Genomic DNA, 71,688 nt, shown 5'->3' on the forward strand with positions numbered 1-71,688 from the left:
TCTTAAAACTTTCTCTTCCAAATTTTTTCTCATTAAATTTTTTTCTTTTTCTCGTGGAAGTATTTTTCTTGAAAAAGTTTCTCATTAAAATTTTCCCCTTTCTTCTCCCAAAATTTTTTCCCTGGAAAGTTTCTCTGAATTTTTTTATAAAAAGACAAAAAATATAAAAAAAGAAAAAAAAGGACGGTCGGAAAATCGACCGTAAGGAGGCCTCCTTACGGTCGCCCGTAATTTAGAATTGCTCGGGTCTTGGCTGATGCAGCGTCAAGGCGGCTCGCGCGAGCTCGAGCCATCCCTCGTCTGCGTCGGAAGGACAGCTAGCAGCAAGCAAGATTAAGGCTCACGGTTACTCTAGTACTACGTATCTGGCTTGCCTAAGCTCTTTTTTTTTGTGACGGATCGGACTTGCCTATGCTCAAGCAGCAGCTACACTCGCATGACGATGGCCGGAACACTAGCTAGCGCTATTGGTTTGTGCAGGTTCAGCTAGAGGCGATTGACTTTAGTCTCGCAGGCAGCTTGCTTGAAGAAAAGCTATTGCACTTGACAGAACGGAACATGGGCAGCTGCGGCAGCTGCGCTCACGGAATCCAGCAGCTGCTGGTCCACGGCTGGGTTCGCGACGCGGCAGGCTGTGGCAAGACGAGTGTAGGAGAAACAAAAAGGACACTACACGGCGAAAGGCGGCGCTGGAGCAATAGTTAATTATTCACCTGAGCGTTAGTTTTCCTTGTCTTATGTAATGCCGGAGCATTTTTTTTGGATGAAAAATGGCAGGCGCTCTGCTTAAGTGCTTAGAGGAAATGAAATAGTATAGGTCAAGGAGAGACGATCTTCTGCCGGAAGGTATGGGAGAATTTTCCAACGGGCGAAGGATGCCAACTTTGTCGCAGAAGGATTTGCTGATGCTTTACTTGTTGCAATTCTGTGTAAGAACATAACAACAGTAGCCTTGCTGATAAAGGTGTTCTTGTTCAAGTTGTTTAGTTGTTGAGGTAATTTACCGATCGTCCAAGCAAAGCAATACTACTAGCTACCACTCTTCTTTTTCTCTGCCTCTTGTGCTTTATTGAGGCGTGCCATTGTGCTTCATCAAGGTTGTCACTCCATCCTGAGATGCCCTTTGTTCTTTAAACATGCAGGTTACTTTAAACATGGTATGATCCATTTCTTCAGGATTCTCAAATTTAGTCTTTTGCTTTGCGAGGGATGCATACTTTGCGTGTTGTCGTAACCAGAGAATATTGCCCCTCTGTTCCTGACTTCCTATCTATATAAGACAGTACAACAATGGACAATTGCTGATCCCTCTCCCAGCTATTCATTTTGCTGATTTGCAGCCACCTGGCAGTTCTTGTTCTCTCATTTCCATGCTAAATCTCTTTGTTTTAGGTTCCCAGCCAAGTGACTGATATAAAAAATCACATCCATCCTCCACAAACACCCCATACCTACAATTACGGCTTTCAATTCAATCAGCAGTTCTAGAAAAAATCATAATTTTTTTGCTGCTTCCTATATTGTTAATCTGCACTGTTATGTTGTTTTATCCTTTTTCCTTTACCTACTTTTGTTTTGCGCCCTTTCTCTCCGTAGCGATCAGTTGGAAAAAGTAGAAAAAAAAAGATGAACTGCTTCCTTTTCTGTTAGTCTGCATTTTTTTATGTTGTTTTATCATTTTCCTTTTACCTACCGTTGTTTTGTGCCCCTCTTTTCCTCAGCAATCAATTGAAAAAAGTGAAAAATAAAAGGTCTTCCCTTTCCATTGCTGTTGTACACTACAGCTAATGCCTTTCTTTCATTTATTGGTTCTTACATAATATGAATGATTTCTTCTTTGCCCTAAAAAAAATGATTTCTTCTTTCATTCTAGCAATCAATTGCTTCTTCTAACGACAAATTGATATACCAAAAAGATTCATATGATCCAAGCCCCTTCAAACGGAAACCCAGCAAGTCAACTATAGGTCATAAATCTTGTCATCCACTCAATATCAGCAAACTTTTGCACCAGGTACTAATATCCGTCGTCATTCTTGCGCTTTTATGTTGTTTTATCCTTTTTCTTTTACCTACTGTTGTTTTGCGCCCTTTCTTTCCATAGTGATCATTTGGAAAAAGTAAAAAAATATCATCGTGCTGCTTCAATAGATAATTTATGCCTTTCTTGGTTATTGATTCCTACAAAAAAATAATTGCTTTCTTCCTTCATTATTGAAGCAATTGATTGCATCTTCTAGTGAAAAATATACCAAAAATATCGATATATCAAAAATATTTATACGAGCAAAGTCAACTAGATCATATCTTGTCATCCACACAACATCAACAAACTTTTGCAGCAGGTACTACTATCCTTCTTTCTTGTTTAATGATTTACTAGCACTCTAAAAATCTGAGCACTGAAGTGTTTGCTTTTGGAGCAGAATTGGAGACACAACATATATTGGCAACCTTCATCTTAAATGTTGCTTTCTTGGTGAAGGACACACAAAGTTATTACTGAAAATTTCACTATAAACAAGACCCCAAAGTCTAAACCAGAGGTAAATAAACACTAACTATAGCAGTGAGTAATATTAAATTCAACAACATTCATACAGTAATAAAATATTTTGCCAAGATTACATATGTAAAGCTAGCATATTTATTCATCTTTGAGGTAAATTTTATTAAGATTAGATCAAGTCAACTTGATCTAGGAGCATGAATGCCTAGCACATTTATATTTTGTCAATGGATCAATTGGTTGGAGTTGGACACTGCCACGTTATGTCAATCTAGGAGCTTGTCCCCATTAAGCCTCAAGATAGACACCAGGAGCTGGTCATGACTAATTTGGAAACCAGGAGCCTCTTTGTTCTATAGGTGGTGACAATATAGGTGTTGAAAAAGTATTTTGCTGCACACTTGACTCACATCTGTTTTGTGTGCCCCAGTGAAAATTTTCTAGAACCCTGCTCATAATGGATGTTTTTGTTTCTTCAAATGTGATCACAAGTTAATAATCATACTGTTTGTCACATGGCAACCATATATGTGAAAGCATTCAAATAAAACTTGCCAATGACACAATTTCTAAATGTTCAAATATTTATCCTTGTTTCGTGCAAAACAGCTCGGTGCCTCCATGTTAATAACTAGTTCAAATTACTTCTACCACTGGCAGGATCCCTGTAATCTGAGAATTGGAGTCCACTACTAAACATAAGTCATGGTGGAATCATCTCCGTTTCGCATGCCATTGACCGAATGGCGTCATCACCTGCAAGATATCAACTTCTGGTATGTTACCTTCAAAATCTGATTCCTAGAAGTTTACTGTTTTAGTTTAATTTGTAGAGCCTAACTCAAACTGGACTCACTTACCCCTCTCCCCCCAACCCACCCTTGAAACGAACCCGAACTCCTCATCTGTTTATCAAATCCACAAATCATAACTCAGAATTGTTTGTGACAGTATCTTATCATGCAATAAATTAAGAACTATATTGAGATAGCACCAAACCACATTTGTGAACCTTCTGTGATAGAATTTTAACAATTTTTGGTGACCTCAACTTTCACTAGAGCTTACACAAAAGGTTTTACGATAAAATGTACCAACAGTATGTGATAGCCTGGTTGGCCGGTCCTTTGGAAGGGTAGTGTTGTGCTAGTTCTAGCATCTAGTATTCTACTATTATATCTTAAAGGTTTGCTTCTAACTAACAAACTCTATCCAATTACATAGAGAAAAAAAGGAATTTAGCCATACCTTGCCACATTAGCCACGTTGAAGGTTAATTAGGCAATCTAGTTTGACTAAGTTAGGTAGATATTTGGTTATAGGCATAACTATGGCAATATTCTTTGTCTGGCAGTTTAGTCCCATGCATCAATGACTCAAGAAAAATCTGATAAGGTTTCCTTAGACTAGCCAAAGTGTGACAAACAATTTTGGGAACTAACCTTAGGCAAGTTCGGTTGGAAATTGCTTGCAACCTTAATCAGTATACCAACCAAACAAGCTCTAAGTTAATCCTGAAGAGAGGATAGCAAAGATGTTGTTGATCTTTGGAACAACTTGCAGTAACAAAGATCTGTGATCTCACTCAACATAGATGACATCAACAAGCATAGAGGAAATGCTTAAATTCTTATATTAATTTTGCAAGTCTTTCTGGTAATAAGGCTGTAGATATGTTCACGAATAATAACATGAGAAGAAAATCAGTGGCTTAATCAAGCATGATTGCAACTACAAGATTGCTTGAACTCCATGATTCCAAAGATAAAAACAAGCAATAAGTATATGTACTTGAGAATCGATACTTATAAATTACCAACTTAGGCGAATTTGGAGGAGGTTCCACCTTGTCATATTCCATAAAAGACATGAAGCTGACCTCTGTTGCAATCTCTCTATTTTTAAAAATTCCTCTTCCCTATCTCCCTCTATTTATTTTTTTCATTTGTCCCCTTCGAGCCAAGAAGAAACTAGCGACATGAAATTTAAAAAAACAAGGACCTTTGTTGGGTCATCTGGATTGTGGGGGGCCTTTTTTTTTGGATCAGTTCACATATTCAGGCTTCTCTTTTTTTCACCAGGAGCTATGCCCTGATCCTTGTTCCCTATTTCTGTGGCTGGATTCTGTGTTCAGACCTCAGCCACCATGGAGGTCTCCAAGTCCACTGGTGTATCAACTGTCCTAGTGTTGGTTTCAAGCTATGTGGTCCTTTGCTGCTTGGCTGGAGGCTAGGATAGGGTTGGTGGCACGTTATTGTTCTGCTGGATCATGTGAAGGGTTTTGAGGTCACTGTCGGAGGGTAAACTTCGGTAGTAGGGGCTTTGGAAACCCTCTTTGGGACTCGGCCGAGGGGAAGCTTTTGGAGCATGGCGTAGAGAGAATGTGGATTGCACAAGAGAAATTAGATAGGTTCGGACCACCCTATGACATAATACCCTACATCCTGCATGTGGGAGTTTGATTGAGTTAGCCTTAGAGGGCTAGAAGATCAAAAGTGCTCGGGGTGCTTTCCCCTTTGCTCTAACTCTTCTTCTTATTCTCCTCTCCCTACCCTCCCCTCTCCCAGTATTGGGCCTCCCATAGTCCCATTATATAGATGGGAAGCCCTGTATAACCTACTAGACTGGGGGTTAGGAGCTACAACTATCGTACTATGGATCTTTGAGTGCGCACGTATGTGGCATCGGCTTCCCACATCTTCTCATATTAGGCCGTCCACACATAGGCTCACATGGCGTGCTAGTCCCCACTTTCTCGTAGGCACCATGGTTGCCCAAGGGCCACCACATGTCCCTGGTCCACCATTGTCGTAGCAGGCGGACTTTGCGGGTCCCATGTGATAGTAGAGGGGTCGACTGCCAACAGGTGTCTAAAGGTTGGGGTAGGTGGGCTAGATTCTGCAGATGGCGTGGCAGCACACACTGCCAGAGTCCAACTAGACAGGCCATCCCTACCACACCATCCACTGTGGAAAGATGGGATCAAGCTTGTCATGATCACATCACCTCAGAGAGAGGCATGTGATGTGACAAGGGCACACATTGAATCGGACATATTTAATGCTTATGGTGCTTCACGCTCGCCTGCCCCATTGGCCCTCCATTCTCAAGCGATGGAGGAGGGCTCTGGGTATTTTTGGCTCGGGTGCTTGTCCCAGGTAGGCTCCGCTCCAGCTGGTGCACCTATGATAGGGATTCAACCCCGAGCCCCCCCTTAGGCCATGCATGAGTGGCTTTCCTCAGGGGCTCGGGTTGCACTCAGCACCCCACGGCTGGGAGACAGTACCTCCGCAGACCTGCTAGCACTGATATGGCATCGAAGCTGCACAAACCCGCACATCTGTGGGGAACCCCGTTCCTACCCTAAGTTGACTGCCCTTCGGTACCATAGCACCCATGGTGTTGAGCGAAGTCTTGATCTAGATATTTGTTGTCTGTGTGATCGGGGGATCTCCTTCCTTCAATGGAACTACGTGTCCATCAAGGCACCTATCCTCTCACGTTCGGTAATCTTTAGTAACCCTAGTAGTTTGGCACCCAGGACTCGAATCCGAGACCTCTTGCCTCACGCATAGCTTCTTTGTCACTCCACCTACACAACACATGTGACTCTAGTTGGGATGGTCTCCTTTTGAAATAACCGGTGGAACCCCTTTAGTCCCGGTTGATAGCACCAACCGGAACTAAAGGGGATTAAAGGGTCCTTTAGTCCTAGTTGGTGTTACCAACCGGGACTGTGACCCTTTAGTTCCACCCCCACCCACCCCCTCCCCCCGTCCCCCGGCCCTGCCCCTCTCCGCCTCCTAGCTGTTGGATCCGGGTCTAATGCCTTTATTAGTCCTGGGCCCAAAATCAGCCAGGGCTAACGAAGGCGATCGATGTCCCCTTCTGTAGTAGTGGTCAATTCCATTAGAGAGGCTCTTTACCACATTGTTAAGAAGATTAAAACACCTATTACAAAAACAATCGGGGTCCTTCACAACTTCTTGATGGACTATGCGATTTCACCTTCTTACAGCCATCCAGGATGCGTTCATATAATCTGCATCACTAAAAGACTAATGATGCTTGCTCTATCAAGAAATGAACCACTAAACAATAAGAGCAAGAGATGAATACAAGAAGCCTAGGTTTGCGATACAAATGGCTGAAAGAACCTCTTACTATGGATGGAGTAGTTTTTTTATAGACTAGAGCATTACAACTAGCCTTTACTTATTATAAAACTTCCCCAAAACCATGTAATATATGGTTAGTTGAATGCCGTAAACTTTGAATTCTAGGGGGTGTCAGGTACACCATGACAAGGCCCCGTCACATCGGCCACCACCCAAGTTAGGCAAATATGTCAAGGCTGGTTATAATGGCCATGTTTTCTTTTTCTCAATGCTGAAACATGTAAAATTTGCGCACAATATTTTAATTTAAGAGTAAAATACACCACAGGTCCCTAAACTTGTCCCATTATATAAGAAAGTCCCCAAACTCTCAAAAATACATTTTTGGGTGATCAAACTATTTAAAGGGGTCCACCCCAGATTCCAAATGTGCCATGTGAGCTTCTGATGCTGACGTGGCCCACTATCATGGATCCACACTAATGAACATATGAAATAAAAAATCCCTCTACAGTGCGCACCCTCTCTCTCTCTCTCTCTCTCTCTCTCTCTCTCTCTCTCTCCTCTCTCTCTCTCTCTCTCTCTCTCTCTCTCTCTCTCTCTCTCTCTCTCTCTCTCTCGCGCGGGCGCTCACCATGGCTGCCCGGACCAAGATCCCCCACAGTTGCATCCATCCCTAGTGAGCTCCACACTACCCACGATGATGTGCTTCTCTAGCTGCATTGCAAACGGCCTATTCGGTGGTGCGTGAGCTCCATGCAGCCGGAAAACGGCCTATTCGGGTGGCTTGGAAAGGACCCGAGATGGTGCGTGGAGATGGAGGGCGAGGTATCTCAGTTGCTTGGTGGAGGAATCAGGATGAGGAGATGCAGACGTGCCCCCTTTCTTGAGCTGAAGGAAGAAAGCCGGTGATGATAGGTCGGAGTGGAGGAGGTTGAACTTGACGGCAAGAGCGAAGGGCGATCGCGTTGGGGAGCTGAGCAGGCCAAGCTTTTATGCGGATGGTGAGTGTGAAGGGGAGGCCTTAGTCATTGGGGCAGAGGAAGCTAGGAGGTGGTGTTCGCACAGACGTAGTCGTGGGGAAGGATGGAGGGTGGAGGAGATGCAGGGAGGGGCATATATATCGGAAGAGATGTGGATTGTGGAGGGGCTTTTTTTAATATGTTTATTAACAGGCATGTTGGTGTCAGAAGCTCACATGACACGTTTTGAATCGGGGATGGACTCCTTTAAATAGTTTAAGAATCCAATGCATTTTGGGAGTTTAGGGATCTGACTGATACGGTGAGAGAAATTTAGGGACTGGTGGTGTATTTTACTCTTAATTCAACATTGTACAGGTGTGAAAAAGTGCTGCTTCAAACAATAGCCTTATATACTATTATAATCACAATTTTACGATACCTATTTTATAAAAAAGAAAAAGACTTATTGGATAAAAGAAAATTTGACCGTATATTTAGATCGTCAGAAGAAAAATACACAAATTTATGTGGACCACCTTGCTACTTATCTTTTTTTTTGTTGGAGACTATTTCCTTTCCTAAGGAAAAAAATACTAGGGCTTCAGTTTATGCTGCATCGAAATAAAAAAATAATAGAATGACTAGATGTCACAACAAAATTACCATGTTCATCCCTGATAACGGCTTCTCTTAATATTTAAGTATTAGAATAAACACCAGGTTAACTCTCATATCCTAGAGTTATCATATTAGTTAGAAACAAACGACTACACCGTGAATGTTATGATAACCAATAACCAAGATTAAATCATCAAATACAATTAATATCATCCATGTCAAATACAATTAATAATGAGCGAAACTCAGAATCCAAAAATAAGGAAAAGTAGTAGTTTGGTTTGCAATGAATTTGGAAGCAAACATAGATACATAAACAATCCATGTTAAATACAATTAATAAATAGATAAATATGGAATAAAAGTAATGAAAACATATTATTTTGATTTTAATTTGGATTGACCCATACCTAAATAATAAAGATCTAGTGTAAAATACATATAATTAACTGGCAAAATTTGGAGAGAAATAATAAAAAATACTTTCCAAGTGTATTACAAATCAAAATAACTAAATAATGAAGCAGTGTAAAATTTAGTTCATTATATTTGAAATATATCTATTATCATTACGATTGGCTAAACAAGGGCCTCCATGTTAAGTTTCAATGGTAGAAATTTCCACTTTCACGGAAGAAAGATCTATACCATCTTTTTCGGATGTAAAATTAAGTGTTTGATTATACAAAGATACGGAAAATTAAAGAAGTGGACTACAAACCTATATAGAATACTGGGAGCGTTCCAATAGAAGCATGGACAGATGTGAGAGGAGAAATCAATCCCTCATTAAGCGAGGGAAATGCGACTATGTGGGTCCCAAAGCACCATGCTCCTCCCCGCTACTTTGCTGCCGCTCTCACCCTCCTTTCGTGGCAGCCTCTGATCGATCCTCGAGTCTGACCTACACCGACGAGATTAACAGCACTGCCACGGAGAGGGACGCACCGGAGAGAGATCAGAGGCAGCCAAACCGCAAGTAGCTGGCGGTGCACTCTGCATGCGCCATCCTGGTGGTCGTCAAAGCGTGGCAGCGATGACAGCGGCAACACGACGATCGAGTTCCATGAGTAGTCTATATATTTCCTCTACGTACAGCAGCGGCAGTGCTCCACACCAGCGAGAGGAGTCTGAAGTTGCGAACATGCGACGCCTTTGTCATTTTAGGATACGGCTTCGCGGTTGGGATTGCACCCGTGGATATGATCTTTTTTTTGTGTGTGTACATGTGTGGGTTTGCATTTGGTACGTGTGCACAGCCAACTTGAAAAAAAAAGAATTCCGGTTGCATCCTGGTAAAGAGGACACCAGATCATCGCGTACACAAACAGTACTTGAAATGTTTGAAACTCGTATTTTCATATGTAGTTTATATTAGTATGTGCCTGGAATCAATATTTTTTTAAAGAATTCTTCTCTTTCCCATCCCAGTGTTAACGATAACATTTTCACTCCCAACGAAAGGGGCCTCTAGATAGCCAATGGCTAGAGGTTAGGCTGTCTGCACCGGGTACGGGATCCCGTCCGCTATCCCTCCCTCTAGGACGGGATAGTGGAAAAATCCGCTGCTCCGGCGTCCGCTACGTGGGATGCTACCGTAGCGGACCGGCTCATGCCAAATCCAGCGGAGGGAGCGAACATCCGCTACGCGCGGACTTGACGCGAGGCAGGGATGAGCGGCCGCCCACGTGCACGGAGCTCTGCTGCCGGGGGCAGGGGCGGGCGCAGCGAGCTCCACCGGGGAGGCAAGCCGCTGGATCTCCGCCGTGGGCGGCCGGCCCCGCTGCCCCGTGCCGCAGCTGCCTTGCGCTGGCCTGCCGCCGCAACTGCCACACGCCGGCCCGCACGTGCACATGCTCATCGGGGCAGGCATGGGCGGCCGCCCGTGCGCACGGAGCTCCGCTGCCGGGGGGCAGGGGCAGGCGCAGCGAGCTCTACTAGGGAGGCGAGCTACCAAGGAGGAGGGGGAGTCGGGGAGAGGGAGTGGACGGGATGGAGAAGGGGGGAGATAGGAGAAAAAAAGAAAAGAAAAAGAAAAAGTGAGGAGAGAGGATATGGTAGTTGGAGATGGTTGAATAAAATATAGGATAATTGGTATAGAGTATGAGATATAGAGGATAACGGGTGTGGGAGAAATTGGTATAGAGGAGAGCGATGACCAGGATGAAATATTCCTTTTAAAGAATGAAAATAGAGTATGACGAGTACGGATAGACTTAGAGCTATACCTAATCACGGGTCGGCTAACCCGACGAACCTGACCCAATCCGCCTGATAAAAACCCCAACCCAAACCGACCCACTCAATATGTGGGCTGGGATCCGACCGAAATTGTCGACCCGCAACAAAAATTGGGCCGGGCACGGACCGATTTTTTGACCCAAAACTCGAAAAGCCCGACCCAACCTGAAAAGTATACATAAAAAATTGTGTTTAACCCGATCCGATCCGAACCTAACTTGACCACATGTTTGATCCAGGCTTGGGCCAAAAGAATCCGGCCCGGTGGGTGGGTTCGGGCTGAAGAAAAAATTCTAGGTTTTCTTTGCCCCGACCTGACCCGACCCGACCTGACCCGACCCGGCCTGTGACCAGGTCTAGTTAGAGCAATGAACTTCCTTCTAATTGATAAGAAATGAACTATAGGACTCAACGTGAGAATGAAAATAAAAGAAAAGAGCACAAAAGAGAAGACGATTAACTAACTGCTAAACCTTGAGTGCAAGTTGTTTGATCAAGCATTTAACGAACCCCTTTTTATTTGTGTGGCCAGGCTGAATGGATATCTCAACAGCCCTGCATATCATGAGTTGGAAGAAAAACTTGACAAGTATTGCGTGCAGTGGAATGTTGGGGTCGGACCGACAGCATGTTTCACTCGAGCTATATCGAGCATCACTCGGGATGTAAATATCAAGAAACATGGTCCCTTAGACCATGTAATAGAGGTGGGCATGGAGCATGCAGCATCAGAGCTGGGAATTCGGTTCGACGACATTAATGACATGCTGCATATCAAAGTGGCAGAGCAGCTCGGGCTACTCGAACATAAAAACGACATGGCAGACGCTGAGCTGCGGTACTATACCTACAACATGGAGAAGAAGCAGGATGACACAGTCTCACCCCGGGAGCTAAAATATTCCGTAGCTCCTCAAATAATGCAAAATCTACTGACCAAGAGGTACCTGCTGGTGGTTCAGAATCTCGACAGACCAATAAAGCCCATCGTGCTTGATGATACGACAGAGGGCTTATGGCTTCCTGCCCCTGGGTGGAATGATTCTTTCTGGATCGTATCCACCACCTCCCAAGATGTCTATGACAGGAGCAACAAGCCAGATGCGCCTCGCGTCATCAAATCCTTTTCTGGGGATAATATATTGATTCTCACACTGCATTCCCTGAAACAAGCGGCCAAGTACATCTCTGTTGCGGTTGGCCATGGAGAGAAGTATTGGCATCATGTGGCCCTCGAGTGCTTTCACTACGCCAGCATGCTGCTGCTTATTCCCTGCAGTTCCAATGTTGACCCGCCAAAGTGTGATGCCCAGGCTGATGTTAGCTCAGATGTGTTGATCCGCCAGTGGGCTGCTCAAGGCATCCTTCCTGTCATGAAGCCAAGTGTCCAAGAAAAAATGGGGGAGGACACTGACGGCTACCACTGTCAGTACTATGGTGATGATATATATCAACTTGGAAATGTCATCCTCGAGGCTTTTCGGGAGTATTCGTTGCTGCAGCTGCCTTTTTCTCCTGCAACGAAAGATGATGAAGCCACAATATCTGCTGCACACTTCCTAACATATCATAGACTTGTTGTAGAGCCGCTCACATCCGATGAACTCTGTGAGGGAAATCACTCTCAGTTGGAGCACATGCAGTGGATCTCACATGTGGGCGACCAAGGATGGCATGTAAGCAGAGATTGGTTGAGCCAGGGGTCCAGCGGCCCGACCACACTTATTATAAGGGATTGCTCGCAACACTCGAGGTTGTTCATGAAGCTTGAATCTGATGATTTCTTGGCCAAGCTCCCTTGTCTTCGTGTTCTTGATATTTCCTACACTCCGATAGAGTCGCTTCCTCCTTCAATCTATTGTCTCCAAAAACTCCAATTGCTTTCCCTTAGAGGCTGCTATAACCTCAGAAGTCCATTCAGCTTCCCAGATACTGAAATTACTCTTTGTGCAAACAACAGCAACAAAAAGCTCAACTTGCTCTATCTCGATCTCTCCTATTCAAATATAAGCACATTCCAGTGCGACTTCTTCCATAGCATTCCTACTCTAAAAGAGCTTCTGCTTGTCAAATGCTCCAACCTTGAGGAGCTGCCACTCTCGGCTCTTGCATTGTCTACTCTAACAAAACTCGAGATAATAGACAACAAGAAATTCATTTCATTCTCGAGATTAACAGAGATGGCATTTGATGGGCATGGCACTCTTCATTCATTCTCATTGGTTGGTACACCACATATAAAGCGATTGTCATTGCACGGATGTAGTAAGCTAGAATCGGTGGACATTATGGAAGTTGATGCTTTGGAGGAGCTCGATCTATCTGCTACGGCTATCAAGGAGCTACCAGACAACATCCCTAATCTGCCCCAGCTTAGGCGATTGCTTCTCAGGGGCGTTCCTTCCCTGAGACGATTCCCTTGGCATAAGCTGGATAGATTCCCAGATGTGTTTTGCTTGGATCAATGCTCATCAACTGGAACTGTTAATCATGATTGCAGTACTCCACAAGTTGCTCAGGTGTGCATAAGTGATTCCAGATTGTTTTATAGCTTCAATAATGCCACCAAGGGTTTAGTAAGGGGTGGAAGAATTTTGAAATCTTTCCATGTTCAAATTACATCATGCAAGGCCATAACTAGGAAGATACAGGATGAAGAGGACATGGTGAAAACCAACAAGGTTCATGCGTCATTGGCAGCCTATGCTGATGTAAACCATCGCTATCTGACAGATGGAGTCTCGATGGTGTCAATGGATGACGTGCCTCCCTTTCGCGAGAGTGAGCGTCATGTGGGGATCTCAGCAGTGGAGCGGTATCCCCATGGTCTGAGGTATCTTCTGGCAGTCACTAAATCAATTAGCATGCCAGATGATACTCACGTCTCCTGCCTCAATGATCTGAGTCGTCGTAGTTTGGGTATCCTGGAGGAATGCAAGCTCCAGCGGTGCCATCGGATGGTGCATGTCTTTAATTACGAGTACTTTGCGCGCGCCTTCGCGCGCCCACGTTTTTTTCCATAATGATAACCAAATTTAAGCAGCATTTACTTATATAATGGACTTGTAAATTAGTAGCATTTTTTGTTTTTCCTTGAAAATAGAAGATTAACTATGAAGGTAGATATATGCGTACAATAATATGGAAACTACCATCTATTTGGTTTTTGTCCCTACAAATCTACCAGCAAAAACACATTGTTATAAAGCAGTTCAATCTACACATTTTATTTGTCATTAGCTTATTAGCATATAGTTACAGAGTCACTACACTTAAAACATGTTATTGGTAATTGACAAATCGAGCCATAAATCTTTTGGAGCCTCTTCTTGCTTTCACAGAGCAAGTGGTGCATAATATCACCTTACAGGAAATTTCAGATTTGCAGATGTAAGTAATTAATTCAGCTGATATTTATGAAATAGGAACTAGAGTAAGTTTAGTGCTTACCTGTGGTATACCTTGTAACTGAGATTTTGTTTGGAAGTAGTGAGTGAAGAGAAACTTAAGAGCAGAAGGTATAATCATAATACACATCAGTTGTAAGCACCACGGTACACAATACAATTGAATGGAGAACTTTTTTTAGAAGTAAATAAAAGAAGAAACAATAGAGGAACGAAATCAAAGGGAAAAGAAAATCAAAATTCAAAACAAAATATTAAAAATAAATTGTCATCTGGATTGCCATCCTTTGTTGCTGCAGTGGTTATAGGGACTTGCAGTCATTATCAGAAACAATTAGAATTTAGTAGTTCTGTTAGAACTTAAAATTTAAGATTTGCAGACTCTGCATTGAATAGTCATGTTTAAGCATTTGTGAAAAAATAGATCTATTGTATAATATAATATGCTGCGACAATTTGAACTGGTAGGTCTGAATTCTTTTACCTTTTGAACGTTAAGGTTATGAATCTTGAACTCTACGATAGCTACCCGGGCACTGCTGCTTGTGTCTGCAAGCCAAACATCTGTCACACCCGGTTTTAAGGACAAAACCAAATGCATAACTATATGTATGCCAGGATCAAGTTTCATAAATATAGAGACATCATAAGTGAATAATCAGTAACAGTATCACAAAAAAGAGAAATACAACAAATAAAAGACTATCAGAGTTTACAGCTTATCCTGAAAATGAAGGCTCCAAACTTCACAGGCAATCGACTGGGGGTTGCGTACGCCTAGAACTCAGCAACATCTTCAAAATACTTCTCACACCTTCTCCTTCTAAGCAGCAGTAAGCAAGGGTGAGTACACTTATGGTTGGTACTCAGCAAGGCCACAAGAAATAACCAGAATGTGATTTATATCCATCTTTAAGTTTATTAATCATATAAGGGTCCAAGCCGCTCTTGACCGTGAGCACGGCTAACCGGTTAGTTTTAACTCTGCAGAGGTTGTACACTTTCACCACAATTCGCGTAAAAGTTCCGAAGAACTTTGAACCCAACCACGCAATGTGCTAGCTAGGCACAATACCACACTTCCGAGGTGTGATTGCATAGGGACGCTATGAGGCCTTTACAAAGAATCCCTATATGTATGTGTTGGTCCCTGCCATGCGGTCCCTCAGAAGACGCAGCTTCCTTCACCCGCTCCACAACACAAACTCATAACCACCAAGCAGAACAACCCCAACACAACATATAGTTCATCTAATTACTTAGCCAAGACCAGAGCCATATAGTATTGTGGTTGCACTGTTTTCTTGGGTGGTTCTCCATGTTCCAATTAAATCAAGTACTCTTGTATATAAGCATAGATAGAAAGATGGTTAGGGTCACTTGCCTTTCTCCAATGAAAAGCTACTCTTACTGCTCTTCACTGCTCATCAGCTTTTGCTCACTTGCAATTCTTGATCTTCAAACTTCGAACAACGATCTTTCTACTCGGAATAATCATCGGGCAAACATACAAAGCAAATAAGAAGATACATCTAAGAACAATACACCAAAACAAAAGAAAGACTTTAAAAGAACGTACTAAAGGATAGGGCTCGCTGCTACGGTTACGAGAGCGCAAGAAACACGAAAAACGGAGCTAAAACGGCGATTCTATGGGTTAAACGGTGAGTCAGGAATTTATTAGTCATGATTAACTAAAGGGTTAAGGACTAACAGAAAAGATTTGTAAGACACAGAAAATTGTGCTCACAGAGTATAACAAGGTCATAAAGCTATCGCACACGTTGCAAGGATCACGTGAGCGTGAGAATCGATGAAAACGTTGTTGAAACGAAGAAGTTATGATTAAAACAGGGTTCTAGGGACTTATCTGCGATAGATTTGAAAGAAAAGGGGCTAGCTTTAAAGAAACCAAGGACTAAAATGAGATTAAACCTAAACTACAGGGGCTAGCTTGCAAAACTACGCACTAAGGATGGCGGGTTCTATTTTGGAAAAGCTCAGGGTGTTTTTCGTAAAGATTTGGACTAAAACAGAAATAGTTTTGAACTGCGATGGACGGAGGGTTGATTTTGGAAAAACGGAGGGGTTTATTTGCAAAAATGACCACGGTTGACCAGTATTTGGTTTAGTTGACTCGGGTCATATTAGATCTGGGCCACTGGATCTAAATCAGACGGCGGGAGTGGATTGGGGTGGGCTGGCGGCGGCGCAGAGCTCTCGGGCTCCAATGGAGGCAGCGCACTAGGGTTTCGCGCGAAAGGCAACGGCGGCTTCGAAGAAGGGTTCAAGAGGGTTTGACGACGCTTATATAGGGCGGGGCGGGGTGCCTTGGCGTGCGGGCCACGCCCGGAAATGGCGGCGCGTGCGGCGTTCGGACTCGGGAGAGTCCCAGTCCGTCACGGGGTAGGAGAAGCCCCTGACGCGCGGGCCCCGCATGGCAGTGAAAGGGGGAGAGAGGGAAACGAAGCAGGCCGGGCTGCCGTTTGGGCCGGGGAAGTGCAGCTGGGCCAGCTGGGAAGGAAAAGGAAAAATGGCCGGGCTGAGATCTTGGGCCGAAAACAGATTTTTTTTCCATACTGACTTAAATAAATTCAAATCAAATTCAAACTCAAGGAATTTGAATTCAAATTGAACCACAAACATTTAAAACAATGCAAGGTAGCATGGATGCACAACAACAAAACAATTTTGTTTAATTTTATAAAACCAACCAATCATTATTTATTTTTACTAAATTTTCTGTGGACAAAATAAATGTTGGGATTTTTTTAAAAATTATGAGAAAATTGTTGTTTTATTTTAAATTTTAATCACATCCTGAAATTTAAAAATTTCAGGGTGTGACAACATCCTAGTTATTCAGAGCATGAATTCAAATGCATGAATTCAAATGCATGAATTCAAATAGTCTATAATATTCGAAGCATGAACCTGGCACATACTTATTTGGTAAGCTGTTCAATCCAAATATTATTATACTTTTAATATTATCCAAAAATACTTGTTGGACTTGATAGTATCCAAATCAGAATATTTATTACAATTACTAAAGCTGAAACTATTATCCTAAAACAATAACTCCGTTGGTCTTCCAAAAAAAAAGAAAACGAATAACTCCGTACATATCCAAATAATGCTTTGTTTAGTTACGTGTCAAAGCTCAATCATCCAAACTCTCTACATTCTTTTTGCTAGGATGCATCCAATTCATGTTTTAATATACATCACTTAAAAAATGTTCAGTTTGAACTTGAATATTTGTGGCACTAAAACATAATCAACAATTGCCTCATTGCATGTGTAAAGCCTATGTCAAACATGTGCTAATGTGTATGTCATTGTATTCTGTTGGGAAATAATAATTAGGCCCAGCCCAAGAGAAGCAAGACACTGATCTTTGCTAAAAACATCCACTATTATGTCAAATTTCTATGATCAATCAGATGTGCTCTTATTTTTAACTTGTAGGCAAGTAACACAATCATTGCAATGAAGTGTTCATACCTTTTCCAGTGACACTTAAAATTTTGAGCACAGGATTAATTATATACCATGAATGAACAATATAATGATTCGAGCTATTCCTTTTTACCATCCTGTGACGGATGATGTGCTGTTTTATGTTGATCAATAATAATGGTCCCAATTTCCATATGACAGTTGCAATCTTCTCTTTGTCTGATCCAATCCGATCAAAGAACATCTTGAGTAGAAAAGGCCGGCTGCGGACAGCAGCAGAAACGCCAGCATCCTGTGCGTGGCGGTGGACTGTCAACACGTGAAGTTAACTTAACTCCAGAGCTGTCATCAAACAAAATAGCAGTCAATTCAATGCATTCAAGTATCAGGTCGAGTTTCAAACAGAGTCAGAGAACTCCAGAGTCCAGATGCGCTCCGTACAAAACTGATCTTGTAAGGATAAAATGAACCAAACGACCAAAATCCAGAGTTGAACTCTCGAGCTCCTGCTCCACTCATGGAGCAGAGTTATGCTATGATAATACTTCAGATTAATACTTCTTTCCTTGATTCTTAAGTTTAATTAATCCTGTGTCACAATCATTAAGTTAATTTATATGGACTTAATTCTTACCTTGTAGTGATAATACTTCTTTCTGTTTTCATGCAAGTTAGTAATGCTGTTATGCTATAGCCATCAACTGGTCGCTGAATGTCAATTGATGCTGTTAGTAAGAAATATGCAAGTTAGAACTAATTGACAGCTGATGCAGGATTTCAACTTACATGGGGATTAGGTACAGAGCTCGAATTGATTGTATTCATCAGTTTCCGAAATTTTGTATCATGATGACTACTTATTAACAGTTTCAAAATGAATAAAAAGAAATTAGAAACTCAGAAATATATAAAAATGAGTACAAGCTGATATCAAACACGTACCTGTGGTTACTATTATTGTCTTTGATGCAAATACATGCGTGAATCATCGCTTGAAGCTAAGCATTCTTCAGATGAGATTCATCATGACATTCGCACAAGGATTTGGAAAGAAGTATGCAAAATAAGAAAAACAAATTAGAAGCAAGTGTTTTGCAATCCTGTTAGTTTCATTAACCGAACAGATGTTTTGAATTATAGCTAACCTAGACACCTAGTTAGAGGTGATCTCTAATGCTGCAGAGGAACGTGTAAGAACTAGCGAAGGGGTAGGCTTGGGCCGAACTGCAGGAAACTAAACTTTGGAGGGGGGTTATATGTAGATATGCCAAGACACAACAAATACGAATGTAATTGCCTCCTTTTTCTTGAGGCTAACAGCAAGAACTTCAAGATCTTTGCCATGGCCGACGGTGGTACTGGCTTGGTCACGGGAAAGGGGGGAAAGTGGGGGAAACGAAATAGGAGAGGGAAGGGGTTCCGTTTCATGGCTTACCACTGGCAGGGACTCACCATGGTGGCCAGATTTGGCCGGAGAAGGGGGCGGCGGCGGTCTGTTCTGGTTATGCTCCGTGGGAAGCGGTGGTCCGTCGACGGGATGGCAACGAGGAGCAGCCGGGCAGATGCAGCTCGGTGAGGGGAGGCTGATGCTGGTGGACGCTTGCTTATGCGGGCTGAGGAGCCGGTGATGAGGAGCCAGTGAATCAGCTCGCCGGTGTTAGGACGGAGGCACTGGGTCCTCTAAGCTCGCGGGACGGCTGCTCCAGTTCCAGCGGCCAAACCTAGCGAAGACGACCCAAGATGGAGAAGAGGAACTCGGGAGCAATGACTAGGGCGCGGCCAGACCTGGCGGAGATGACCCGAAATGCGGCGTGGGCTCACTCGCGAATGCTCCGAAAATGGAGGACGAAGCGCCGGCGGAAGCGTTCATGGAGGAGGAGGAGGACGCTGCGGCACCACCAGTCCTAGAACTCGGCGCCGAGGCCGTCGACGAAGGCAGCCTTCAGGAACGCGTCGTCGGGGATGTCGGCAGGGTCCTCTGAATGCGGAGGTGGTACCGGTTGACGACCTCACCGGGCCCCTGCCTCAGCGACATGAGGTCCGCACACACGGGTTTGGCGGCGTCCGGCGGGCGGTAGAAGTCGAGGAAGGAAGCCCGGACGGCGTGCCATGGCGAGGGCGGCGAACCCTCGTCGATCGAGGTTGTGAGGTCGTACCACAACGTGGCATCGCCGTCAAGCGACGCCGTGAAGATGCGGGCGGCGGCCGCCGGTGTCACGGCCGTGAAGATGTTGGCGCGGCAGACGTGGTCGAAGCGCGCGAGATGGGCGTCGGGGCACTCGCCGGGGTCGCCGCGGAAGATGGGTAGAGGCCCGACCGTGAAGTAGGATCCCGATAACCGCGATAGAGGCCGCCGTCGGGAGCCCCAGAATCGCCCGGCCGGCGCCACCGGCAGCACCACGGAAGCCGCTGCCTTTGATTTGCCATCAACTAGCAGCAAGGTCGAGCGGTGGAGGCGTGTATGTGTTTCGGCCCGGCAAGATGTTTAGGGAAGGGAGGTTTTTTAAGAAGCCCGGGGAAGCTCGAGGGACGGCAGGGAACGAGAAGGTTCCAGCCTGTACACAATGTGCATGTAGCGAGGAGGTGAGGTGCGGGGAACGGAGCAGCGACTCGGGCCGTCCGATGAGCATCGCGCGAACCAAAATATTTTTGCTATCGTGGCCATCCTGAGCTCGCACAGAGCGGTGCGCGAATGACATAGAAATCTGTTTTACGATGACCTGGGGCCGAGTTTGAAGAATGCACATGTCTCTCATCTCAAAAGTCTGACACATTTCTACAAAGACTGGAGGTTTGATTATGATTTCCGTGCACTGAAGCACCTCCGGCTGGAGCATTGCCCGAGGTTGGAAGGCGTCATGCCACGTGGATCTGCGCTGCCATGTCTCGTGGCGCTCGACATCCTCTTCTGCTACAATCTCAAGGCAATTTTCTACTACAATAGCGAGTCGTCTTCTAGTTTCGAGCTCCCATGTCTTCGGAGGATCCACCTCCAGGAGCTGTCCCTGCTGGAGCATCTTCGCGACGACGACGCCGTCCTGGCCGCGCCCGCGTGGGAGGAGCTCCACGTCCGCGGCTGCTGGAGCTTGCGCCGCCTCCCGCGCCTCATCGACCGACGATCAGGCAAGAAGGCCGTGACGGTGAGCGGGGAGCGGGCCTGGTGGACCAAGCTCCGCTGGGACGACCGGGACGACTCGCACCGCGGCAGCTACGAGCCCAGGCTTCCCCCGGCATCCGCCTCCATCCGCGAGCGCGTCATCATCAAGAGCTACCTCAGGTGAAGGAACTGAGCCATGCCCAAGCCGCAAGCTCATCCTCAGGTTAGCTTGCCATTTCATATACTAGCTTGATCCACCCAATCACCTCCCAACATTATTGATGATTAGATTTGTCGATTCCACAGCAACCTCCGCCTCCAATCTCATGCGCCCGTCCAGAGTTTCCCCATGCCCGCCCGCCGGCGTCGATCTCCATTTATTCCAAATAAGAGGTTTGGTTTGTCTGCTGGCTGCTTCATCGTCCGGCCGGCGCATCCCAAGCAGTGTGACAGCAGCTCAACCAGATTGCAGTGTTTGATGCATCAACGTGTGTTTTCTAGTGTTGTGTGCTTGCTTTGATCAGTTCCTGCAGTGACTTCGATTTGCTTGCCCGTGTGAAACTTGGTGTGTCTGTTTTAATTTGTTCGTTCTCATTCATAATCAGCATGGCCACCTCGGCGTGCTAAATTATATTACTACTTGTGTGCGTTTGCTGCAGTACGTGTTGTTGAACTTGCTGTTATTATTTGATTATATATGGATTGAATTGGTATGTAACTGGTAAGTCTGCTTTGTGTGAAATCAATAAAGTTTGTTTAATTTAATTTGCTGCGTGTTGCTTCATCTAGTACTGGATGTTTGCTTCGTGGGCTCATCGATCGGCGCGGCTGCTAATATAATCTGCTAGCTATCAAGTAATAAATTATGCTTAAATAGCGGCGGCACACTGTGGGTCGTGTTTTTTTTTTTGAAAATGAAAATGGTGTCTCGAGTTTCCATGTAAGTAGGAATTCCTAATTCGAGGTGTGTAGACTCGAGTCTGGACACTGGGAAATGTTTCGGATTGGATATCTTGAGCCAATTCGGCTCTTCTTTGCAACCAATTCGATCAGCAGATACTCAAGACATCACTGGGTAACTTATTAGTTTAGGCAACCAATTCGATCAGCAGATACTCAAGACAAGGTGGAAGTAAAGCACTGGTAGGCTGCAGATTTGTCTGAAACCTTTGTTGCTTTGCTCTTTATGTTTGAAACCTTTGTTGCTTTGCTCTTTACATTTTTATTTTGTTTCTTTATAAAGAGAAAAAGAGAGAACACTGCCGGATGTCCAAATTTACTCTTTAGTTTGAAGTACTAATAACCCTCCGACAGCTCCCATTATTCGAGTATACTCTCTCTATTTTTATTTACATGTCGCATTAGGATTGTTGTCCTAAGTCAACAACTTTGACCAAATTTATAAAAAAATAATATTTATAATACCAAATTTATTTTGTTGAGTCCGCAATGAAATATATATCTATAGTGCATACGTTGGGCAGTATAGGTGTTGCTATATTTTTCTATAGACTCGATCAAAATTAGCTAAGTTTAATTTATGACAAACCTAATACAATATGTAAATAAAATCGAAGGGACTACTATAATGCTCTTCATAAACCAACAATCAAGGCTTCCAATGAACACCGAGCATAGCTTAACTTGTACTATCAGCGAGCGCGTGCTTCCTGCATTTATTGTTGTTGCTACTAATAAACAATCATTATATTACGTCCCATAGGCCCATTGTGGACTCATAGATGGAGACCCAACCCAGTACGACTATACCCTTCTAGTTGCGTGGCGTCGGCCTGCCCTGCCTTCTAGGCCGCTCCGATTTATGGCTTTAGAGAAGTTGCACACAATGTCATAACGATAAAGATGAAGTCCATTTCATAGATATATAAAAATTGATAAATTAAAAGCTTTGCTCGCGGTTGGTTGAGCATCCTGGATAAGTGAGATTTGTTTGCATTTTTGTTAACTTATCTCTAAATGACATTATTTTCCGTGGATGGTTGGGAAATGATGATCCATCAGGTCATGGTTTCAGGCGTGGCGCTAACGTCCATGCGTGCGATGTCACGGCAGCATCGGAGCTCGCACGTGCACATGGGCCATCGCACCAACTGGGAGGACCAAATCCGAGTGATATGCCCCGTGTCGGTATGTGAGGACCAAACCCGAGTGACATTATTTATCCTTTACATATATTTTTTGTAATTAAAATAAATCTAGCTTCTTGTCTTAGAAAACCGAATGGATAACTATATATATGACAGGATCAAATTCCATACATATAGTGACATCCTAATGAAATAACGAGCAATAATATCAAGAAAAAAACTTACAACAACTAAAAAGCCTATCAGAGATACATAGCTTTATCCTGGAAACGAAGGTTCCACACTTCACAGGCAATCGACCGAGAGCTGCGTACGCCTAGAACTCAACATCTTCTTCAGAAATCTTCATAGCATCTTTCTCTTCTGATGAGTGTTGATTTAACAAGTGTGAGTACATATCGTACTCAGCAAGTATATTGAGAAATAAATAACATAAAAGACTTAAACAAGGATAAAGATTGGCTGAATAAAGCGATAAGCATTTTAAATAACAGTTGACATTAAGAGCCTATTTACTAAACCATGTATGAAACCATCCCATATTTATAAAAAAGAAATTGAATACTAAATAATAAATCAAGCTTGAAACATTAAATAACTGAATTAAAGCTATGATTTCAATTAAGTAGACATGTGAGGGTCCGAGCCGCTCTTGACCGTAAGCCCGGCTGATATATCAGTTTTCACTTTGTAGAGGTTGTACACCTTCACCACAAGCCGTGTTACCCGTCACGCAGTGCTGATCAGGTACACTCACCACACTTCCTTAGATATGACTACATGGGTACACTATGAGACCTTTACAAAAACTCCCTAACCAGTAGTAGCCCGCTGAGATTTTAGCCGCTAGGCGAGTGCACCCTCCCCCAAAGCGAGCGTACCCTATAGGCATACCAAACCCCTTTGGCAGACCGAGTACCCCTCTTGAACCTAGTCCCCCCTTCTTGCGCGTTTCAGTAAGCTACTAACAAGTTAGAGAAATCTAATTAATCAGTCAAAAGACCAGAGCCATATAGCCCTTGTGGTTGCGCTGTTTTCCCGAATAGTCGCTCCATGGTTGATTTTAATTAACTTCACTGATTCATCACATTGTTCCAAAAGATATAAAATCATGTCTCAAGTATTGTTTTCATAAACCACCCATAACCATTGTTAAGCAACTATGCAAGCTACATAAAAGATTTTATAAAAGTAACCCGGCTATTCAAGGACAAGGATGAACAATAAGGATAATAGAGACCCATTAAATTAATGCATGCAAGCATATAATAAATAAAAGTTATTGGGACAGATATATGATTAAGGAATATACTTGCATTTATTCCAAATAATAGCTGCTCAGAATCTTCAACACTTACTCTTGAAGCTCTTAATCTTCACATCTCTCGAACTGCGCTTCTTCTACTCGTGACAAGCATCGGGCACAAACATACAAGAAACAAGCAAAACAAAGCACAACTAAGAACAGTTCATCAAAACAAAAGAAAAGCATTACAAGAATGCACTAAAGGATATGGCTTAAAGCTACGATCACAAGAGCGCGAAAAACACTAAAAACGGAACTACAGTTGAAAAGATACAGCTATCGGAATATTTATGTTATAACCGAAAAGAAGACTATAAACTAGATTTATTTTAATTATTATAAGTGCGGAAGAAAAGAATGAGAGGGAGAAGCTAGGCAGGTGTCGTGCTAGGTCGAGGGAAGGAGCAGTCTCAATCTGCGAAGTTCGCGACGGTGAGGCCAATAGAAGAATTGAGCTGGCGGAAGCTGAACGGGCCGTTTGATAGCATGTACACAAGAGAAAAAGATGGATTAAGCCAAATTTGATCGGAGAGCAAGATTAAAGAATGGGGAATTGGACGGGAACAAAACAAGTTGAATCTAGTCCGGGAAGAAAAGAGAGGATTTTAATAACTTAGAATATATTTTTGGGCTTAAAACAAATCTAGAAAAGTCTAGGTAATTCTTTTAATCCACAAAAAAATATATCCTAAAAATCCAAAAAATTCCATGAAAAATCCTAGAGATAGTTTGGGACATGAGGAGTCCAAATAAAATACTTGAATCTCGTGAAAAGAAAGAAAAAATATTCTAGAATTTCCATTAAATGGATTTTAGCTCTAGGTAAATGAGAATAATTACAAGAATAATCTGGAAGATTCTCGGATAATTCAGAAATGGATAATTATATTTGAAAAATATAATCACAACCCAAAATAGAAATTTTGGGGTGTGACATAAGGCGACGGCGGCTCCACGGTGAGGGCGAGGTGGGCACCGGGGTCAGGTCGGGTCGGGTCGTGGGGCAGGGGTCAAGGATGCGGTGGCAGCGGCGAAGCAGCAGGGGTGGCGCCAGGGGGAGGAAGAGGAGGAGGTCGCGGGCCTGGAGCATGCGGGGCGGAGAAGGAGGTAGGGGCGCGCGGGGGCGGAGGAACCGTCGGGCACGAGGTTGTGGGGAGGGAGGTGAGAGGCGAGGCGGGTCAGGGGGAGGGTTTCTGAGGTGGAGGCGAGAGTAGTGCGAGGGGGAGGTAAGAGCGGCGATGGCGGCGGCAAGAGCGGGTGGCAGCATGGAGCACGTGGGGGGGGGGGGGGGGGGGCGAGAGCGGAGGGAGAGGGGGAGGCCGGAGCGCGAGGGGAGGCTGGAGCGCAGCGCGAGCTGAAAACTGCTCTACTCACGAGTGGGGGAGACGTGGGGCGATGCGCGGGGAGGCAGAGCCACGGGAGCGATAGGTAGAGCTACGGGAAGGCAGATCCACGGGAGCGGTGGGCAGACCCACGGGAGAGGTAGACTGAACTTCGTTCTTTTTATCGTGCTATAGATCCGCAGCTCTCCTGGGTGTTCGAGAAAAAAGAAACTTTAAGCAAGTGTCTATATTTATGTGCCAGTGACAATCATGGTACGTGAAGAGCAGTCAACATATTTTTTTGAAGGTTGATCTGCTCTGTGCTAAAAACTTCATCCGTAAAGAGGTGCCACTGCCACTCTCCCAACATTATACCAAAGCGTCCACTTTTTATTGAAGCTGGCTAGGATTCATTCTGTTTTTATCTTATTTGAGAGGCCAATATGTTGTTTCTTGCCCAGTCTGGCACATCTCTTTGCAGTGAAATTGTAAGTTGCAGAAATATTGACTACAATTGCTATCTATGAAATGCATTATTTGCAAAACATTGATTGACTTCTCATGTTAAATCCAAATACTAGATTTCACTGAGTGCAGCAGTGGTCTTTCATTGATGCCTCTGAAAGTCAGCTGTTAATATTAGAATCAACACAGTGCACGATCAAGATGGATCTCTTTCTCTTTTCTTTGTTCAAGCACAAGATGTTCCTAGATCTAGAACGTAGAGAACACAAGAGTACACTGAGAGGGAGAGAGACCTTCTGTACCACCGGTGGAGCTCGAGCCGGCGGCCATCTCGGGTTCGTTGATGGAGATCCGCTCAAGGGCGGCGACGAGTGAAGCAGAGAGGTCGACGCCGGGCCGACGGTGTCGAGGACGGTGGCGGCGACGGCGGGAGGGAGTCGGCTGCAGCGGAGGAAGCGCCAGTGAAGCAGAGGCGGAGGCTTCCCGTTGCTCCTGCGCACCCTCAGATCGGCTAGGGTTTTCGGTGGTTTTGGCGGCGCACAGGTGAACCTCGTACCGTGTGCCGCCGGCCTCCACCTTTCTTTATAGCGCAGTGCAACGGGGGCCCACCAACCATTAAGGGTTGGACGCCCCCGATCAGGGCGCGGATTAAGGGCCTAATAGGCCGTTGGGCCTATTAGGAAGGAGATCAACCTAACAGTTTCCAACTATATCGGTCTCCAAAGAGCTTGCACTAGGCATTCTGTGTAAAAAGATGCCCTGCTGCAGCCTGCTGGCCATGCATACTTCCAACCATGGTGGCAAGGCTCTGGTTAACTCTAGCAATGTCCTCAGCTAAAGCATAACAAAATGCTCGATATGTGATGAAGCTATTGAAACGAACTGGATTCTTATTTCTAAGAATCCGACTCCCTGTACCTTTGTGATAGTCCCAGAATCAATAGCTATCACCTACAGAACTTATTTCAGCATAGTATCATTTCCATACAACGATAACAGAGAATAATATCGAATTTTTACATCCAAAACAACTTGGAACACGATATGGTACAAGCCCCTTGGGCTAAACAACAAGTAGAAATCTTGCGAAGTGGTAGCTAGGGCGTCAAATCTTCATCTCCGGTCTTCACCACAGGCAACCTTGAGCGAAGCAATGTAATCCTTCTGACGTAGCATCTTCATGATCGGTCTCGAGCTTCAAGTTCGGACCTGCAACTAATGATCTACCCCCAAGGAACGGGATAGGACCACATCACCATCCTCAATGCGCAAGTTTTAAAGTGGACTATACTAGTGTACAAAAGTGACAAGGAATGGCTTAGAGTTTTCCTATACAGCAGCAAGTAGCAAAGTAGTTCCATCATCCACATCTCCAGGACACGGGCCGTCATGGCATTCCAGGTTCTCGGTCAGCACACACCTTCCAAACCAACCCAGGTCGATGTGAGAGCTCCCTTCCCTCACACCTCAGCCGTCCGAAGACAGGAAGTAACCACTAGAGTGAGATAGAAATCAAGTAACACTAATCTAGTCAGCGAAGCAGGTTCAAGAGATGTCCATGACCTAGTCAGCGAAGCAGGTTCAAGAGATGTCCATGACCGAGGACGCGGCTATACGTATAGTTTTAACTCTGCAGAGCTTGTACACCTAGACGAGGCGAAGACAGACAGTCCGTCGACCGCCTGAACGACACCCCACCAGTAGAAGACACTAGTTACGGCACCATCCTACTTTCCCGAATCTTGAGCACATCCACCTGCAAGAGGTCGACCCAATACTGTGAAGCCTCCCCACCTAGACCCCGCAAGGTCCTGCATATCGAGGAACATGAGGTCAGCAAATTCTTCCCCTGCACTGATACTCTATCCTCCTATAGGCTTAATACCGCATTTGCTAGCCTCGGGCCAACCCACCCACATAACGTTTAACATAATTCCATCACCAGATCCTACTGGCTCAGTCCTTACTTGTCGAAGCGAGCGTCATCGTCCCAAAAGCGTATCCACCACAGTGGTCCGCAACTGCACCCATTACAGGTATTGCCACCAACTCCTTAACCAAGTAAACCACCAAATGTACCCATGACAAGTACTCTGTAAAGTGTGCCCAAAATACACACTCCAAGCACTCCAATATGAGGATTGGGTTAAATTATGCTCACCCCCACTAAAAGCCCTAATCACCAACTCCTCGGAAAGTATCTCCAACACACGCCAAGAATCCTATCCATCCATCCCACATATACACATGCAAGCAAAGTATAGCATTTCAGGTATATAAAGCGGAATACGATGTACAAGGTAAAGGAGTACAAGTAAGGCTATGCAGGGTTATCATCATCATCCAAGCGAATAAATAAATCGCTAGCATACTAGATTTGCAATGGCTAATAGGTATTCAAATTTAGGATGGGCCCAAATCTAGAGCAAGGTCCTTTTCTTCATCTTCTGCTTCTAAGTCGAGGTTGACGAAGTCGTTCGAGTCTTCCACGTATCCTAATATACGGATGCAAACAAATCACAATATTCTACTAGCAAATCAACTCCAAATAAAGAAGCAAATAAGATCCAAATAACAACAAATTAGGAACATAGGAAGACTTCTCAGCAGGTTAGGGGCCTCGTGTTAGTTCTGGATTGGTCCACATATGGCTGAAGATGTCATTAGTGGCCTTGCTGATGTCATGGTTGACCAAGTCAATGGTCAGAGTTGACTAGTCAATGGGATCAATTGGGTCAGCTAGGATCCACATGTCAGCATGTGGACCCCACAGGTTAGGTGGGACCAGATTGTCAGGCAGATGTGGCGCCCATGTTGACTATGTCAACAGTCAACAGTCAAGGGTTGGTCAACGATCAAACTAACAGGTGGGTCCTACTTGTCAATGTAGTCAACAGGCAAACTGGGTCCACCCATATAGTGGGCCCGGTGCGTCAGTTAGTCGGGTCACGGGTCTATTAGCAGGTCCTACAAGTCAGTCGCCGAGCATCCTTGCGAAGCCAAAGTAGTCACCGGCAGATCGCCAAGCGTTTCCGCGAAGCTGCTAGCCTTGCGTGTGCATGGAGTGAGTTTGATTCAAATTGAATTTTGAGAGGCACATGCATGGGGAGGAACCCGATGCCTGATGCTCTGCTCCATCTAAACTGTGCGCTGCTATTCCAGGTTGTAGCCTCTTTTTTCTAAAGCAAAAAGTCCATTTTTGGTCGTCCAACTATTGCCCGAGTTTGATTTTGGTCATGCAACTCCAAAACCGGGTATCCTAGACCATCGAACTATCAAAACTGTTCATATTTGACCATTCGGCTGTTTTGAAAGGTGGTTTCGCTGACGTGGATGACACGTGGCAGTGGGGCCTACATGTTAGCCCATTTTCCTCTCTTCTCTCTCATCTCTCTGTTTCTTCTCTATTTTCATCTGCTCGCCGGAGAGAATAGAGCAGGTCGGGGCTCGGCCGCAGCTCGGCCACGGCTCCCGGCAGCGCAGCACTGCGGGCGGAGCCCGGCTCCTCCCCGGCGAGCGGGCCCGATGCCCTCCCCAGCGGACCTTGGCTGTGGCTCCCGGCGCGCAGACTCCCGGCGGCACGGCGAGCCGAATCCAGGCGGCGGCCCGCGGGCAGATCCGGGGGCGCGGCGGTGCAGATCCAATCGGCGGCAGTGGAGGATGCCACGAGCGGCGACAGTATCAGATCGCGTTGGCGCCTCGAGCATCGGCTCCATGTTGACGCGTCTGTGAGGCGCCACGGCGAGCGAACCGTCGGCAGGTCAAGAAGTTCAGACGTCCGAACTTATTGACCTACGGACGGTCCGCTATTGGGAGCGGACCGTCTGCCATTACGTGCGGCAGCAGCGGCGGGGCACGCGCTCGCGCACGCGGCAGCGCGGAATGCCTTCCCCGCCGGCGGGCCAAGCTGGGGTCCCCTGCTGCCCCGCTCCGGCCGCAGCTGCCGCTGCCCCCGCTCCCGCACCGGCAACCCCTGGTGCTCCGTTGCCGCAGGGCTCCCCTGCTCCTCGACCAGCTCACCGCAGGGTCCGCGCAGCTTGACTGATGAGGTACTGACCGTCGGGCTCCGGCCCGCTCCTTTGCCGCCGGCCGCGAGCTCGAATCGGCTAGCCTGCGCAGGAACAGGGAGGGGAGGGAGGCGACGCGGAGGAGGCCGAGGAGGGAAGGAGTCGGCCATGGACGTGGCGGCTGCTCCGCCCCTACTCCAGGCCCCTGCTCGTCGGAGAGAGAGAGAGGAGGGAGACAAGAAATAAAGAGATGAGAGAGAAGAGAGGAAAATGGGCTGACATATGGGCCCCACTGTCATGTGTCATCTGCGTCAGCAAAACCACCTTTCAAAACAGCCGAATGGTCAAATATGAACGGTTTTGATAGTTCGATGGTCAAGGATACCTGATTTTGGAGTTGCATGGCCAAAATCAAACTCGGGCGATAGTTGGATGGTAAAAAATTGAACTTTTTTCTTTTCTAAACAAGGAAGACACGCCTCCTCTTGACTTTGACTTGGATTCCGAATACAGGCCTTATTTTCCTCTGACTCTGCTTCGGAGGCGAGGCACGTAGGCTTGTTTGGATGGAGTCCTGGTAGGCAGCTCGCTGCCTGGGCAGATATCAGCCCCAGGCGATCAAAATCGAATGCCTAGGAGCAATGCCTGGCCCAGGCAGCTTTGCCAAGCCTCCAACCAAACAGGCCCTATGCAGCGTAGCTGCCTGGACTCCAAAACGGAAAAAAATTCACGTTGGTTCCGCCTTGGACAGGAAACCAGCTGCAAGATAGGCGTAGATGGGAACGGAAGCCGGGCAGAGCCCGGACTCCTGCACGGTGCTTTCCTTTGGCTTGATGAGTTGGATCTCGCCGGGATCCTCGACAAGCTCGTCGGCGATTCAGATAGTTGATGACACAGATACCTCGGATGTCTCCCTGGTCGCCAGGTGACTGTCGTGGCCATGAGGACCATTGGCGACGTAGACCTAAGAGCTGAAAGTTGTGCCCTTGTCGAGTGCGGTGCAGTTGAAGTTGAAGTTGAAGGATGCCATCGAATTCGCCGGACGACCTTCGATAAACACCCCTACCTGGCGCGCGGACTGTCGGTGTTTAGCCTCCAAGCCCACTTAGGGATACCCAAAGGTGGTTGATTATACGTAGGGTTTTGCCGAGGTCTGGAACCAACGGTGCAAGGAACACAAAGCTTTAAACAGGTTCGGGCCATGAGATGCATAATACCCTACGTCCTGTTGGTGGTTTATATTGCCTTAGATGAGATTATGTTTTGGAGGGCTCCCGGCCCGCCCTTGTATAGTCTGGGAGGCAGGGTTATATGGAAGTCCTAGTCGAATACTAGAGTCCTTCCCAATGTCTATCGGGTAGTTTTCTTCTATTCGACTAGTTCTACTCCTGTACGGGTACTTATAATAGGATAATGTACATGCCATGCGCTATCCCTTATTCTAGAATATTCTACAGATGTAAGCAATTCCGCTGCCCCGGATCTGACAATGTAGTCAATAGGCAAATTGGGTCCGCCCATATAGTGGGCCCGGTGCGTCAGGTAGTGGGGTCACGGGTCTACTAGCAGGGCCTACACGTCAGTCGGTGGGACCCGCGGTCATGCTCAGTTAGTGGTCAACGCGGTCAACTAGTCACAGCTATCAGTGGGCCCCACTATTAGCTAGTGGGTCCACGGTCAGGTGGGCCTATAGTCGAGTTAGTGGGCCTGCTGGAGGGTTCTATGTGCCTACCTGTCAGTCCATGTGGCATCCTACGTGAACACGCCAAGTGGCAAGTGTTAGTTAGCGCAGTCGGGTATGCGTGTGTGTGCGTGTGGCCAACGGGTGGTCGGCTGCGGCACGCCCACAAAGTGTTCGATCGGATGCCGCTAAGGGTTGGAATGCCCGTGAATGTGTGACGTCACCGCGTGGTGATCGTTGGGTGCACACGACGAGGGTCTTGGCCCCAATGCTGGTTTTCCAGTCGCCCGGATGGAGCCCAACTCACAGGCGACTGGCACATGGTGGGTCCCACGCCGGGTATTATCTCCTCCCTTCATCCTGTTTCCTCTAGCATCCAGCCCCTTCCTCCTGTCTCTTTTCTTTTTCCTCCTTCCTCTCTCTCTCTTGGTCTGGATCCGGCTCCCAGCATTTCCGGCGAGCGGCGCGGTGGCCCGGCGGCGGAGAGGTGCGGCGAGCTTCAGACCTTTGGGTCGGCGGCGCAATGGCGGGGTTCCCGGAGCAAGCTTCGCGTGTGGCGCGGCGGCTCGCACCCCAGGCTCTCGCCGCCGGCGACGGGAGGGTCCTCCTCCCGGGCGCTCGCCTCCGGCTGCGAGCTCCTCGGGTTCCGGCGTTGCCTTTTCTTTTTTTTCTTTTTTTTGGATGCAAAAGTTTTTACAAATATTTTTCTCTCTTTTTGGTTTTGGATGTAAAAGTTTTTTCTTCAATTTTTCTTAAAACTTTCTCTTCCAAATTTTTTCTCATTAAATTTTTTTCTTTTTCTCGTCGAAACATTTTTCTTGAAAAAGTTTCTCATTGAAATTTTCCCCTTTCTTCTCCCAAAATTTTTTCCATGAAAAGTTTCTCTGAATTTTTTTATAGAAAACGACAAAAAATATACCTAAAAAGGAAAAAAAGGACGGTCGGAAAATCGACCGTGAGGAGGCCTCCTTACGGTCGCCCGTAATTTAGAATCGCCCAGGTCTTGGCTGATGCAGCGTCAAGGCACGCGGGCTCGAGGCATCCCTCGTCCGCGTCGGAAGGACAGCTAGCAGCAAGCAAGATTAAGGCTCACGGTTACTCTAATACCACGTACCTGGCTTGCCTAAGCTCTTTTTTTTTTTTGTGACTGACTTGCCTAAGCTCAAGCAGCAGCTACACTCGCATGACGATGGCCAGAACACTAGCTAGCGCTATTGGTTTGTGCAGGTTCAGCTAGAGACGATTGACTTTAGTCTCGCAGGCAGCTTGCTTGAAGAAAAGCTATTGCACTTGACAGAACGGAACATGGGCAGCTGCGCTCACGGAATCCAGCAGCTGCTGGTCCACGGCTGGGTTCGCGACGCGGCGGGCTGTGGCAAGACGAGTGTAGGAGAAACAAAAAGGACACTACGCGGCGAAAGGCGGCGCCGGAGCAATAGTTAATTATTCACCTGTGCGTTAGTTTTCCTTGTCTTATGTAATGCCGGAGCATTTTTTTTGGATGAAAAATGGCAGGAGCTCTGCTTAAGTGCTTAGAGGAAATGAAATAGTATAGGTCAAGGAGAGACGATCTTCTGCAGGAAGGTATGGGAGAATTTTCCAACGGGCGAAGGATGCCAACTTTGTCGCAGAAGGATTTGCTGATGCTTTACTTGTTGCAATTCTGTGTAAGAACATAACAACAGTAGCCTTGCTGATAAAGGTGTTCTTGTTCAAGTTGTTTAGTTGTTGAGGTAATTTGCCAATCGTCCAAGCAAAGCAAGACTACTAGCTACCACTCTTCTTTTTCTCTGCCTCTTGTGCTTTATTAAGGCGTGCCATTGTGCTTCGTCAAGGTTGTCACTCCATCCTGAGATGCCCTTTGTTCTTTAAACATGCAGGTTACTTTAAACATGGTATGATCCATTTCTTCAGAATTCTCAAATTTAGTCTTTAGCTTTGCGAGGGATGCATACTTTGCGTGTTGTCGTAACCAGAGAATATTGCCCCTCTGTTCCTGACTTCCTATCTATATAAGACAGTACAGCAATGGACAATTGCTGATCCCTCTCCCAGCTATTCATTTTGCTGATTTGCAGCCACCTGGCAGTTCTTGTTCTCTCATTTCCATGCTAAAAAATCCCATCCATCCTCCATAAACACCCCATACCTACAATTACGCCTTTCAATCCAATCAGCAGTTCTAGAAAAAATCATAATTTTTTTTGCTGCTTCCAATATTGTTAATCTGTACTGTTATGTTGTTTTATCCTTTTTCCTTTACCTACTATTGTTTTGCGCCCTTTCTCTCCGTCGCGATCAGTTGGAAAAAGTAAAAAAAAAGAAGAAGAACTGCTTCCTTTTCTGTTAGTCTGCATTTTTTATGTTGTTTTATCATTTTCCTTTTACCTACTGTTGTTTTGCGCCCCTCTTTTCCTCAGCAATCAATTGAAAAAAGTGAAAAATAAAAGGTCTTCCCTTTCCATTGCTGTTCTACACTACAGCTAATGCCTTTCTTTCATTTATTGGTTCTTACATAATATGAATGATTTCTTCTTTGCCCTAAAAAAATGATTTCTTCTTTCATTCTAGCAATCAATTGCTTCTTCTAACGACAAATTGATATACCAAAAAGATTCATATGATCCAACCCCCTTCAAACGGAAACCCAGCAAGTCAACTATAGGTCATATCTTGTCATCCACTCAATATCAGCAAACTTTTGCACCAGGTACTAATATCCGTCGTCATTCTTGCACTTTTATGTTGTTTTATCCTTTTTCTTTTACCTACTGTTGTTTTGCGCCCTTTCTTTCCATAGCGATCATTTGGAAAAAGTAAAAAAAAATCATCGTGCTGCTTTATATGATAATTTATGCCTTTCTTGGTTATTGATTCCTACAAAAAAAATAATTGCTTTCTTCCTTCATTATTGAAGCAATTGATTGCATCTTCTAGTGACAAATATACCAAAAATATCAATATATCAAAAATATTTATACGAGCAAAGTCAACTAGATCATATCTTGTCATCCACACAACATCAACAAACTTTTGCAGCAGGTACTACTATCCTTCTTTCTTGTTTAATGATTTACTAGCACTCTCAAAATCTGAGCACTGAAGTGTTTGCTTTTGGAGCAGAATTGGAGACACAACATATATTGGCAACCTTCATCTTAAATGTTGCTTTCTTGGTGAAGGACACACAAAGTTATTACTGAAAATTTCACTATAAACAAGACCCCAAAGTCTAAACCAGAGGTAAATAAACACTAACTATAGCAGTGAGTAATATTAAATTCAACAACATTCATACAGTAATCAAATATTTTGCCATGATTACATATGTAAAGCTAGCATATTTATTCATCTTTGAGGTAAGTTTTATTAAGATTAGATCAAGTCAACTTGATCTAGGAGCATGAATGCCTAGCACATTTATATTTTGTCAATGGATCAATTGGTTGGAATTGGACACTGCCACGTTATGTCAATCTAGGAGCTTGTCTCCATTAAGCCTCAAGATAGACACCAGGAGCTGGTCATGACTAATTTGGAAACCAGGAGCCTCTTTGTTCTATAGGTGGTGACAATATAGGTGTTGAAAAAGTATTTTGCTGCACACTTGACTCACATCTGTTTTGTGTGCCCCAGTGAAAATTTTCTAGAACCCTGCTCATAATGGATGTTTTTGTTTCTTCAAATGTGATCACAAGTTAATAATCATATTGTTTGTCACATGGCAACCATATATGTGAAAGCAATATCCCTGTTCAAATAAAACTTGCCAATGACACAATTTCTATATGTTCAAATATTTATCCTTGTTTCGTGCAAAACTGCTCGGTGCCTCCATGTTAATAACTAGTTCAAATTACTTCTACCACTGGCAGGATCCCTGTAATCTGAGAATTGGAGTCCACTACTAAACATAAGTCATGGTGGAATCATCTCCGTTTCGCATGCCATTGACCGAATGGCATCATCAGCTGCAAGATATCAACTTCTGGTATGTTACCTTCAAAATCTAATTCCTAGAAGTTTACAATTATAGTTTAATTTGTAGAGCCTAACTCAAACTGGACTGTCACTTACCCCTCTCCCCCCAACCCACCCTTGAAACGAACCCGAACTCCTCATCTGTTTAACAAATCCACAAATCATAACTCAGAACTGTTTGTGACAGTACCTTATCATGCAATAAATTAAGAACTATACTGAGATAGCACCAAACCACATTTGTGAACCTTCTGTGATAGAATTTTAACAATTTTTGGTGACCTCAACTTTCACTGGAGCTTACACAAAAGGTTTTACGATAAAATGTACCAACAGTATGTGATAGCCTGGTTGGCCGGTCCTTTGGAAGGGTAGTGTTGTGCTAGTTCTAGCATCTAGTATTCTACTATTATATCTTAAAGGTTTGCTTCTAACTAACAAACTCTATCCAATTACATAGAGAAAAAAAAGGAATTTAGCCATACCTTGCCACATTAGCCACGTTGAAGGTTAATTAGGCAATCTAGTTTGACTAAGTTAGGTAGATATTTGGTTATAGACATAACTATGGCAATATTCTTTGTCTGGCAGTTTAGTCCCATGCATCAATGACTCAAGAAAAATCTGATAAGGTTTCCTTAGACTAGCCAAAGTGTGACAAACAATTTTGGGAACTAACCTTAGGCAAGTTCGGTTGGAAATTGGTTGCAACCTTAATCAGTATACCAACCAAACAAGCTCTAAGTTAATCCTGAAGAGAGGATAGCAAAGATGTTGTTGATCTTTGGAACAACTTGCAGTAACAAAGATCTGTGATCTCACTCAACATAGATGACATCAACAAGCATAGAGGAAATGCTTAAATTCTTATATTAATTTTGCAAGTCTTTCTGGTAATAAGGCTGCAGATATGTGCACGAATAATAACATGAGAAGCAAATCAGTGGCTTAATCAAGCATGATTGCAACTACAAGATTGCTTGAACTCCATGATTCCAAAGATAAAAACAAGGAATAAGTATATGTACTTGACAATCGATACTTATAAATTACCAACTTAGGCGAATTTGGAGGAGGTTCCACCTTGTCATATTCCATAAAAGACATGAAGCTGACCCCCTGTAGCAATCTCTCTATTTTTAAAAATTCCTCTTCCCTATCTCCCTCTATTTTTTTTCATTTGTCCCCTTCGAGCCAAGAAGAAACTAGCAACATGAAATTTAAAAAAACAAGGACCTTTGTTGGGTCATCTGCATTGTGGGGGGCCTTTTTTTTGGATCAGTTCACATATTCAGGCTTCTCTTTTTTCACCAGGAGCTATGCCCTGATCCTTGTTCCCTATTTCTGTGGCTGGATTCTGTGTTCAGGCCTCAGCCACCATGGAGGTCTCCAAGTCCACTGGTGTATCAACTGTCCTAGTGCTGGTTTCAAGCTATGTGGTCCTTTGCTGCTTGGCTGGAGGCTAGGATAGGGTTGGTGGCACGTTATTGTCCGCTGGATCATGTCAAGGGTTTTGAGGTCACTGTCGGAGGGTAAACTTCGGTAGTAGGGGGCTTTGGAAACCATCTTTGGGACTCGGCCTAGGGGAAGCTTTTGGAGCATGGCGTAGAGAGAATGTGGATTGCACAAGAGAAATTAGATAGGTTCAGACCACCCTATGACATAATACCCTACATCCTGCATGTGGGAGTTTGATTGAGTTAGCCTTAGATGGCTGGAAGATCAAAAGTGCTCGGGGTGCTTTCCCCTTTGCTCTAACTCTTCTTCTTATTCTCCTCTCCCTACCCTCCCCTCTCCTAGTATTGGGCCTCCCATAGTCCCATTATATAGATGGGAAGCCCTGTACAACCTACTAGACTGGGGGTTAGGAGCTACAACTATCGTACTATGGATCTTTGAGTGCGCACGTATGTGGCATCCGCTACCCACATCTTCTCATATTAGGCCGTCCACACATAGGCTCACATGGCGTGCTAGTCCCCACTTTCTCGTAGGCACCATGGTTGCCCAAGGGCCACCACATGTCCCTGGTCCATCATTGTCGCAGCAGGCGGACTCTGCGGGTCCCATGTGATAGTAGAGGGGTCGACTGCCAACAGGTGTCTAAAGGTTGGGGTAGGTGGGCTAGATTCTGCAGATGGCGTGGCAGCACACACTGCCAGAGTCCAACTAGACAGGCCATCCCTACCACACCATCCACTGTGGAAAGATGGGATCAAGCTTGTCATGATCACATCACCTCAGAGAGAGGCATGTGATGTGACAAGGGCACACATTGAATCGGACATATTTATTGCTTATGGTGCATCACACTAGCCTGCCCCGTTGGCTCTCCATTCTCAAGCGATGGAGGAGGGCTCTGGGTATTTTTGGCTCGGGTGCTTGTCCCAGGTAGGCTCCGCTCCAGCTGGTGCGCCTATGATAGGGAGTCAACCCCGAGCCCTCCTTAGGCCGTGCATGAGTGGCTTTCCTCAGGGGCTCGGGTTGCACTCAGCACCCCACGGCTGGGAGACAATACCTCCGCAGTCCTGCTAGCACTGATATGGCATCGAAGCTGCACAAACCCACACATCTGTGGGGAACCACGTTCCTACCCTAAGTTCACTGCCCTTCGGTACCATAGCACCCATGGTGTTGAGCGAAGCCTTGATCTAGATATTTGTTGTCTGTGTGATTGGGGGATCTTCTTCCTTCAATGGAACTATGTGTCTATCAAGGCACCTATCCTTTCACGTTTGGTAATCTTTAGTTACCCTAGTAGTTTGGCACCCAGGACTCGAATCCGAGACCTCTTGCCTCACGCATAGCTTCTTTGCCACTCCACCTACACAGCACATGTGACTCTAGTTGGGATGATTTCCTTTTGAAATAACCGGTGGAACCCCTTTAGTCCAGGTTGATAGCACTAACCGGAACTAAAGGGGATTAAAGGGTCCTTTAGTCCTTGTTGGTGTTACCAACCGGGACTGTGACCCTTTAGTTCCACCCCCACCCACCCCCTCCCCCCCCGGCCCGGCCCCGCCCCGCCCCACCTCCTAGCTGTTGGATCTGGGTCTAATGCCTTTATTAGTCCTGGGCCCAAAATCAGCCAGGGCTAACGAAGGCGATCAATGTCCCCTTCTGTAGTAGTGGTCGATTCCATTAGAGAGGCTCTTTACCACATTGTTAAGAAGATTAAAACACCTATTACAAAAACAATCAGGGTCCTTCACAACTTCTTGATGAACTATGCGATTTCACCTTCTTACAGCCATCCAGGATGCGTCCATATAATCTGCATCACTAAAAGACTAATGATGCTTGCTCTATCAAGAAATGAACCACTAAACAATAAGAGCAAGAGATGAATACAAGAAGCCTAGGTTTGCGATACAAATGGCTGAAAGAACCTCTTACTATGGATGGAGTAGTTTTTTTATAGACTAGGGCATTACAACTAGCCTTTACTTATTATAAAACTTCCCCAAAACCATGTAATATATGGTTAGTTGAATGCCATAAACTTTGAATTCTAGGGGGTGTCAGGTACACCATGACAAGGCCCCGTCACATCGGCCACCACCCAAGTTAGGCAAATATGTCAAGGCTGGTTATAATGGCCATGTTTTCTTTTTCTCGATGCTGAAACATGTAAAATTTGTACACAATATTTTAATTTAAGAGTAAAATACACCGCAGGTCCCTAAACTTGTCCCATTATATAAGAAAGTCCCCAAACTCTCAAAAATACAATTTTGGGTGATCAAACTATTTAAAGGGGTCCACCCCAGATTCCAAATGTGCCATGTGAGCTTCTGATGCTGACGTGGCCCACCATCATGGATCCACACTAATGAACATATGAAAAAAATCCCTCTACAGTGTGCACCCTCTCTCTCTCTCTCTCTCTCTCTCTCTCTCTCTCTCTCTCTCTCTCTCTCTCTCTTGCGCGCGCGGGCGCTCACCATGGCTGCCCGAACCAAGATCCCCCACCGTTGCATCCATCCCTAGTGAGCTCCACACTACCCACGATGATGTGCCTCTCTAGCTGCATCGCACGCATCGGTTCCCCGTGCCACCCCATTCCCCCGAGAGGTCACCGAGAGGAAGGAGGTGATGGTGGGGCGCTGTGCGGCCATGGCGCCGGCGGTCAATTTCTAGCGATGGGGAGTGGCCTAGCCAGATTCCCTGAGGTCGGTGCACATGAGGCGCATGCTAGCACGAGGCGGAGCCGGCCATAATAGCTTGGTAACATGCAGTGGCGGGCAGCGGGTCTGGGTGGCTCCGTGGCTACCGTTTCGACGCCGATAGTGTGAGAAGGCAGCGGGGAACGGGTGGGAGAGCTCGAGGATCTCACTAGGTTCAGTCTGTGGCATCCGATAGTGACAAGGAGCGCTGCTGGAGATCGGCAGCGAGATGGATCGGTGGTGCGAGATCTCCATGCAGCTAGAAAACGGCCTATTCGGGTGGCTTGGAAAGGCCCCGAGATGGTGCATGGAGATGGAGGGCGATGTATCTCAGTTGCTTGGTGGAGGAATCAGGCTGAGGAGATGCAGACGTGCCCCCTTTCTTGAGCCGAAGGAAGAAAGCCGGTGATGATGGGTCGGAGTGGAGGAGGTTGAACTTGACGGCAAGAGCGAAGGGCGATCGCGTTGGGGAGCTGAGCAGGCCAAGCTTTATGCGGATGGTGAGTGTGAAGGGGAGGCCTTAGTCATTGGGACAGAGGAAGCTAGGAGGCGGTGTTCGCACAGACGTAGTCGTGGGGAAGGAGGGAGGGTGGAGGAGATGCAGGGAGGGGCATATATATCGGAAGAGATGTGGATTGTGGAGGGGCTTTTTTTAATATATTTATTAACAGGCATGTTGGTGTCAGAAGCTCACATGACATGTTTTGAATCGGGGATGGACTCCTTTAAATAGTTTAAGAATCCAATGCATTTTGAGAGTTTAGGGATCCGACTGATACGGTGAGAGAAATTTAGGGACTTGTGGTGCATTTTACTCTTAATTCAACATTGTACAGGTGTGAAAAAGTGCTGCTTCAAACAATAGCCTTATATACTGTTATAATCACAATTTTACGATACCTATTTTATAAAAAAGAAAAAGACTTATTGGATAAAAGAAAATTTGACCGTATATTTAGATCGTCAGAAGAAAAATACACAAATTTATGTGGACCACCTTGCTACTTATCTTTTTTTTTTTTGCTGGAGACTATTTCCTTTCCTAAGGAAAAAAATACTAGGGCTTCAGTTTATGCTGCATCCAAATAAAAAAATAATAGAATGACTAGATGTCACAACAAAATTACCATGTTCATCCCTGATAATGGCTTATCTTAATATTTAAGTATTAGAATAAACACCAGGTTAACTCTCATATCCTAGAGTTATCATATTAGTTAGAAACAAACGACTACACCATGAATGTTATGATAACCAATAACCAAGATTAAATCATCAAATACAATTAATATCATCCATGTCAAATACAATTAATAATGAGCGAAACTCAGAATCCAAAAATAAGGAAAATTAGTAGTTTGGTTTGCAATGAATTTGGAAGCAAACATAGATACATAAACAATCCATGTTAAATACTATTAATAAATAGATAAATATGGAATAAAAGTAATGAAAACATATTATTTTTATTTTAATTTGGATTGACCCATACCTAAATAATAAAGATCTAGTGTAAAATACATATAATTAACTGGCAAAAATGGGAGAGAAATAATAAAAAGTACTTTCCAAGTGTATTACAAATCAAAATAACTAAATAATGAAGCAGTGTAAAATTTAGTTCATAATATTTGAAATATATCTATTATCATTACGATTGGCTAAACAAGGGCCTCCATGTTAAGTTTCAATGGTAGAAATTTCCACTTTCGGGAAAGAAAGATCTATACCATCTTTTTCGGATGTAAAATTAAGTGTTTGATTATACAAAGATACGGAAAATTAAAGAAGTGGACTACAAACCTATATAGAATACTGGGAGCGTTCCAATAGAAGCATGGACAGATGTAAGAGAAATCAATCCCTCATTAAGCGAGGGAAATGCGACTATGTGGGTCCCAAAGCACCATCCTCCTCCCCGCTACTTTGCTGCTGCTCTCACCCTCCTTTCGTGGCAGCCTCTGATCGATCCTCGAGTCTGACCTACACCGACGAGATTAACAGCACTGCCAGCGAGAGGGACGCACCGGAGAGAGATCAGAGGCAGCCAAACCGCAAGTAGCTGGCGGTGCACTCTGCCTGCGCCATCCTGGAGGTCGTCAAAGCGTGGCAGCGATGACAGCGGCAACACGACGATCGAGTTCCATGAGTAGTCTATATATTTCCTCTGCGTACAGCAGCGGTAGTGCTCCACACCAGCGAGAGGAGTCTGAAGTTGCCAACATGCGACGCCTTTGTCATTTTAGGATACGGCTTCGCGGTTGGGACTGCACCCGCGGATACGATCTTTTTTTTTTGTGTGTGTACATGTGTGGGTTTGCATTTGATACGTGCACAGCCAACTTGAAAAAAAGAATTCCGGTTGCATCCTGGTAAAGAGGACACCAGGTCATCGCGTACACAAACAATACTTGAAATGTTTGAAACTCGTATTTTCATAAGTAGTTTATATTAGCATGTGCCTGGAATCCATTTTTTTTTTAAGAATTCTTCTCTTTCCTATATCCAGTGTTAACGATAACATTTTCACTCCCAACGAAAGGGCCTCTAGATAGCCAATGGCTAGAGGTTAGGCTGTCTGCACCGGGTACGGGATCCCATCCGGTACCCCTCCCTCCAGGACGGGATAGTGGAAAAATTCGCTGCTCCGGCGTCCGCTACGCGGGATGCTACCGTAGCAGACCGGCTCACAGCAAATTCAGCGGATGGAGCGGACGTCCGCTACGCGCGGACGTGGCGCGAGGCAGGGACGGGCGGTCACCCGCGCACACGGAGCTCCACTGCCGGGGGCAGGGGTGGGCGCAGCGAGCTCCACCGGGGAGGCGCGCCGCTGGATCTCCACCGTGGCCGGCCGGCCCCGCAGACCCACGCCGCAGCTGCCCTGTGTCGACCCGCCGCCGTAGCCGCCACACATCGGCCCGCCCGAGCACGTGCCCGCCGGGGCAGGGACGGGCGGCCGCCCGCACGCACGGAGCTCCGTCGCCGGGGGGGGCAGGGGCGGGTGCAGCGAGCTCCACCAGGGCGGCGAGCCGCCGGGGAGGAGGGGTGCAGAGAGAGGGGCCGGAGGGGAGTTGGGGAGAGGGAGTGGACGGGGTGGAGAAGGGAAGAGATAGCAGAAAAAAGAAAAGAAAAAGAAAAAGTGAGGAGAGAGGAAATGGTAGTTGGAGATGGTTGAATAAAATATAGGGTAGGATCCGATCCGGACCCACCCAACTCGAGCACATGTCAAGTCAGGCTTGGGCCAAAAGAATCCGGCCCGGTGGGCAGGTTCGGGCTGAAGAAAAAAATTCCAGGTTTTCTTTGACCCGACCCGACCCGTCCCGTGACCAGGTCTAGTTAGAGCACCTGAGTAGCATCCGCCAGCAGGCCTTGGTTCGACTTCCTATGAGAGCAAATTAAACAGGCCTGGGATAAAAAATTATAAAAAATAAGTTGGGGCCTCCCCTGCTGACTTCGATCAAAAACATTTTCACACCCAAATTCTTTATTGCTACCATTATCAAATACATTTGTTGATAAAAAATGCAGAACAAAGTGATTTTATATGTCCATCCCGGAGGTCATCAAAGACTGGCAGCGACAGCGGCAACATGACAATCGAGACCCATGAGTAGTCTATATATTTCCTCTACGTATAGCAGCGGCAGTGTCCACACCAGCGAGAGTCTGAAGTTACAACATGCGATGTGTTCGTCATGTTAGGATGAGTTGGGATTGCACCCATGGATACGATTTTTTTTCCGTGGATGCTGCATTTGGTATACATGTGACAGCCAACTTGAAAAAAGAAAATTTCGGTTGTATCATCCTGGTAAACAGACCACCAAATCATCACGTACACAAACAGTACTTGAAATGTTTGAAATAAACTCATATTTTCATAAGTAGTTTAGATTAGCCTGTGCCTGGAATCCATTTTAAAAAAAAACAATCCTTCTCTTTCCCATGCCCAGTGCTAATGTTAACATTTTCACTCCCAAATTCTTTATTGTTGCCATTATCAAATACATTTGTTGATAAAAAAATGCATAACAAATTGATTTTATATGTCCATGAATATGGATGTAATAGTATCGGCATTTACCTTAATGCATCTTTACTGTCATCAGAAAGTGTGTCAAACATCGTAAGTACAAAAACTTCCTTCTAATTGATAAGAAATGAACTCTAGGACTCAACGTGAGTATGAAATAAAAGAAAAGAGCACAAAAGAGAAGACGATTAACTAACTGCTAAACCTTGAGTGCAAGTTGTTTGATCAAGCATTTAACGAACCCCTTTTTATTTGTGCGGCCAGGCTGAATGGATATCTCAACAACCCTGCATATCATAACTTGGAAGAAAAACTTGACCGGTATGCCGTGCAGTGGAATGTTGGGGTCGGACCCACAGCATGTTTCACTCGAGCTATATCGAGCATCACTCGGGATGTAAATATCAGGAATTATGGTCCCTTCGACCATGTAATAGAGGTGGACATGAAGCAGGCAGCAGCAGTGCTGGGTAATCAGTTCGACATTAATGACATGCTGCATATCAAAGTGGCAGAGCAGCTCGGGCTACTCGAACATAAATACGACATGATAGACGCTGAGCAGCGGTACTATACCTACAACATGGAGAAGAAGCAGGATGACACAGTCTCACCTCTTGAGGTAAAATATTTCATAGATCCTCAAATAATGCAAAATCTACGGACCAAGAAGTACCTGCTGGTGGTTCACAATCTTGACAGGCCAATAAAGCCCATCGATATTCATGATACGACAGAGGGCTTATGGCTTCCTGCCCCTGGGTGGAATGGTTCTTTCTGGATCATATCCACCACCTCCCAATATGTCTATGACAGGAGCAACAAGCCAGATGAGCCTCGCGTCATCAAATCCTTTTCTGGGGATAATATATTGATTCTCACACTGCATTCTCTGAAACAAGCGGCCAAGTACATCTCTGTTGCGGTTGGCCATGGAGAGGAGAAGTATTGGCATCATGTGGCAGTCCAGTGCTTTCACTACGCCACCATGCTGTTGCTTATCCCCTGCAGTTCCAATGTTGACCCGCCAAAGTGTGATGCCCAGGCTGATGTTAGCTCAGATGTGTTGATCCGCCAGTGGGCTGCTCAAGGCATCCTTCCTGTCATGAAGCCAAGTGTCCAAGAAAAAATGGGGGAGGACACTGACGGCTACCACTGTCAGTACTATGGTGATGATATATATCAACTTGGAAATGTCATCCTCGAGGCTTTTCGGGAGTATTCGTTGCTGCAGCTGCCTTTTTCTCCTGCAACGAACGATGATGAAGCCACAATATCTGCTGCACACTTCCTAGCATATCATAGCCTTGTTGTAGAGCCCCTCACATCCGGTGAACTCTGTGAGGGAAATTACTTTCAGTTGGAGCGCATGCAGTGGATCTCACATGTGGGCGACCAAGGATGGCATGTAAGCAGAGATTGGTTGAGCCAGGGGTCCAGCGGCCCGACCACACTTATTATAAGGCATTGCTCGCAACACTCGAGGTTGTTCATGAAGCTTGAATCTGATGATTTCTTGGCCAAGCTCCCTTATCTTCGTGTTCTTGATATTTCCTACACTCCGATAGAGTCGCTTCCTTCTTCAATCTGTTGTCTCCAAAAACTCCAATTGCTTTCCCTTAAAGGCTGCTATAACCTCAGAAGTCCATTCAGCTTCCCAGATACTGAAATTACTCTCTGTGCAAACAACAGCAACAAAAAGCTCAACTTGCTCTATCTCGATCTCTCCTATTCAAATATAAGCACATTCCAGTGCGACTTCTTCCATAGCATTCCTACTCTAAAAGAGCTTCTGCTTGTCAAATGCTCCAACCTTGAGGAGCTGCCACTCTCGGCTCTTGCATTGTCTACTCTAACAAAACTCGAGATAATAGACAACAAGAAATTCATTTCATTCTCGAGATTAACAGAGATGGCATTTGATGGGCATGGCACCCTTCATTCATTCTCATTGGATGGTACACCACATATAAAGCGATTGTCATTGCACGGATGTAGTAAGCTAGAATCCGTGGACATTAAGGAAGTTGATGCTTTGGAGGAGCTCGATCTATCTGCTACGGCTATCAAGGAGCTACCAGACAACATCCCTAATCTGCCCCAGCTTAGGCGATTGCTTCTCCGGGGCGTTCCTTCCCTGAGACGATTCCCTTGGCATAAGCTGGATAGATTCCCAGATGTGTTTTGCTTGGATCAATGCTCATCAGATGGAACTGTTAATCATGATTGCAGTACTCCAAAAGTTGCTCAGGTGTGCATAAGTGATTCCAGATTGTTTTATAGCTTCAAATATGCCACCAGAGATTTAGTAAGGCGTGGACGACTTTTGAAATCTTTCAATGTTCAAATTACATCATGCAAGGCCACAACTAGGAAGATACAGGATGAAGAGGGCACGGTGAAAACCAACAATCTTCATGCGTCATTGGCAGCCTATGCTGATGTAAACTGTCGCTATCTGACAGACGGAGTCTTGATGGTGTCAATGGATGACGTGCCTCCCTTTCGGGAGACTGAGCGTCACGTGGAGATCTCAGCAGTGGAGCGGTATCCCCATGGTCTGAAGTATCTTCTGGCAGTCACTAAATCAATTAGCATGTCAGACGATACTCACGTCTCCTGCCTCAATGATCTGAGTAGTTTGGATGATACTCACGTCTCCTGCCTCAAGCTCCAGCGGTGCCATCGGATGGTGCTTGTCTTTAAGGATGCGTATTACGTGGGGCGGAGTCTGAAGAATGCACATGTCTCTCATCTCAAAAGTCTGACACATTTCTACAAAGACTGGAAGTTTGATTATGATTTCCATGCACTGAAGCACCTCCGGCTGGAGCATTGCCCGAGGTTGGAAGGCGTCATGCCACGTGGATCTGCGCTGCCAAGTCTCGTCACGCTCGACATCCTCTTCTGCTACAATCTCAAGGCAATTTTCTACTATAACAGACGTCGTCATTCTTCTACTAGTTTCGAGCTTCCATGTCTTCGGAGGATACACCTCCAGGAGCTGCCCCTGCTGGAGCATCTTCGCGACGACGACGCCGTCCTGGCCGCGCCCGCGTGGGAGGAGCTCCACGTCCGCGGGTGCTGGAGCTTGCATCGTCTCCCGCGCCTCATCGACCGACGACCAGGCAAGAAGGCCGTGACGGTGAGCGGGGAGCGGGCCTGGTGGACCAAGCTCCGCTGGGACGACCGGGACGACTCGCACTGCGAGAGCTATGAGCCCAGGCTTCCCCCGGCATCCGCCTCCATCCGCGAGCGCGTCATCATCAAGACCTACCTCAGGTGAAGGAATGGAGCCATGCCCAAGCCGCAATCTCATCCAGGTACGCGATGTGATTTTCAGTCAGCATTAGCTTGCCGTATCAGCTTCCAACGTTATTTATTAGATTTGTCGATTCCACAGACCACAGCATCCTCTCCGTCCCACTCACTACACCCATGCCACCGCCAACCCGTCCAGAGTTTCGCCATGCCCGCCCGTCCGCGTCGATCTCCAGTTTCCAAATAAGAGGTTTGGTTTGTCTGCTGGCTGCTTCATCGTCCGGCCGGCGCATCCAAGCAGTGTGACAGCAGCTCAACCAGATTGCAGTGTTTGATGCCTCAACGTGTGTTTTCTAGTGTTGTGTGCTTGCTTTGATCAGTTCGAGCATTGACTTCGATTTGCTTGCCCGTGTGAAACTTTGATGTGTCTGTTTTAATTTGTTCGTTCCCATTCATAATCGGTGGATTATGAATTGGTATGTAACTGAATTATATTACTACTTGTGTGCGTTTGCTGCACTACGTGTTGCTGAACTTGCAGTTAATATTTGATTTGAGGAATGAGAGTACTCTATCCTGCCTGTGATGAGTGAATTGTCAACCGTGCGGTGTGATCGTGCGCTTGGTCTTTGGATTGCAGGTACACGGGCGTCGAGTGTCGACGGAGAGTTGCCGTGGAGGAGCTCAGGCCGGGCGGCAGCTGTGGCGTCCACTCCTGGATCGAGGGCGCAAGCGACGACGGAAGACGGGTTTCTTGGTTTGTGCCACAAAACCAAGCTGACGGCGGTTGAAGACGCCAAGTCGTGGAGGCACGGGCTTCGGTCTCGGGACTGACGGAGGCGACGGGCGTCGACGGCGTCTAGGGCCTCGCTGCGGGCGAGGAGGTGATGGGCGTCGGGCGGCGTCTAGGGCCGTCAGAAGGCCGAGGCGGGAACGACGTCTAGGGCCACGGCGTGGAGACGGGAATCTTCCTGCGCGTGGAGTTTTGGCGGTTTTCTCAAAACCGGCCATCTACCCGGGTTTCGCGGACTCTCCAAAACCGCGAAACGGATCTTCGTTCACATGGCGACATCGCGGAGAAGGCTTCGAGTCGAAGAAAGAATCTCGGCCGTCGGATAAGTCCAATGTATCTTTTCCAGTTTTGCCCCTACGGGCTTTCTAGTGTTAGTTAAGTCTAGGGGTATTTTAGTCTTTAGTCTAGAGAGTTAGAGGGGTTAAAAGAGAGAGGAGGGCAGCCAACTCAGGTGGTTCACGAGTGCCCGTCGCCCCCTTCTGTTTTGGTTTGGTTCTTCTGGTTCCCCTTCCTTCCTCTCCTAGGGTTAGAATTTTTGGATGTAGAATTGAACTTTGGATCCATGAGAAAGGAGGCCCTTCCCTCCTCTTGACCTCGGAGCAGTCGATTTGATTCAATTCGTTGGCTTGTGTTGGTTTTGTTTGGTCCCTTCTCTGTTCTGTTCTTGTGTGTCCAGATCAGGGAGCGCTGGGCAAGCAGCGCCAGCCTCATGGTGCCTGTGCGCGCGAGATTCTAGCAGCTGGCGGAGGCTCTAGTGGGGAGCAGAGCACACAAGCCCAGGCGCGCAGCAGGAACAAGAGCCACGGGCCAGCCAGAGGGCAGCCATAGGACAGCGCATGGAGGCACATCAGCACATGGCCTAGCACTGCATGAGCTAGGCATGCGTGGGAATTTCAGCACAAGGTTTTTCTTTGATCTTTGCTGTGTGCGCTGGATGTTTGTGTGATTCTTGTGCAGGGAGACGATTCGAGTGCGTGTGTGGGAAATCCCGACTCTGATCGTGCTCGTTCTTCATCAGCACAACTCTGCCCGTAAGGTGTTCGATGATTTGCTTCACCAGTCTTTTCTTTTTCTGTTGATTTTGCTAGATTTTTTCTTAGGTCTCTTTTGAGTAGCAAATCAAGTTTTAGGGCTGCCTTCTAGTTTTAGTCACTTAGCTCCTTCTCTAGATTTATTTTTCTGCTCTAGGTTTAATTAATTTTCTGCTTAATTAAAACCTGGAAAAAGCAAAACAAAAATTAGTTTAGTTGTTCTTGTGTTAGCTAGATTTCATTCCAGTATTTCTAGTTTTTGTTTTATCTATGCACTAACCGCTTTGTTCGAGTTTCTGAGATATTTTGGCTTTCCGAACGCTTTGCTCTGATCTTTGTTGGCGTGGTTGAACTTGTGAGATTTTGTTCGGACTTTTCTCGATCGAGCTTCCGTTTGTGAGTCAAGAGTATTTCTAGTGCTGATAGTCGTTTTGAGCTATGCGGTACTGATACTCTTCGTCCGAGGTGCGTTGGGTGTAATCGGGACTTTTCTCTTCGGTTTTTCAAATCAAATTTGAGGCTCCCATTCACCCCCTCTCTGGTCGCCGATCTGGTCCTTTAATTGGTATCAAAGCTTGGTTGAGGTTTTCAGTACCTTAACCGGTTCGAAAACCACTCGGCGGCCATGGCGAGTCTTGGTAAGATCCCGGTGTTTTCCGGCGAGGACTACGCCTACTGGAAGGTTCGCATGAGAGCCTTCCTGCAGAGCATGGGAGCCGATGTCTGGGAGATTACCACGAACTAGCTTTACGAGGTGCTTGCTGTTCGGGCCACGCCTCTTCAGGTGACCCAGCACGAGGCTAACGCCAAGGCCGTCAATGCCTTGTTCGCTGGCGTTTCTCGTGCGGAGTTCTCACGCGTCCCGGGTTTTCAGGAAGCCACAAAATTTGGACGTGTCTTGAGAACTACCACGAGGGTACACCTCAGGTGAAGGCCAGACTGTTCGAGACTCACCGGCGTGAGTATGAGAACTTCACACAGGAGACGGGTGAGAGCATTGACCTGATGTTCAGTCGTTTTCAGTCGATTGTGAACAAGGTCAATGCGAACAGATCTGCTGGTGCCCTTGAGTACACAGAGCATGAGAAGGCCCTTAAGTTGCTTTACGCACTTGATCGCTCTGTGTGGGATCTCAAGGTGAACACCATCATTGAGTCTGCTGGCTATGAGACTCTGACGGTGAACGAGCTTTTCAGCAAGCTCAAGGCCACGGAGGTGGATAACCAGACACGAGCCAAGCTCAATGGTGCCCCTCCTTCCAAGAGCGTCGCTCTTGTGACTGGCCCAGGAGGTGGATCGGGCTCTAACGCTAACTCTGCTCTTGGCTTTTCTCTTGCCTCTTTGCCTTCTATTTCAGATGAGCAGCTGGAGACGCTGGGCGACGACGACTTGTGCCTCCTTATCAGCAAGTTCCAGCGCGTCTACCACAACAGGCAGAGGAAGAAGAACCCCGGGTGCTACAACTGCGGCGATCTGAACCACTTCATCGCCGATTGCCCCAAGAAGTCCGGCGGTGGCCAGAACAACTCCTTCGACTACTACCGCCACCGCGATCGCGACGAGGGAGGCTCCAACAAGGAGCGTCGGCGCCACAAGCACCGCAGTCGTGACCGGGGAGGACGCTTCGACAAGGAGTCGCTCAAGAAGCGCTTCCAGTACAAGGCCAAGAAGCGGGAGAAGGCCTTCCTGGCGCAGCTCAGCGACCTCGACAAGAGCTCCGACACCGACCGCTCTTCTTCACCGACCTCCGACGACGACGACAAGAAGAAGAAGAAGCGGGACAAGGAAGCCACCGGCTTCATCGGCCTTTGCTTGGCGGCCGGTCGGCGCAAGAGCTTCTGCACCATGGCGGGCGAAGCCGATGGTGCTCGTGCGTCTTCAGGTGGACATGCTACACCGACGCACTCCGGCTCTTCTCCTGGGTCCGAGAGCGATTCAGAGGTAAACTCCACGATCGACCTGCTTGATACAGAGGTTAGGGAGTTGTACGCCGCTCTCGACAACCAGAAGAGGCTGCTTAAGGAAGCAGCTAGAGAGCGTAGAAAGGGCTGAGCTGGCTTGTGCTAGGGAGAAATCTAGTGAGGATGAGTGCGCTGGCTGCATATATCACATGAATGATCTTGTTGCTCTCCGTGCCAAGCATGATGAGAACGTCGCGAACTTAGATGTTGCTAAGACTTCGCTTGCTGACGTGTCTCATGAGCTCGCTAAGGCCAAGAATGAACTAGAACTGGTTAAGGACGCTCCTATCATTAGCGATGTGCTTGAATGTGATGAGTGTCCTATCTTTAAGTCTGATCTAGCTTCGTTGCAGTCCAAGTTTGCTACTGTTGTGTGCGAGCTAGAGGAGATGAAGTCTAGGCCAGTTCTGCTTGGTGCTTGCAAGGTTTGTCCCACGTTTAGGTCGGAGCTAGATGAGAAGAACGCCTTGATTAAGTCTTTGGGGAAGACTAAGGTCGTGGAGTCTAGCCCACCTATTGACTGCTCTGTTTGCCCTGGTTTGATCTCTGATATGGATAATCTTGCGGTAGAGAAAGCCAACTTGAAGAATGAGAATACATATCTTATGGCGATTCTTAGTTGGGTTTCTGCTAGTGAGCCACAGTTGGGCATGATGATTAAGCAGTTCAAGCGTGGTGATGGGTTTGGGGTCGGTTACACATACACGAAGTCAGACTTTGACAGGTTGTATGGTAAGATTGGCAAGGCTGCTGGAAACACTGCTAGTACGAGCACACATCCTTCGCTTGTTGACCCTGCGGATGGTGTGCTTAAAGAACCACCGAAAGCACCTCCGCAGAAGCAGGTTTGGGTTCCAAAGCCCAATGAGCTGAGGAACTCCCTCGACACGCTCCCTGCTGCCACAGCCCAGGTTGCCCAGAAGAAGAGGGCTGCTCCTCCCCGTCCGCAGGCTAGGCCTCCACCTCCCAAGCGTGAGGTGAGGTACCACTGTGAGTTCTGTGACAGGGAAGGTCACCTGGAGGAGTTTTCCTTCAGGAGGAAGCGGGCTGTGAGGAGAGAGCAGGAGAAACAGAACGCGGACATGTACTCTGTTCGGGTGCATGGTCCTTCTCGGCGTGGTGATAGGCGAGATGCTAGGGCGCGCCGTGTAGGTGGAGGTCAGGGAGACGGTGGTGGTTACCGTGCTCCAGCGGGTGGTCGCTTTGCCGGCCGTGCTCCTGGTCGTTTTCAGTACGGCTATGGGCCACGGGACCGAGGCTTTGGAGGAGGTTTTGAGGCTCCACGCTTTCCTCGCAGTGGTGTTCGTCAGTCACGCGGTAGACGGGATGGGGGATACGCTTTGTCTGGTTTTGCTAACCCTTCTGTAGAGCAAATGGCTCGACACTGGTTTGCTTCTCACTTTGCTAACCCCAGTGTTGAGACATTTGCTCACTCTTTGTCTCACTACTGATGTGCAGGTCGGAGGCTTGGAGAACAGGTGGATCATGGACTCCGGTTGTTCGCGCCACATGACCGGAAATGACAAGTGGTTCTCCAGCCTCACCCCGATGCGCTCAAAGGAGTACATTGTGTTCGGGGATAATGGAAGAGGAAAGGTACGTGGACTTGGCACTGTTCGAGTTTCTGATCGCTTTACCCTGAGAGAAGTTGCTTTGGTTTCGAATCTTGGTTTTAATTTGCTCTCTGTTTCGCAACTTCTTGATGAGGGGTTTGAGGTTTGCTTTAAGGAGGGTTGTTCGCGTGTTCTTGATTCCAGAGGAGATTTGGTTTGCCGGATTACACCTCGCGATCGAGTTTTCTTGGTTGACTTCTCTGGAACCTCTTTTGGCCCTTCTCATTGCTTGATGGCTGGTCCTTCTTCTAATCTGTGGAAGTGGCATAGGAGACTTGGACATTTGAGCTTTGACTTGTTGTCGAGACTGAGCTCACTTGGCCTGATCCGAGGATTGCCCAAATTGAAGTTTGAAAATGACCTTGTTTGCCATCCGTGTCGCCACGGGAAGATGATTGCCACTTCACATCTGCCTGTTAATCAGGTGATGACCTCTCACCCTGGAGAGTTGCTACACATGGACACTGTCGGTCCTTCTCGGGTGATGTCTGTTGGTGGGAAGTGGTACGTTCTTGTGATTGTTGACGACTTTTCTCGCTATTCTTGGGTCTTTTTCATGAGAACCAAGGATGAGCCTTTCGAGTTTGTTCGAGACTTGATCTTGAGGTTGAAAAACGAGTTACCCCAGGCCATGCGAGCGATCCGCAGTGACAATGGCACAGAATTCAAAAACGCTCGTTTTGACGCCTTTTGCAGTGATCAAGGGCTCGAACACCAGTATTCTTCTCCCTACACTCCATAGCAGAATGGAGTTGTAGAGCGGAAGAATCGGACGCTGGTTGAGATGGCGAGGACGATGCTCGATGAGCATAGGACTCCTCGCAAATACTGGGCTGAGGCGGTTAACACCGCTTGTTACGTGTCCAACCGCATTTTCTTGCGTGCTTTCATGCACAGGACTTCTTATGAGTTGCGGTTTGGACGCCAGCCCCGTGTTGACCATCTCAGAGTTTTCGGTTGCCGGTGCTTTGTGCTGAAAGATGGAAATCTTGATAAGTTTGAGTCTCGCTCGTCTGACGGTATTTTTCTCTGTTATGCTTCTCACTCTAGAGCGTACCGTGTGCTGATTATTGATACTAACATCGTCAGAGAGACTTGTGAAGTCACTTTCGATAAGACTGCACCATGCAATTCTTCTGTCTTTGAAGTTGCAGGAGATGATGAGCTCGGCACTTCCATCTTTGAAGATGAGGAGGAAGAAGCTGCAGATGGTGACGCTGAGGCTACCACGCGTGCTGTGGACCCAGCTATCTCTGCCACGAGCTCGGATGATGACGACGGCCCCGACCCGACTACGTCTACTTCCCGGGGGCTGTTCGAGGAGGTGACTCAGGCTTCAGCAGCTGCACCTGAGGAGGCACCAGCTTTGGTTGAGGAGGAGGCGACTTCGACACGGGAAGCATCGCGACACATTCAGCGCCGCCATCCACCTCAACAGATGCTAGGTGATCTCAACGAGCGAGTCACCAGGTCCAAGGTAACAAGTATCGCTGGCTTTGCTCATTCAGCGTTTGTTGCCTCTTTTGAGCCCAAAGATATTGGACACGCTCTTTCTGATTCTAATTGGGTCAATGCCATGCATGAGGAACTTGAAAATTTTGAAAGAAACCAAGTTTGGGTCTTAGTCGAGCCTCCACCTGCTTGTAATCCCATTGGAACGAAGTGGGTTTTCAAAAACAAGCAGGGTGAGGATGGTTTGGTTGTTCGAAACAAGGCTCGTCTTATTGCCCAGGGGTTTTGCCAAAAAGAGGGTATTGATTTTGAGGAAACTTTTGCCCCTGTTGCTCGTTTGGAAGCTATTCGAATCTTTCTTGCATTTGCTGCTTCCAAGGGTTTTAAGGTTTTCCTAATGGATGTTAAATCTGTCTTCTTGAATGGTTTTATCGAAGAAGAGGTTTATGTGAAGCAACCCCCTGGTTTCGAAAATCCCAAGTTTCCAAACCATGTTTATAAACTTCAGAAAGCTCTTTACGGTTTGAAACAGGCACCTAGAGCTTGGTATGATAGATTGAAAACCTTTTTGCTGGCTCAGGGTTTTAAAATGGGATGTGTTGATAAAACTTTGTTCCTCATGCGATCTGGCACTAATTTTCTTTTGGTTCAGATATACGTGGATGATATTATCTTTGGTGGCTCTTCTCATGCTCTTGTCTCCAAGTTTTCTGAGCAGATGTCCAGGGAGTTCGAGATGAGCATGATGGGTGAGTTGCAGTTCTTCCTCGGGCTGCAGATCAAGGAAACTCCTCAGGGCACTTTTGTCCATCAAGCCAAGTACACTAGAGACTTGCTGCGGAAGTTCGACATGAGTAACTTGTCTCCTCAGCCGACTCCGATCAGCACATCTACGGCGCTTGATGAGGACTTGGACGGCGAGGTGGTGGACCAGAAGGAGTATAGGAGCATGATCGGCTCTCTCCTGTACCTGACGGCGACGCGACCGGACATCCAGTTCGGCGTCTGCCTTTGCGCGCGGTATCAGGCTTCGCCGCGCACCTCCCACAGGCAGGTGGTGAAACGCATCTTCAGGTATCTGAAATTCACCCCTGAATTTGGTCTTTGGTATTCTGTGGATTCTTCTCTGGTTTTGGTGGGCTTTTCTGATGCCGATTTTGGTGGGTGTCGGTTGGATCGCAAGTCGACATCCGGCACTTGTCAATTTCTCGGTACATCTTTGGTGTCTTGGTCCTCTCGCAAGCAGGCTAGCGTAGCGCTTTCTTCCACAGAAGCTGAGTATGTTGCCGCTGCTAGCTGCTGCTCCCAGATACTTTGGATGAAACAAACCTTGCAGGATTATGGCTTGAGTTTCGGTAGGGTTTCCATCTTTGTAGACAACATGTCAGCCATTAGCATTGCAAAGAACACTGTCCTATACTCCAGAACCAAGCACATAGACATCCGATACCATTTCCTGCGAGACAACCATGAGAGAGGACACATAGACCTGATCCATGTCCCTTCAGAGAGGCAAACCGCAGATATCCTCACCAAACCGCTAGAGCAGGATACCTTTGCTCGCTTGCGAGGGGAGCTTGGGGTTTGTTACCCCTTTTGATTGCTGACTTTTCTTTGGTTAGCTTTGTAGATTTTATTTACTTCTCTTTATTTTCTAGGTTTGGTAGTTGCATTGTACATGTTTGCATTGTCTCACTTGCACTAGCATTCTTGTATACATTGCTATGATCTTCTAGTGCCTGCTAGTGTGAGTTGATAAACTTGATCATGTATAGCTTGCTCCATTGTGTATATGACATCATCTGAGTTAAGCTATTTTGATTTGAAAATCTGAAAACATGATCACCCTGTTTTGGCTACTAGCATGTTAGGGCGTGTTGATGTGCTTTCCTATCTTATTCATGCTAGTGTGCCTTTTCGTTCAGCAATTCATACTTAAAATAATCTAAATCTGATAAAATTGCTTGAACTATTCTTGAAATGGATTGAAAAGATCCAGGTGGGATTGCTTGTCGCACTGATCGAGCTTTCGGGACGGCTCACTTTGCACTTGTGAGAACCCGGGCAAGGCTATGCATGACTGAAACGAGTGTTTTAAGCTTCTGATTGTCTTTTGGCATAGGCTTGGCCTCGTTGCTAAGTGAAGCATGACAAGCTTTCAACCCCTGGCATTAAGAATTGCTTGATATAAAATTGATTGAAAAATGAATGTTAACAACTTGTTTTTGACTGAGTTTGGCTCACCTGTATGAGTTTGAGTAGGACTGCTTTCCATTTCCTACTTTTAGTGCTAGATCATGGGTGATGCTTTTATTTCTCCTAAACTGAACTTGCCTAGCTCTAGATTGATTTGATATACCCTGTTGAGCTAGATGCAGGTCTAGTTTATGGATGCACACCTGCTTGAGACTAGATGTTGCTCATATCTTTGTATCCCTGAATGCTTTCACTTACACCTCCTGCATCGCATTCATTGAATATCATCTGTTCAGGGGGAGTCTCAGCTTCAGGGGGAGTTTTAGGTCTTTTTAGGCTTGATGTGTGCATGTGCCAACAAGGGGGAGAATTTTGAGAGAAGTGATCGAACAAGGGGGAGACTTGTTTGATTTTTGAAAAACTTGTTGTGCACAGGGCTTCGAGAGTGCATCATTTTGGGAGAGTTGCACTTGTGAGAGGGAAAATCTTTGCTTGGGGAGTTTCTGCTTTGTTTTTGGCTCCTGGTTTTCCTCGCTTTCCTTCCACTTTCAGCATGACTGCGTCGAGCGTTACCTCTGTCTTTGAGGAGTCATATTTTAGCTTTTGATCGATTGCGTCGAGCCGTTGCCCTTGTCTTAGGGGATCGATCTGTGCTTGAGTAAGTGACTGGTCTTGCCTTTCTGAGCTTTGTGTCACTTGCTTGAGTTCTTCGCTTTCTTATTTCTTTTTATCACTTCTCTGGTTACAGGTGGTGTGTTATGAATGCACTCATCAAGGGGGAGATTGAGGAATGAGAGTACTCTATCCTGCCTGTGATGAGTGAATTGTCAACCGTGCGGTGTGATCGTGCGCTTGGTCTTTGGATTGCAGGTACACGGGCGTCGAGTGTCAACGGAGAGTTGCCGTGGAGGAGCTCAGGCCGGGCGGCAGCTGTGGCGTCCACTCCTGGATCGAGGGCGCAAGCGACGACGGAAGGCGGGTTTCTTGGTTTGTGCCACAAAACCAAGGAAGCTGATGGCGGTTGAAGACGCCAAGTCGTGGAGGCACGGGCGTCGGTCTCGGGACTGACGGAGGCGACGGGCGTCGACGGCGTCTAGGGCCTCGTTGCGGGCGAGGAGGTGACAGGCGTCGGGCGGCGTCTAGGGCCGTCAGAAGGCCGAGGCGGGAACGACGTCTAGGGCCACGGCGTGGAGACGGGAATCTTCCCGCGCGTGGAGTTTTGGCAGTTTTCTCAAAACCGGCCATCTACCCGGGTTTCACGGGCCCTCCAAAACCGCGGAACGGATCTTCATCCACATGGCGGCATCGCGGAGAAGGCTTCGAGTCGAAGAAAGAACCTCGGCCGTCGGATGAGTCCAATGTATCTTTTCCAGTTTTGCCCCTACGGGCTTTCTAGTGTCTAGTTAAGTCTAGGAGTATTTTAGTCTTTAGTCTAGAGAGTTAGAGGGGTTAAAAGAGAGAGGAGGGCAGCCAACTCAGGTGGTTCACGAGTGCCCGTCGCCCCCTTCTGTTTTGGTTTGGTTCTTCTGGTTCCCCTTCCTTCCTCTCCTAGGGTTAGAATTTTTGGATGTAGAATTGAACTTTGGATCCATGGGAAAGGAGGCCCTTCCCTCCTCTTGACCTCGGAGCGGTCGATTTGATTCAATTCGTTGGCTTGTGTTGGTTTTGTTTGGTCCCTTCTCTGTTCTGTTCTTGTGTGTCCAGATCAGGCAGCGCTGGGCAAGCAGCGCCAGCCTCATGGTGCCTGTGCGCGCGGGATTCTAGCAGCTGGCGGAGGCTCTGGTGGGGAGCAGAGCACACAAGCCCAGGCGCGCAGCAGGAACAAGAGCCACGGGCCAGCCAGAGGGCAGCCATAGGACAGCGCATGGAGGCACATCAGCACATGGCCTAGCACTGCATGAGCTAGGCATGCGTGGGAATTTCAGCACAAGGTTTTTCTTTGATCTTTGCTGTGTGCGCTGGATGTTTGTGTGATTCTTGTGCAGGGAGACGATTCGAGTGCGTGTGTGGGAAATCCCGACTCTGATCGTGTTCGTTCTTCATCAGCACAACTCTGCCCGTAAGGTGTTCGATGATTTGCTTCACCAGTCTTTTCTTTTTCTGTTGATTTTGCTAGATTTTTTCTTAGGTCTCTTTTGAGTAGCAAATCATGTTTTAGGGCTGCCTTCTAGTTTTAGTCACTTAGCTCCTTCTCTAGATTTATTTTTCTGCTCTAGGTTTAATTAATTTTTTGCTTAATTAAAACCTGGAAAAAGCAAAACAAAAATTAGTTTAGTTGTTCTTGTGTTAGCTAGATTTCATTCCAGTATTTCTAGTTTTTGTTTTATCTATGCACTAACTGCTTTGTTCGAGTTTCTGAGATATTTTGGCTTTCCGAACGCTTTGCTCTGATCTTTGTTGGCGTGGTTGAACTTGTGAGATTTTGTTCGGACTTTTCTCGATCGAGCTTCCGTTTGTGAGTCAAGAGTATTTCTAGTGCTGATAGTCGTTTTGAGCTATGCGGTACTGATACTCTTCGTCCGAGGTGCGTTGGGTATAATCGGGACTTTTCTCTTCGGTTTTTCAAATCGAATTTGAGGCTCCCATTCACCCCCCTCTGGTCGCCTATCTGGTCCTTCATGATTATATATGGATCGAATTGGTATGTAACTGATGATTCTGCTTTGTGTGAAATCAATAAAGTTTGTTTAATTTAATTTGCTGCGGTATCACCTCGATGTATCCGTCTTGAAATCATTAAAGTTTCCCTTATCAAAACAAAAAATTGCTGCGTGTTGCTTACTGGATGTTTGATTCTTGGGCTCATCGGCACGGCTGGACACTATATCTGAAATGTTTTGGATTGGATATGTTGAGCCAATTAGGCTCTTCTTTGCAACCAATTCAATCGGTAGATACTTATTATTAGTTTCGGAAGAAAGGACAAGGTGGAAGTAAAGCACCGGTAGGTTGCAGATTTGCCTGAAACCTTTGTTGTTTTGTTCTTTACATCACTACCGGAAAACGCTTGTTTGCCGTGTGCCTTTTTGTTTGTCGTGTGCAACATTTCGGGCACACGGCAAACACACTGTTTGCCGTGTGTCTACCAAAAAACACACGGCAAATACTAGACACACAGCAAACACAACATTTACCGTGTTCCAAAGTACAAAATACACGGTAAAAAAAGAAACACACGGTGAAAAAGAGGTTTGCCGTGTGCCCTAGATCTGGGCACACGGCAAAAAACCTTTGCCGTGTGCCCAGATCTAGGGCACACGGCAAACAGCCGCCCCACCCCCCCTCTCCTCCCTCCCACTCGATCTCCGTCCAGTGTAGACGAGATCCGGACCCTAGCTCCCGGCGGAGGTGGCCGTCGGCGGCCTCGACAGGGAGCTGGGCTCCGCCGGCCACGCGACAGCGGTGGGGGCACGAGCGAGGGGGCAGTGCGGGGACGCGGCATCTAGATGCGGTGGCGCCGGCCTCGCCCCCTAGAGCTCCTGCCGTCCTGAGGCGGCCTCGCCGGCCATGCCCTCTAGAGCTCGCGCAAAGGTGCCCTTTGTCGACGTTTGTTTGCCGTGAGCAACACACGGCAAACATTTTGCCGTGGGGAAAATAGCCTTCCTAGCACACGGCAAACGGCCTGTATCCGGTAGTGCATCTTTCATTTGTTTCTTCATAATAAAAAGAAAAGAGAAAAAGAGAGAACACTGCCGGATGTTCAAACGATCATTATGCCTTTACTCTTTAGTTTGAAGTAATGATAACCCTCCGACAGCTCCCATTTTTTGAGTGTGCTCCCTCAGTTTTTATTTACATATCGCATTAGAATTGTCCTAAGTTAAACTTTATCAACTTTAACCAAATTTATAAAAAAAATTGATATTTACAATACCAAATTTATTTCATTGAATCCACCATGAAATATATGTTGATAGTGCATATGTTGGGTAGTATAGTTGTCGCTATATTTTTCTATCAACTCGGTTAAAGTTAGTCAAGTTTAACTTATGACAAACCTAATACGTAAATAAAAACAGATGGAGTACTATAAGGGCATGTACAACAGTTTAGACAGCTATTGTCTATTTGTCGCACACAGGCAGCGAAAGAGACACCTTGTATAATGGGTAACACACAAACTCATAGTGATCTAGTGTATATTAGATTTTTATAGCTATTTTGTTGCCTACTTGATCTGGGGATAACCTTTCTCCCCCTAGTGCATCCCCATCTCCCATCTTTTCTCACGGTTGAAGCCACGGAGCTCCACCGCAGCCGGCCAAAATTCCATGCCCACACCTAACCTCCAGCCGATTCCTCAGGCTCCCGACGCCGCAACCTCCGCAGCTACCTCCATGGTCAATCGCTTGGCCCATCCGAGCCTCACCGTGATGGGAATCCCAGATCTTGCAGCCATTGCCAGCATCGTACTGGAAGGTCCTCCGTCACTTGGATTTTGTTCCAATTCTTCTCTTGCATGATCTCGAATGGGGAAACTGACACATCTCTTGTTCCTACCCTTTTGCAGGGATCTCATAGCCTGCGCCGCCTGATGGAGATGGAGCTCATCGCCATGGAGGCACCGTCGTCAGCCAATGGCTGGAAGCACAAGCCGTCCCCGCCCTCCTCCGGCCTAGGGGACCTCCACGACGACATGCTCGAGCGTGTCCTCACACACCTCCCGCCAGCGAGCTACTTCCGCCTCCGCGCGGTCTGTCGCCGGTGGCTTGCGGCCGGAGGAGGGGTAGGCCGGAGGTGGTGGGGAACAAGTCGCGGATGGCGCGAACTTTTGGCGTGAATCTAAACCACCTCCGCGCGCGCAGCGGATCCATGCCCTCGTCTTCTCCCCGCAGCGCGTCGTCGTACAACGGCCGCCTTCCCCGTTGCCGCGCCTGGGAGCAAGGGCTGTCGCTCGTAGACGAACCAGGCACCAGCTCGGGAGTTACTGTGGTCGCGGAGGGGCTAAACGCAAAAAACTACTACATGTCGACGGATCTCGACGGCTCGGTGTACATGCCCTAATGCTCTTCATAAACCAACAATCAATGCTTCCAATGAATACCGAGCATAGCTTAATTTGTACACTATCAGCGAGAGTGTGCTTCCCGCATTTATTATTGTTACTGCTAATAAATAATCATTATATTTTTGAGAAATTCAAGAGCGTTACATCCCATAAGCCCCGTTAATTTCATTCCTCCGAGGAGGACTCATAGATGGAGGCCCAATCCAGCCCTTCTAGTTGCATGGTGTAAATTCTATCCATCTTCCACCAAATTTTTAAGCAACATAATTTCTAGTGTTTGAGATTTGTGCACCATATAGCAAAGGTCAGGATTGTATGTGCCCAGCAACAGGCAACAGCCTTGCACGGGCATCGGAAAGCGGAGTAGACAGGGGATGTGGACACGTGGTGCTGTGCGAGTGGAGGGGCACAGTTGGTAATTTAAAACAAGTCCGTAACTTCAAATGATCTTTTTTCTCTTAAACCGTGAATTAGATTTGAAATCTGTTTGAATCATAATATTCTTTGAAATAAATGGAACCAAACAAGATCCAATATGTTGTATTTTTTATTTAAAATTTCTACATTATGATGTACTATCTCAACATTTTTGAATAGGTCATTTCAACATATCCAGTATACTATTTTAATATTTATTTTAAAAATGTTGAATTAGTTTATTCAAAGTGTTGGATTAATTTTTTCAGATTGTTGAATCAGTTCGAAAAATACATTGAATATGGTATTACATGAACCAAAACAAAAGAAAAACAAAGCACCGTGCTCACGGTGCAGCCTTCCAGCCTTGACAGCTGCAACAAATTAGAATAACATAGTGATCGATATTTGTTTCTCCACTTCTGCATGTCATTAGCTGGAACGTTGGCCTCTGTTCTGTTCCCTTTGTTGCCCCCTAGGTGTATGTGATTGGGGCGATGCCCCGTAGGCCTTGCATGCGTTAACTGGGCCTTGGGCTTTAAAGATGCCACCATATCTATCTTTCGAAAGATAGATAGGAGCCCCCCATTGCATGGGGTCGACCTGGTATGTCATTTGGGCCGCTCCGATTTATCGCTTTAGAGAAGGTGAACATGATGTCATGATGATAAAGATGAAGTCCACTTCATAGATATAGAAAAATTGTTAAATCAAAAGCTTTGCTCGCGGTTGGTTGAGCATCCTTGAATAAGTGAGATTTGTTTGCATTTTTGTTAACTATCTCGAAATTAAATTGTTTTCCGTGGATGGTTGGGAAATGATGATCCATCAGGTCATGGTTTCAGGCGTGACGCTAACATCCATGCGTGCGATGTCACCGCCGGATCGGAGTTCGCACGTGTGCACGGGCTATCGGAGGGAAGCAAATACCATGCATAGGTGGTTGATATGGCAAGAAGTCAATTTAGTTATCTGGCCAGCATGGATATTATGATGTGGAGAAACCAAAATTAATCAGCAATGAACCAATCTTAAGGACAGCAGGGGGTAATCTCCTCAATGTAGAGAGTTTAAGTTTAAAAGTACACTGTTTAAAAGCTCAGGGGGGAATCTACACCTATGTAAGAGTATAAGGGGATAATATACACTTTCTCCTATTAATTAATAAGCTGGTTGATGTGTTAGCTTTATGGATATAGCTAGAAAATAGCCAATTACTCATTCAAAGCACAATTTGGAATAATATTTTTTCCAAGACATTTATAAAACATAGCAGAGTATGTAGTTAATTACGTAGCTACATTTGGTGAAAAATTTACTCGTTCCATTTATAAATATCCAAATCAACAAATAAAAATTAATTTACAACCAATGTTTGAAATTGTTAGCTTACAATCTAAAAGGTCACTTATTTGTGATGGGAGGGAGAAAAAATTAAAATTTGAATAGAACAGGAATTTATGATTTAAATCATTTATTGCATAAGAATATTCCACCATATCAATTTAAAGTAAACAAAATATCTCTGCAGCTTGTGGGAAATGCATGGTCCATGATATCTTAAATTGTTTGTTGTAGTTTTATCAGAAGCAGTTTTTTTTTAAAAAAAAACATTGACAACTGAATCCTACTTTGCTACGTATATTTGTTCTTAACTTGAATTCTTAATTTTCATGACAACTATAGGCACATTCCGTGTTTACTTGAATCTTACTATTACTAATTGGAGGCTCGTTCCAAGCCTCCACACGAAACCACCTAGGATCCTAAATGGACACTCTACAAAATAGAGAAATTCTAGAAATTCTCACAAAAATCAGAAACATCTGGCCATCAATCCGACAATTTTAATTATAATAGCCATTGGATCTGTTATCTTTCATAACCATTACCCACCTCTGCCATTATGAAAATAGACTAAAGTAACCCCCTAAACATGTATCTAAATTACCCACATTTGCTATTATAAAAAACTAAAGTAACCCCCTAATCTTCGTGTAAATTACCCACTTTTGCCATTATTAAAAATAATGTAAATAATCTCCTAATTTGCATATAAATTATCCAATTATATTAATCTGCTCGGATATGCTGTAGAAGCAATTTTCCCAAGCACTCTATTGTCCCGGACGGAGTGCGAGAAATATTCTCATGCGTATGGTCTGATGTGGCGAAATACCCAAATGGCATTTTTTCAATGCTTTCTTTTGCCGTTGGAATTTAGACCAACAATCTTTAACAATCAGAGTGATATTTGCCAGTGACGCATCGACCGCTTGGCTGGGCTTTATTAAACTGCACCAATATAAAATTCTAATTACCCTTCCTATTGTTATTAATACATTATTTATGTTATTATTTATATAAAATACTACCCACGATATGTGTTACCATATGTTCATGTAAGATGGAAAAGATAAGAATACTAATTCACAGACAAATGGTTCAATTAAATATATATCAAACATACATGCATGGAGGTGTGATGCAAAATAAAATCTACTACAACTAGATAATGATAAATATGCATTTAGAGCATATGTTAGAATATTTAATAGATGAAAGAGGGATAATTATTAGCTATAACCTCTATTTTTACTAGGCAATTATACCCGTGTGTTGCTATAGACAAAGCTGGTATAAGTATCGAATATGTATAGTAGCCCGTATATTAATTTGTAGAAATCTACATGATCAAATCGTGGACAGAGTGGGCTGGTCCGACTCGCATACGACATGGACTAAGCCCCTCCTGTCAATAACATGAGACGGACCAAACCAAAAACCGAGGTGGAAACCTTACTCGCTTTAGAAATAGGTATAACTATAGGCAAATTTGACCATGCATTGCTGCGAACAAAATTGGTTTAAGTATCAGATACATACAGTTGCCCGTACATTATTTTATATAGGGATTTACGTGATCGAGTCGTGGATGGAGGGCTGTGGTCCGACTCGCATATGGGTGTCAATGACATAAGACGGATCAAATCAAAAATTTAGATAGAAACTTTTACTCGCTTTAAAAATCAGTATAGATTCATTCTAATTATTAACCCGTGCGGGAGCACGGGTTGATAGGCTAGTAAGGTCAAATCGGGAGACTGAATTTTTTTCTCGAATACGCAAGAGAGCTACGCATCTTTGTATTAAGACGAAGAAAAGGACATACGTCCGCAAAGGTAGCTCAGGTTACAAGCAAAAACACAAAACAGGCTGTCAAACCTGCATAAAGAAGAAAAACAGAGAACAGACAGGCACAGATCGATGTGCAGACTAGGAGAAGATGGCTGACTACTCATGTAGTAAACGACCGAGGTGCAGTGCTCCATCTGAAAACCAAAGATGACAATCCTGCAAAATGCACCCCTGCACCTGATGAGGCGAAGCCGAAGAGCTTTGGAACAACCTGCTATTTCTCTCCTTGCAAAGGTGCCACACAATCTGCATGAACACGCTATTCGGATCTTTTCGCTTTGGCGCTGGCTGTAGCCGTCTCAAGTGTGTCCACCGCTGCTGCAAGGAAAGAGTATTTGCTTTGAAGGAGCAGCTGCAGCCTAGGGAATTCATAACACCCCACCAAATCTGCTTAGTGAAAGAGCAGTGGACAAGGATGTGGACATTAGTTTCCTTTTCTTGATCACAAAGAAGACAATGTTCCTGTGCCTCAAGCCCATGCCAGCGGCGTCTGTCCGCTGTCCAAATTCTGCATCTCATGGGTCATGGGTCATGGCCAGCCGGACAAAGAATTTGACTTCGGGAGGTGCCCAAGATTTCAAAGTTCTGTTCGCTCCTTGGAAGCGACTAGTTCCCTGATGCAACACACGGACCGCATCTCGGCGGTCACGCGAGTTCAACCCCCTCACATTCCAGGAAAGTAGATTGAAATTGTGATCCATGGGGGGAACAAAACATCCAGGTAGATGGTGATGCTGCATGTTCACACAGCCAGCACCTCAGCGTTTGCGGTAGACCGGATTTGAGATGGCATTTTGATCCCAATTCACAAAATACAGTTTTTCAGATGAACATCCAAATACAGTCAATCGATTCAAGAATCAGATCCAAAGGGCCAAAGGCCTCGCTTTACACAAAGCAAATATCTAAAGCTGAACCCACGTCCTACTTTAGAGCATAGAGAAAAGAGGGGATGACTCATGACTGCAAACCATATATATACAACTTGGCAAACAGCTTAAGAGCTAAGAAAAGGATTAACCCACATTAAGAGCCTATTTGGGAGCTCTCCACTTCAAAAAAAGAGCTCCATTCCACAAACTCCACTCCATCTCGTGACTCCACTCCATCAATTTTATTTCATTCTGTTTGGCTATTGTATAGCTCCACTCCACCAACTTTAGTAGGCCAGGCCAGCGCAAGCCAACGGCCCCAACACCCTCCCCTTCGCTGGCCCATCTCAGCCCACCTTTCCTCCGATCACTTCCATACGGGCCCCACTGTCAGGTACTTCTACTGCTGTCACCATCTTCGGCCCCCTCCACCACGGATAGCAGCGGCGCAAGGCTGGTGGGCGGCAGCGCAAGGCCGACGGCAAGACCCCGACTCCCCGAGGCCGGCGGACGGTGGCGATACCCCAAGGCTGGCGGGTAGCGGTGAGACCTGGAGCCAAGTGGCGGCGCGACCGTGGCGGCGGACAGCTTCGCGTGGCGACGGGGCTCGGTGACGGAGGGGCTTCCCGCGGCGGCGGATGGCTTCGCGCGGCGGCGGAGCTCAGCGATGGAGGGCTCGGCGGGGGACGGGCTTCTAGCGCCAGAGGGCTCGGCAAGGGAGGTGTTTCCCGCAGCGGAGCTCAGCGGCTGCAGACGGCTTCGTGTGGCGGCAGGCCTCAGCGATAGAGGGGCATCCCACGGCTTCGCGCGCCGGGGGAGGGAGGTGACGCCAGCAGTGGATGGAGGAGATGACGGGTGGGGAAGACGAAGACCTGTTGACCGACGACGGAAATAGAACAACGAACCATTATTTCCCACTTATCTTTGGCATGGTGGGTAAATAATCCCATGTTCACCAGTTCCACTCCAACTCCAGGTTTTGGTGGAGCTCCTCCACAGAAAAGGTGGAGTGGAGCCAGCTTTTGGTGAAGTGGAGTGGAGCTAGGTATTGTGTTTGGGTATTTTTTTTCATGGAGTGAAGCCAAATTTGGTGAAGCAGAGCTCTCCCAAACGCCCCTTTATTCTTCCCTCGAGGTGATTAAGTTGTGAGCAGTAGTAGAGCAATAGAGCTCAGCGAGGTGGGCACTAGGCACCTGCAGCGCCTGGGCAGATTGAGTGAACAAATGGTTCACGAGTTCTCAACTCACAAGTAAAATGGTAAAAGCATACACATAAAGATCGAGTACAATAACTCATTATGGCTTAGGACGTCCCATTTAGCCAAAATATAATTGACAACGTTTCAAAAATCATAAAATCAAATCAATATGTAGAGACTGAGCTTGCAAAATTTCGATGTCAAATTTAATTCATCTTTGATGTTGAGATTTAAAAAACACAAGATTTACTGGTAGCACACGTGATGAAAATTGCCATATTGATTTCTTACAATTTCGTTCTTGACATATAGGACGGATGTGAAACTAAATTATTGCGGACATACTTAACTTTATGTGTACTATATATACTTTTTTGATGAAATTCTGAAACATGGCAACACGATAAATTCACTAACAGAGATTCTCGCACCAGGTTGACAATAAATCTGCATTATATAAAGAATATGCCAAACGTAAGTGAATGATATGGGCTTTATGCTTTCTTCCATCCTTTTAGATAAATATATGATAATATATACCATTTTATTGTGGTGTTTTTGAAGATACCCTTTCTAAATTTTTTTGAACTGTACCCTTTCTAAATTTGAAACTTTCATTTTGGGATGACGGCCCATCACAAACGACTCATTTTCAGCTGGTGGCCTGATGTGTTTATTGTGCCTATCAAATGGTCATGACATGGGCTGGCAAGCCCATCTGAGATGGGCCTTCAGAAATATTCGCTTGTAGCAGTGTCGTACATCAAATTTCTACACATTAAAAAAAAATCAAATTTCTAGAATTAACTATTTCAAAAGGGTGTAAATTCTAGCACTTTTGAAAAATTCTGCATGACTAACAAATAATCCACATCATTTTTAAATTATGGATTCAATTTTTTTTGTTACAAAGCACTCGAAGGAGCGCTTCTTTATATTTTTATATTTTTATTGCATTGGAATTATATATATAACAAAATCAATACCATGGATTGGTAATGTAAAAGTAGGGCACTGAGCTCACTCATAAATAATCCAATAATGTCCCTGTTCATGCATGTGACACAAAAATAATTTTAACCCATAACTTCAGTACCTCCTTATTTTAACTCAATGAGATGCTACAGTTAAATAACAGTATTATTGCCTTTAGCTGATATAATCGTACCACAGGATGCAAATGGTAGGGCTATCGGCTATGTCTACGCCAAAGGGGAATGGACCCATGCCCCCATTCCTCTCCATAGTGATGCTACAATGCCGTTTCTTTTAGGTCTTCAATTACCCTTGGTCACTAATCAGTAATTTCTGAAGAATTTAGAACAACAAAATAAATCTACATTTGGTTTAAAAGCATTGAAATACTAGAAGCATTTCCATTCCATCTCCTATACTTTATCGCTTCATTTCCATTTCCATTCCAAGTTGGCCTCGTGCTGGTCGATCATCAGGCCGGTCTGTTGGAACTCATGTACCTGAGCGACGTGGTCTTGCGCACGACGCGCTCCCCGCCTCCCGGACGATGCGCTCCACTCGGCTCCGTTCCGCACGGCTCCACGCGCTCCACGCTCCGCGCGCCCCGCTCGGCGTCGCCCGCAAGGCGCGCGTGCTCGCCACGCCCTGCATGGCTCACCTGCGGCTCCTGTAATCTAGCTGAGTCCGTTAGCCTAGAGCTCTCTTGTAAACGTGTATATATACTACACAGTGCATCAATACAACCTACGGTTGATCCAAATCCTTCTCTACATGGTATCAGTTACCTTTGATCCTCTTCTCTAGCTTCCGCTCTCCCCCTTTCCTGCGCGCCGCGCCGCCATGTCGTCGCCGGCGCACTCCTCCTCCAGCTCTTCTGCCTCCTCCAACCTCCTACCCGATGCACCACAGCCCGCTCCCGCCGCCATCGTGTAGCAAGTGAACATTCGTTCCCACGTTCCCGTTCTCCTTGACTTGCCGACCGCGAACTACGAGCAATGGCGGTGCCTCTTCGAGTCCGTCCTTGGGAAGTTCGGCCTCGACGAGTTCGTCCGCTCGGCGCCGCCCATGGCTCAGCGCACCGCCGAGTGGCGGCAGATCGACCAGACGGTCGTCAATTGGATCTACACCACCGTCAACAAAAGTGTCATCGACATCGTCTACCGCCTGCGCATCTCCGCGTTCACCCTCTGGGGCGCCGTTGAGGATCTCTTCCACGACAACGAGATGCACCGCGCTATTCTCCTCGAGACCGAGCTGCGGTCCATCACGCAAGGCGACGCCGGCATCGACGAGTACTGCTCCCATCTCAAGCGCCTCGCCGACAAACTTCGTGACATTGGCCAGCCCGTCTCGGAAACGAGCCAAGTGCTCAACCTTCTCCGCGGCCTGAACCCCAGGTACCGCCACGTCAAGCCGGTGATCACCTCCAGGTGCCCGCCCCACACCTTCCAGAGCGCGCGCTCCTTCCTCGCCCTTGAGGAACTCCAGCTGAAGCACGATGACAAGACGGAGGCCGGTCAGGCGTTCCTCGCCGGCCTCGGCGGTCCTGTCAACTCTGGCGGATCCGCATCTCACGGGAGCTCCTCTGGCCATGGGGCCCCTTCCTCCGGCACCGGCGGCTTCCCCGGCGGCGACACCGGTGGCAACCGCGGCTACCGCACCAAGAACAAGCGTCGCGGCCGCGGTCCCAACGGCGGATCCGCGCCCTCCGGAGGCGCAGGCGCAGGCGGCACAGGCGGTGCCTCCCAGCGCCCACTGGCTCCGTGGATGGGCAACTTCAACCCCCTGGACTGGACTCGTCCAGGCCTGGGGCATGCCCTTCCGCACGCCTGCCTCTGGCATTTTGGGCCCCCGTCCACCGTTCCCGGCCCAACAGGCGATGATGGCACACCACCAACCTTCTCCCGCGCCGGGCTCTTCCTCCTCCTCTGGCACGTCCGCCTGGGACACCAGCGCCCTCTACGCCGCCCTCAACAACGCCGGCGTCGCCACCCAGCCGCCAAGCTCTGCAGATTGGTACCTCGACACCGGCGCCTCCTCGCACATGTCATCCGCCTCCGGTATCACTTCCTCCCCTCGGCCTCTTCCCTTTCCTTCCTTTGTTACTGTCGGAAACGGCGCACGGTTGCCTGTCACACATACAGCCGACGCCACCATTCCTACATCCTCCTCCTCTCTGCATCTCCATAACATTCTTGTTACTCCTTCTCTGATTAAGAATCTGATCTCAGTCAAACAGCTAACCCGTGACAACAATGTCTCCATTGAATTTGATCCCGTCGGTTTCTCTGTCAAGGATCTGGCCACTCAAACGGTGATGCTCTGATGTGAGAACTCCGGCGACCTCTACCCTCTGCGGCTGCCACAGCACCAAGCCCTCACTGCCTCGTCGTCACCAACGGTGGAGCTGTGGCACAACCGCCTTGGGCATCCAGGCTCGCGCGCTCTCCATCAGATTCTCCAGTCCTTTGATTTCCAGTGTAATAAATCAGCTGCTCACTCGTACCATCATTGTCAGCTGGGCAAACATGTTAGGCTGCCTTTTGCTTCTTCAGATACACCCATTTATTTCCCTTTTTAGTTAGTGCATTCTGATGTTTGGACATCTCCAGCTTACAACATTTCGGGCTATAAGTACTATGTTGTTTTGATTGATGCCTACACTCATTACATATGGACTTTCCCGATTCGCAACAAGTCTGATGTTCAGGACGTCATTCGCACCTTCTTCTCCTACGTTCATACTCAGTTTCAGCTGCCCATTCTTGCCCTCCAGACTGACAACGGACGCGAGTTTGACACTCACGCCTTGCGCACTTTCCTTGCTGCACAGGGCACCTGCTTCTGCCTCTCTTGTCCCTATACCTCACAGCAAAATGGGAAGGCCGAGCGGATCTTACGTATAATTAACGATTGTGTTCGCATGCTACTAATTCACAGTGCAGCTCCCTGTTCTCTTTGGGTGGAGACCTTGAACACGGCGACATACCTCATCAACCGGCGCCCTTGCCGCGCCACGGGGGTCATGACGCCACACCAGCTTCTCCTCGGCGCACCACCCCTGTACGATGAGCTTCGCGTCTTCGGCTGCCTCTGCTACCCCAACGTCATGCAAACGACGGCGAACAAGCTCAGCCCACGCTCCGTGGCGTGCGTCTTCCTAGGCTACCCCGGCGACCATCGCGGATACCGTTGCTACGACATCGAGATGCGACGTGTCTACACCTCGCGTCATGTTACCTTCGTCGAGAACGTCTTCCCGTTCCGGAACACGACGTCCCCACGCACGCCAGCGATGTCTACACCCACGGCTGTGCACACCGACGACGACGCTCCACCCACCTCGACGACGCCGGGGCCCGCGCGCCCTCACCGCCGGGTGTACTGTGTCGTCCCTGCATCCCCACCAGCGGCGGCGTCACCATCCTCGGCTGCCACCGGTTCCTTGCCACCGACGCCACACGTCCCCACCACGTCGACCCTGCGTTCGTCGCACGACTCCAGCCTCTCTCCAATGCCAGCCTCGCCCACACCGATGACGCCCGCACCTGTCGAGACGCGCTTAGCACCGCAACCACCACAGCATCCCATGGTGACGCATGCTAAGGCCGGCATCCTCAAGCCAAACCCCAAGTACGCCCTCGCGAGCACCGCGCCGGCGATGTCACCCCTCCCGCGCTCCGTCCGTGAAGCTCTCAAGGATGACAACTGGCGCCAGGCCATGCAGTTGGAATTCGACGCTCTCCAACGCAACAAGACTTGGACGCTGGTCCCTCGACCTCCTGGCGCGCAGGTAATCACCGGCAAGTGGGTGTTTAAACACAAGCTTCGCTCCGACGGCACTCTCAAGCGCTACAAAGCTCGGTGGGTGGTGCGTGGATTCCATCAGCGGCCGGGGATCGACTTCGACGAAACTTTCTCCCCCGTCGTCAAACCAGCGACCATCCGCACCGTCTTGACGCTTATCGCCTCCAAGAACGGGCCCGCTCACCAGCTGGACATCTCCACGGCAACATTTCGGAGTGCGTTCACTGCCAGCAGCCGACGGGGTTCGAGGCCGTGGACCAGCCGGACGCCGTATGCCTTCTCTCTCGCTCGCTCTACGGCCTCCGTCAAGCACCACGTGCCTGGTTTACCAGGTTTGCGGAACACGCCATCTCGCTCGGCTTTCGGCAGTCTCGCTCCGACTCGTCGTTGTTCGTCTATGGCCAGGGCGCGTCCATGGCA

The 71,688-nt window shown here is 46.7% G+C and overlaps 2 protein-coding genes and 2 long non-coding RNA genes across 6 annotated transcripts; 2 read left to right on the forward strand and 2 right to left on the reverse strand.

Annotated features, from left to right (window-relative positions):
• Nucleotides 1–1,958: 1,958 nt before the first annotated feature.
• On the forward strand, nucleotides 1,959–47,281 carry LOC120683348. 3 transcript variants are annotated; one of them, XM_039965423.1, is made up of 6 exons: nucleotides 1,959–2,014; nucleotides 2,221–2,345; nucleotides 2,427–2,546; nucleotides 3,170–3,285; nucleotides 43,751–46,809; nucleotides 46,890–47,281. In XM_039965423.1, the coding sequence occupies exons 4-5, from the start codon at nucleotides 3,215–3,217 to the stop codon at nucleotides 46,770–46,772; spliced, it is 3,093 nt and encodes a 1,030-aa protein (XP_039821357.1). In that variant the 5' UTR covers nucleotides 1,959–2,014; nucleotides 2,221–2,345; nucleotides 2,427–2,546; nucleotides 3,170–3,214; the 3' UTR covers nucleotides 46,773–46,809; nucleotides 46,890–47,281. The 3 variants fall into 3 exon arrangements, with proteins under 3 accessions (XP_039821357.1, XP_039821358.1, XP_039821356.1); XM_039965422.1 differs by lacking the exons at nucleotides 1,959–2,014; nucleotides 2,221–2,345; nucleotides 2,427–2,546; nucleotides 3,170–3,285 and adding exons at nucleotides 32,351–34,016; nucleotides 34,224–34,348; nucleotides 34,430–34,549; nucleotides 35,182–35,297; XM_039965424.1 differs by lacking the exon at nucleotides 1,959–2,014 and having other exon boundaries at nucleotides 2,054–2,345.
• Nucleotides 16,959–17,989, reverse strand: LOC120683358. The gene is made up of 2 exons (XR_005678779.1): nucleotides 17,955–17,989; nucleotides 16,959–17,662 (listed from the first exon to the last, which is right to left on the reverse strand). It is a non-coding gene; the product is annotated as an uncharacterized LOC120683358 (long non-coding RNA).
• Nucleotides 18,003–19,986, reverse strand: LOC120683357. Its single transcript, XR_005678778.1, has 3 exons — nucleotides 18,263–19,986; nucleotides 18,107–18,173; nucleotides 18,003–18,028 (listed from the first exon to the last, which is right to left on the reverse strand). It is a non-coding gene; the product is annotated as an uncharacterized LOC120683357 (long non-coding RNA).
• LOC120683355 lies at nucleotides 20,047–21,182 on the forward strand. The gene is made up of 2 exons (XM_039965432.1): nucleotides 20,047–20,640; nucleotides 20,724–21,182. The coding sequence occupies exon 1, from the start codon at nucleotides 20,179–20,181 to the stop codon at nucleotides 20,599–20,601; it is 423 nt and encodes a 140-aa protein (XP_039821366.1). The 5' UTR covers nucleotides 20,047–20,178; the 3' UTR covers nucleotides 20,602–20,640; nucleotides 20,724–21,182.
• Nucleotides 47,282–71,688: the final 24,407 nt, after the last annotated feature.

Source organism: Panicum virgatum, chromosome 7N, assembly GCF_016808335.1.
Source record: "Panicum virgatum strain AP13 chromosome 7N, P.virgatum_v5, whole genome shotgun sequence".
Taxonomy (NCBI): Eukaryota; Viridiplantae; Streptophyta; class Magnoliopsida; order Poales; family Poaceae; genus Panicum; species Panicum virgatum.

What these genes read in the sequence shown, in the direction of transcription:
- LOC120683348 (XM_039965423.1), top strand. Translation starts at nt 3,215, where the DNA reads ATGGTGGAATCATCTCCGTTTCGCATGCCATTGACCGAATGGCGTCAT. An exon ending in CTGCAAGATATCAACTTCTG is followed by an intron (nt 3,286 to 43,750) that starts GTATGTTACCTT and finishes TTGTGCGGCCAG; the next exon opens with GCTGAATGGATATCTCAACA.
- LOC120683355 (XM_039965432.1), top strand. Translation starts at nt 20,179, where the DNA reads ATGCCACGTGGATCTGCGCTGCCATGTCTCGTGGCGCTCGACATCCTC.